Here is a 65,979-nt window from a genome sequence, read left to right as displayed (position 1 = left end):
ATCCTCACAAGAATGTGTTCATGTTGATCATGATACAAAACAAGAACATTATTTCATTTTAATCATGGTCGATATTTTCAGTTATAGTTATTAAAATTAGCTTTGATTTGATCTATCAGACTATTAATATGCTATCCTAAAAAGGATTGAGTCACTTTAGTTCAGTTTAACAGACTAAACTGGTTTAGTCACTAAATTTTTCAGATGAACATACTTGTACTATTTAATTTTATATGTTCTCATAAAATTATATAACTTTAGGAAAATAATAAGTAGTTCAATTAGACCTTATCCGATGAGTTAATTGAGTTAGGTTAGACAAAGAAACATATAACTCATGAAAAATTGACTGAAGTCAATCCATTTGACCAATTTATTTACGATGAAAAATGGAATCATTATTTTGTAGAAATTATTTTTGTAAGAGTAATCAAATTATGCCTATATGTTGTAGGAACCTAATCAACTACGTCAACGAAAAATATTAGTAAACTGGTCTACTGTTTGTTCCATTTTGACTATGAAACCAGTTTGGAGTTGAATTAGTTTGATAAAAATTGAAAAAGAAAAATAGTATAGAAAAAAATTGAAAAAAATCATAATAGATAAAAATTGGAAAAATCAGTCCAAAGCTAAAAGTTTGATTTTTTTTTAAATAATTATTTAGATGTTACTTTGATTTTTCTTGTAAAGAGAGATAATTGAAAAAAAAAATGGAAGTACAAAAATAAAATAGAGGGAAAGATTAATGTTAAGAAAAAAAGAATCATAGAAATGTCAACGAGGGATTAAAAAAATCATCATGAGTATGAGCATCTTTTATCCTTGAGAATTATTTTATCAATAAATAAGATGAACATAAAATAAAAAAATATCACAATAGTCATTTAATGACAATAAGAGAATAATACAATGTGAAAATGTTTATAAGTACATTTAGACACTTAAAAAAAAGTTTAATTCAAAGCTCATAACACTTTTATATATAAAAAAATCAAACAAGAAAAATAAAATACAAGTTTAAAGTGTTTTAACTTGGAACAACTAAAACTATGAATTTTCAATAAATAGTTAGTAACATCACTCCATTGTTTATCTTAATTAATATAAAAGTTTTCAAAATATATTATTTTTATCAACTCAAAAATAAAACATGCATAAGTGTAGTTAATTTAAGAGCAGACGGATTTGTGGGTTTCATTTTCAACCCTTTTGAATTCTATTATTAGAAGGTTAGTAGGAGATTTATGAGTTAATATTTATTATTATATTAAGAAATAAAATACAAGGAATTGAAATATTTTGAAAAATAAATAAAAATATAAGTAATTTTATTTTGGATTTAATAAAGTAAGATTTAGCTTTAACAAAAGTAGTTGGTTAATTAGCTAATGACTCATAAGCTAGTGGTTTCTAACTAATACATTAGTCTCTAGTGATAAGTTAATAATTTATTTTGTTAGTTGATAAACTATCTTGTTTTATCAGATGTGTTTGAAAAACTAATTAATAAAATAATTAATAAATATGAAATGATATAAAAGAATATAACTATATTGTTACGTGATTGAATTTTAAAAAAAAATTATGCCAGACTGACATGTGATACTATAAGTCTTTAGTCTTTATATATGTGTTTTTATTTCAATTTAGTTCTAGTTTTTCTTCAAATCAAATAATATTATCTTCTTTATTAAGACAAAATTTATTATTTACATAAATATTATACTGATATTTTTATTAAAAATAAAATTTTAACATATTATATTATTATATTTTACTAATTCATGTTATACTAATATTTGTTATTAATATAAATGTTATACTAGTATTTATATTCAAATTTAGTGGTTATAATCATTCAAATAGGAGGGAAAGATTAGAAAGGAGGTTTAATAGTGTTTTAAATTTTTTCACAAAAACAACATTTAATAACTATTGCGAATGTTAGATAAACTGTAGTAGTTGTTTGTGTTTTTAAGTAAGCCTTTAAAAAACGTTTTAAACAGGAAAAATAATAATACAAGTATTTTTATAGTGGTCCCTCGTCATATCCTATGTATAGTCTCCTTTAAGACCTCTTAAGGGATTCCATTAATCTTATACAAGATTACAAACAAGTATAATTCACTTTTTGTATATAAGTATTATCAATCACTTATGGCTCCCTTAGTCAATCTGACTAATATGAGTTTTATCACTCCTAGTATCAATCCTAGACAATTGTTTAGACCATTTAACTCAACTGAGTTAAAGAATAGAAGTGTTTTTATTCATTTTTGAATATACAAACACAATCAGTGTTTTGAAGTATAAATTCAAATAACTCTCAAAGAAAGGATAAATTCAATATAATGGAATTTGATAAGTAGAAAGATTTTTTTCTTATTCTAAGAACAAACTCAGACAATGTAAGTTTTTAGAGAGAATAACAACATAACGATTCAATGATAGCAAAAATTCTTCTTATCCTCTTCCGTGAGTCCTCCTTATATAACTTTCTTCGAGAGATGACCGTTACTCAGAAAGAGTTGACCCACTCCACACAAAACATCCATTATATGATCATCTCATAACATAAACAAATAAACAAGGGTAAGCTGATAGAGCAAAGTCATATGAGCAAAGTCATATAATATACAATCATCATACTCAACCACTCTACACAAAACATTTATTACACTCATCAAGGTCACACCACCGATAATTATCCCCTCTGCTCCTTAAGGACTTACGAGTAAAAGCTTTGATGCTTTACACATTGAACACTATACTCATTAATGAGTTGGAAACCTACAGACGAAACATCATTCCCTTCTCTACTGCTTCACACAGGCAAAAAGGTACAATACTTGAACCTCCACTCTTCCACTACTTCACACAGGCGAACAGAAACCCCCTTTCCATTGCTTCACACAAGCGAAAGGTACAATCCTAACTTTATAAGGTACAACAAGACATGTAAATCAATAAGTCTTTATAGTTTCACATTGAACAGACAACATCAAAACCATGCTCGAACATCAAAACAATTTTAAGCCTACAGAAATACTGATTCACTCCTAAACAACATGAAACAAACTCCTAACACCATAAGTCAAGCTTAACAAATTTGCTATTGCTAAACAAAATAATAAGGAACAAATCATGAATCACTAAACTAGACATTCCACACAGATCAATTTTTATGACAAAACAAAGGTTCACTTACCAACAACGTCATGACGTTGTAGCAACACTTAAACACTCATTATCATACACTACACCACTAAACAATCACCATTAAACCCAAAATTATTCAACATTAAAATATATCATCGCAACCAGAATTCTGCAGCAAAACAATACTTATATGTTTACTCTAGACTAGATACAACAAGAAATTCAATTCACAACAACTCAAATTATCACAACTAAGCAAGAAAAGTTAGAACTCTCTTAAACTAAAGGATGATTACATACATAGCCTTACTGCCCTTGAAACCAAAATTATGCACTCTAATACCCAAAACTATATTCTATACCAGAAAAATAATGCATGCTCGCAGGACCAACGGAAAGCACCGTGGCTTGAATTTTCACTTTGGGGATTTTCTAATTTGCATTTGCTTGGGAGCGTTTTGGGGGAAAAAGTTAAAATGGGAAGTTATTTCATCCTGTTACTTATCGGCAAATTGTATCCATAGGTAATAAAGTCATTACCAACATACACATAAAAAAAACTTTACAATAGATATATCTTCAACAATTTCTCATACGAGCTTACTAATGGATATTTTTGTATGTAATGTAATAAAAAATATTCATTAATAATTTTGTTGATAATAACAACTTTTTGATGGATTTATATCTATCAATGATAAACAATTTTCTTATAGTGATATTTTATAAAATGGGTATGAGAATTGGATGAGTATAATACTCAATCTCATATCAGATCTTGTTTGTCTTTAATTTAAATTATCAAAATACTTTTAATTTAATAAATAATGTAATAAATTTATTTCAACATTTTATATGGTATTTTATTTTTTTCATTAGAAAAATATTTTTTTGCTACTCAGTTGATCTACTCATTCTGTATTTATCACTCTTTCCCCCACTGTATGATTTACTTGAAACAACATATATACACTCTTTTCCTTAAAAATACACTCTATTATTTCGTTTTTAAATATTCATCAAAATAGGAAAAAAAACAACTTTATTCCTTTCATATAAAAAAAATCAAAAGTAAACATACAGTAATTTTTTTATTACAAAATGAAAATATGAATATAGAAACAAAATATAACTTCTGAAAGATCACAAAAATAGGAAAATAACGAGCTGTCCATGCATTATTCTCGAAATTATTATTATTATTGTCTCAAAATTGATAACAAATAGAGGTCAATGCATTATTCTCGATATATTATTATTATGGTCTCAAAATCGACACTTGGATCCTTCTGAAGAGAAAACGTGGCAAGTGCCCAGAGCTTGAATGTGAAATTTGTGACAAGCTGGAGACGATTCACAAGATTCCATTTTTGACAGTTGACAACAGTGCACGACGGTAACAATAGCAACAACATTAGTAATCGTTAATAATTCAATGAAAAAATAAATAAAAGGGAAATTACATGCATCGTCTAAAGAAGCTTCGAAATTAAGGTGGTTTTAAGGATAAGCCACCTTCGTAGTACGCGGCATAACAACCATTGACGAATTCCACCACAGCAATGCCCCAAAATACAAGGCGAGACAAACAATATAAGCAATTATGTGAAGTTTACAACACAACATGGTTGGACAAATGGGTTGTGTACACCTTCAACATGCTTCCAAAACTATAACCAATCTTCACACCTTACAAACCAGGTGAACAACACAAGGAAAAGCAACAGACTCCCACAACACATTCTTGTTCTTCTTCTTCTTGTTGTCGTTCTTGCATATTGCATTGCAAGATCACAACACAGAGAAGATGACGCTGTGGATCAAAGCCACTGGAGCGTTGAAGGATAGGTACAGCATCTGGGTGGCGAGGCTCTTACCCAGTGGTCCATGCAGGAACCCTGATCTTGAAATGGTCATCATCAAGGCAACTAGCCACGACGAACAATGCATGGATTACAAGAACGTTCAGAGGGTTTTCAAATGGCTACGCACCTCACCCTTGTACCTTCAGCCTCTTCTCTACACTCTTTCAATGAGGATGGAAAAGACTCGTTCTTGGGTTGTGGCACTCAAGGGGTTGATGCTCATTCATGGGGTGTTCTGTTTCGATCTTCCCGCGGTGCAGAAGATGGGAAGGTTGCCGTTTGATTTATCGTTGTTCAGCGACGGACACATAAACCCTAACAGGGCCTGGGTTTACAACGCGTTTGTTAGGGCTTATTTCTTGTATTTGGACCAAAAATCAGCGTTTGTGAGGATGGAAGCAACGAGAGAGACCAAACGTGGAGGCAAGGAGAAGGAAGAGAGCCTGATGGAAGAGCTGCAGAGCTTGGAGAAGCTTATTGGTTTGATCGATTTGCTTCTGCAAGTGAAGCCCAGGAGCCTCCGCATGAACGTGGTGCTTGTTCTTGAGGCCATGGATTGTGTCATGGACGAGGTTTTGGAAGTGTATGAGAAGTTTTCCGCTAGGGTTCAGCGAGTTGTGGAGAGAATACTCGACATGGGTGGGGAAGAGGAAGCTAGGGTTGGTCTGGAAGTTTTGAGAAAAGCTGAATTGCAAGGGAACAAGATTACTACGTACTTCAACTTCTGTAAGGACATTGGTATCCTTAACGTTTCGGACTGCCCTGAAATTGTGAGGGTGGATGAGAAAGACATTGAAGAACTGATAAGAATCAGAGACGGAGAAAAGATGGAGAGTGATGAAAGTGATGAGGAAAATGGTGTTGTGGCGTATGAGGATAATAATTGCAGAGCCATTGTGAGCTTTCTGGAGACGAAGCAGACGGATTTGAAGACAGTGATCACAGACCAATGGGAAGTGTTCGAGGATGATTTAGTAGGTGATGTTACGGATGGTGCAAGTGTCACAGCAAATAACCCTTTTCTCGACTATTCTTTCAGCCTCGTACCGTATGTTCCTGTTTCTAACAATTGTGTTCTTCCCGATTTAATTGTTTTGTAGCAAGTACACATAAATGCAGGTTTTATTTTCAGCTTCTCATAAGGTTTATGGTGATATGCATTCAATGTATTTTCTTAAAAGAAAAATAAAATGAAATGATGGACAATAAAGTCTTTCTTTGTCTTTCTCATGACTGCAAAGTTGTATTCAAGCATGTTCAGAAATATGACAATTAAATTTCGTAATTTAATCAGAATTTAGGATAATGTGTACAGAGAGTTGGCTAATTGGATGTATTGTCATTTTAACTTTAAGGTCTTAAGGATGCATGTTGTGGTAACATATGTACTCCCAAGTATTAATTGAACTTTCTTTTTTTCTAAATAATGATATATAAAATATATGAATTGTGACAATACATGAGTGTTTTACACCTAATTAATTTCGATTCTCCATTACACCTGGTTATAAGTAGAGCAAAGATTCACTCCTATTGAGTTTTTTTTTCTTTTGTTTTCTTTCTTATATCATATTTTACATACTAATTAATAATAACAATAATTTATACTTAAATAATAAAATATGAATTAATATTTGTTTAAATTAATGTTTTAATTATTTTTAGGGTGAGATAAATATTTTAAAGGTTAAACCACTTCCCCAATCTCTAAAAAAAAAAAGTTTTCTGAGAATTGAAACCCAAATTAGGATTCATCTTCAACCTTACCTTTATCATCTTTAACCCTATCGATTAATGCTCAGGGTTTACCATGAAGTTAGGGTTCATGAAATCCAAAAAGTTTCTGAAATATGAAATTAAGCACCACCAAATTAGGATTTATCAAAATCAAATTGGGTTCGAGATTAAAGACGCAATAAATAACGAATTCATAGAGTTCTAGGCATCCCACTTTGCCCATCCTGTTGGGTCAATATGGTTTTCTATCGACGATTACATCACAATAGTCCTGGAATACTTCTTCTAAGGTCGATCCAGATAAGTTTTGATGGAACTTACAGCAGTCTTAAGATCTGAACTCGGTGTTAGGTTACATTGTTGAATTGAAGTTTCTGTATTTTGGTTTGGATCTTCTCTTCCTTAAGCTATCACCATATTCTTTTGGTTACTCATGGACTTTCAGGCCACCAGGTTACACTTTTGGAACACAACAACGACATTTCCAAAAATGAAGTCAATGGTACTAGTGATGATAGAGTCTCTGTAAAACTACCTGTTGGAGTATGCGTAGAGAGTGTCTTGAAAGGCATGATAATAATTAGAATGAATAATACGTACGTGAATTATGAAAAGGAGAAATTTGTTCGTTTAGAAAAAAAAAACAATACAGAAACACGCCCAGTGGGACTCGAACCCACAATCGCTTGATTAGAAGTCAAGCGCCTTATCCATTAGGCCATGGGCGCTTTTAATGTTAGTTTTATGATTAATTTATATTTAACAAATAAACATACATAAACAGAGCTTAAATTTGCAACTTATTTGTTTTACCCATTATACCATCATATATTTTCTTTGTTATTGATAAAAAAATATTCATTTGATTTAATATAAAAATGTAAAAATATATGCATCACACAATTAACATGAATATTTATATACAAAATAATACGCATAGAATTATTTCGCTTTCACAAATACAAACTTAAAATTATTGTAACAAGATGAACAAATTTTAAATATATAATTTCATAACACTTAAAGATAAAAAAATAATAATAAAGAATTACATTAAATTATACATATACCATCATAAAAAAGAATTAGAAGAACACAAATTGTGTTGACTCAGTTATAGTCATCATCCGCTAGTTTCATCTTTAATTTTAAGTCAAAAAGTATGAGATAAGGGTGAATTCCATGTCAATTTGTAAATATATATTAAATGATGGCAACTAACAAAGCAACCATAACGAAGAAATGTTAAAGTCATAACCCATAATTTCCTCTGATTTTAGAAAGTGAGTTTATTGGTCTAACAACTTTAATGAAAAAGTGAAAGTGTGTTGAACAACTAAGTAAACGAGAAAAACTTATTTATATTAAGCACCTTGCTTTAACTTATCTTTAATTCTTCCTTTTAGGTACCACTTCACTAACTTTTTAGGTCATTAAGTTGTTTTTCTTAATTTCATAAATTAGTGATTAATGAAAGAAAATATTAAGCTTAACGTATATTTAAAATTTATTTTCAAAATAATTTTTTTAAATTAAAAAAATGTAAATATATTTCATAGATATAACCTAAAAAAGTTATCACGAAAAGTGTAAGCTCGTTTTCTCCTTTTTCTTTTCTTTCTCTTCCCTTCTTAAACTAGCTTTTTTTCACATCTTTGATGTTTAGTTTTTTTTACCCCAAATAATTAATGTTTTAGAATTAGGTTGTGTTTTCTGTTTGTAATGTATAAAGTTTATCGTTTTTGTTCTTATAATTTTTAAATAATCTTTATATTCACGATTATTTATATAATTCTAATAAATATATTTTCTTTTCTGTTTTTGTAATATAAATAGTTTCTTAATATGAACTCGTTCTATTCTAATTTAGACTAATCTTGACCCAACCTAGTTTAACCTTGTTTGGATCCAAATTTTCTAATCTAAATTAGGACATATTCGAACTACTTTTGTATGAACTAGGTTTAATCGAACCTAACCTACATTTAGCATGGTTTGACCTTACTTGAGTCTGATCCAAAATTTCTTAACATATAGGTCAGAGTCATTTCAACACAACCTTACATGGCTTAATCTAGATTTGGCCAAGCCGAGGCATATCTCAACTCAATTTGATACATAGTTGACTTAACCCAACATTACCTAGGCTTGAAAAACTTTACATGACATGAACTAGGCCTAACTCAGCTTGACTTGAATCCAACCCAATTTGGAAAAACATGGGTCCAACCCAATTGATCAGAGCTTGTTTGAACTCAACATATTTTGGCTTAATCTGACTCGACCCAACTTGGCCTAACCTAAACTTAAGTCATCTTGCAATCCATTTCTATCAAACCAACTTGACATAACCTGACCTTACCTAACTTGACTTGTACCCAACCCAACCTTACCTATAATGACTTGTGTCTGACTAAGCCTAACCTAGATCTTATACATCTAAGCTTAAAATGTGTCTAGATTGACTCAAATTTACTTAGGCTGACCAACTTGGCCCAACATGGTTCCAACCTGATTTGAATCAAACTCATCTCAACCTGACCTAAATTGGCCCTAATTGGATTTGACTACGTCAAACTCGACCTGACTCAATAGAAATTGGACTTAATCCAACTTAGTATGACCTAAGCTCAACTTGTCTTAGACTCATATGAACTTAACTCAATCTAATCCCAACTTAAACTAGCTTGGAACCATCTTAACATGGTTTCAACCTCTTCTAACTTAACATGAGTCTGATAGGCCTTACCCATATTGTCCTAGGTTGGACTTAGCTCGACTTGACTTTGTCCAAAATAGGCTCAGCTTAACTTGGATTAATATGGGTCTGGCTAGACTTAAATTGGACCCATCTTAGATTGACTTGGTTCAAATTGAATTTGACCTAACTTGATATGGCACAACTCTATCCTTGTCTAAATTTGCACCCTATCCATGTTAACCTAACATGGGTCTGATTGGACTTGGTCTAATTTGGACAAACTAGATACAACTTCGCATGGCCTCACTTAACTTAACTTTGCTAATAAGAACTTGGGTTTCAATTTGAATTATATATATATATAATAAATTAAATAAATATATTTTTTCATCTTGGTTTTCAAAGAAAAAAATTTATTTTAAATATTATTCATGAATTAGTTTTAAGCTAACCTGTGAGAAGGATTTTGGTTGTATGAACTTTTATTTAAACGAGTCCCTTGGTGTTATAAACTTTTTTTATCATAATTAGAGCAGTTATTTGAGCTTAAATGAGTCTCTTCTAAAACCAAGCCTTATTTTTCTAGCCCGCATAATAGGGGCTTTTTAAAAGTTGCAACCCCAAAGTTCTATGTAAAGTGGGTTGGTGCAAGCTTAGGGTGGGGTTCGTCCCCAAAACTAAATTAGTTCATTTTTAATGTATTTTTATTTATTCCTTTCGTTTGTTTTGCAATCTCTCTTCAGTAATTTCTATGTTTCGTATGATATTTTACTAGTATCTTTTTATCCCTTCACTCTAAACATCTTTCTGCAATGTTGAATACCTAAGAAAAATTATAGTTTAAAAGTTTTATTGCACAAAAGTAATTTTTTATTATCTAATAAAACAAAGGTAATTTTGATAGAAAAAAGTGTTATAATTATTTTGCACAAGTTTTAAAAAAAAATTCTCAGAAGAATTATTCTTTAAAAAACAAATAAGTTATTATTTTTATAAAACATTACTAATATATATAATATAAACATTTTTGTATATCAAAAATAAAAAATACACAATTTTATAAAATTAAAAAAAAACTAAATATTAATATAATTGCATAATTTAATTCAAAAATACATTATGAGAGCTTAGTCAGATAATTTTTTAATATTATTTAAAAATATATTATTAGAAATAAAATAATTAACAGGTTAAAAGAAGACTCATGATACATAAAGTTGTATGGATATTTAACTTTGTAAACTTGTTTTGTAAAAGATTTTTTTGTCTTTCTGAAATTTTTTAGTCCAAACCCATATAGAGTAGAATCAAATCCTATAATGGACTAATTTAACGGGTTTAATCGTAACCCGTTTAAACCAATACTGTATCATCTATATATTAAGCTATTTTTATTATCTTTACTTATATATAAACATTTTCATATGATAAAAAAAAGTAATCAATTATGGTGATGGAAAAAATAAGTTCAGAGACCAAAAATTAAAAATAAAAATAAAAATCAACTAAAAACAACCACACTATTAAAAGCAAAATATATATAAATACTTTTTATGAAATCTAAAACTTGTTTAATTCAAACAAAAATAAGAATGCATTAAATGTTCACATAAATTTTTTTTACAAGATGAATGTAATTTTAAGGGTAGTGATTCAGGGTTTTTGCACCAAACTAGGCATATTTGCCTATAATATTACCAAAATGGGCAAATTCAACCAAATTTACGAAAATGGGGAAGTCGTGGGGCCCAAACGACTTCAAATGAAGAAGTCGTGCCCCTCCTGCACGACTTCACACTGTTCATAGCAACAGTGTTGAAGTCGTGCACCCCAAAAACGACTTCAAGACTTTGTAATCGATTACAATGTAATGGTAATCGATTACAGAGTGTTGAAATCATGACCACCCTGCACGACTTCAAATTTGTATGCCACCAAAAGCACTGGTAATCGATTACAAAACATGTGTAATCGATTACCAGGTTGTTTTGGTGCAAGGCGGAAGAGACGCTCGTCCAGGCAGAAGCGGACGCTCGTCCAGGCAGAATAGGACGCTCGTCCAGCCAGGCAGAAGAGGACGCTCGTCCAGCCAGGCAGATAGAACGCTCGTCCAGAAAGCTAAGAGGACGTTCGTCCATCTAGCTAAGAGGACGCTCGTCGAGATGCGCTCAGTGGACGCTCGGCAGGAGAAGTGGACGCTCGTCCATTTTCAGTGAACGCTCGTCCACATACAGATCGTCCGCGTCCGGGCGCGCGATTTTTTCAGAAAGTTTCAACACTCTGTAATCGATTACCAAATCAATGTAATCGATTACAGGATCCAGAAGTCGTTTTTGGGATGCACGACTTCAACACTGTACCTATGAACAGTGTGAAGTCGTGCAGGGGGGCACGACTTCTTCTTTTGAAGTCGTTTTGGCCCCCACGACTTCACTTTCGGTCAAATTTTGCCTATTTTGGTAATAAAGAAGGCATATTTACCTACTTTGGTGCAAAAGCCAGTGATTCAGTTATGCCTTCTTATATATTTTACGAATAAAAAACTAAGATGAAATGATTAAGCATTAGAGTTTGCACAGTACAGTGTAAGTACGTTAAAGGTTGAACAGAATTAATCCTGCAATCATGAGCGACATGGTTAAACAACAAAAGCAGTTTTATGTCTGTAGAAAGAACACATATAAACAGACATCATCATCGTCCAGCTTTTCCCACAATCTAGAAACCTGTTTAATTATGTTTTTGTTTTCTAGTGCTTTGACTGGGATTAATCATACTATTTCAACAACATCGATGCCTTCCAAAAACAACACATAATTAGGATACAAAATGCTTGATAAAGTTTAATTATTAAATTACGCATCGATAAAAAATAAATATTATATATATATAATGATGAAACGTAAAATTAAAGCTAACTTACAATGAGAAAATAATTTATCCATAAATGGATGGAAATTAAACTGACAGTATTGCTAAGGAGAAGTATATTGGAGTATATATAATTATATATTATTATATAATATAATACAATTGACCAAATAACTTATTATCATGGATTTTGAAATGAATATTTTACGTGATATTCACTATGTTAAACTTATAACGTAAAATATTTAAACTTCAGTTATAAATGAAACTCAAGTGGCCCCTTCTGGTATTGGTCCCTTTTATCTTTTAAATTGAGTTAATTTGATCAATGATAATTCACTTTTGAAATATACTTTCAAATATATTATATTGATTCATTACCTGAAATTTGGGTCATTATTAGATATACCTCAGTATAAAAATTATGGAAATGAATTGATGTTGAAACAAAGAACGACTACACAGTGAAAATTTGTGGGCTTCAAGAACAACTAGTAAAAAAAAATCAACATTGTTTTTTTTTTTCTTTTAATTTCCTCGTAAGATTTATTTCATGTAAAATTCCAAATGCTATTCATTAAGTTTTAATATATATATATATATATATATATATATATATATATATATATTACGTACCTTAAATATCTTTAAAATATTACAATTAATATCCTATACTATAGTAACTTATTATATTACTAAAATATCTATTATTAATATCATGTATATAACATATTATCATACTCGGTTATATTATTAAAATACATATAATTAATATTTTATGATAAAATAATTTATTTCACATTATGTTAGTGTTAAGATATTTACTATTATTATTTTATGATACAGAAATTTATCATCAAATTATTTTATATATTAAAATATTTACAATTAATATCTTATATTATAATAATTTATTATCATATATTACGAAGATATTACAGTTATATATAATATAATAATTTATTTTTTTATTTTTTTATATTTTATAGACTCAAAAAGTTTATAAATACTTAACTTTATAACAAAAAAGTATTTATTTCCAATTTAACCTTGATTGTTTTTTATATTTATCTAACTAATTAATATAACTTTATAGGCGTGAATGATTTAAAACATGTTTAACTTAAATTAGACGTTCAAACCAACTTGATTACTCCAAATTATCTAATCTCATTTCTATTCTATTAAATCCATAAATTAACAGTCTAGGGGTTTAAACCAGTTAGAAATTATCTAACCACAGACCTCAAACCTTTTGCTTCAACCTAAACCTACTACATTAAAATCTCACTAGTCAAAACCTTTAAATTTGAGCTTAAAACCTTCTAATATCACCCTATTGACTCATACCTATTTTCATGTCACATTTCTCTTAACTGAATGTGCTAACAAGTTTCAAATGACCTTACAACTTGTCCTAAATTGTTGTTTCTCCCCTTAGACCTTTACTTCTAAAACTCATCTATCAAAACCTCCATTTTTGACCAAAATGAGCCTAATTCACTTCTTCTCAACATTATAATCAATTTGACGCCACAAACTTCAGAACAATAACACACATGACAATAATCAGGTCCAAAGAGAATCATTCAACCAAGTTCGTTCATTCAAACACACTTAAATACTACAAACACTCATTTCAAGCATAAAAATCAACATACACTAATGTCATATACTATTAACTATCAGTTCATACTTCATATCTAAAAAAAACATTAGTTTCCCTTACCTTATCAAAAATGCTACCATAGCTCTATACAACATACTACCTTTTCCTCAGTTCAAGAAACTCTAGAAACGCTTACAAACCATATAATCGTGATCAAAGTAAATCTTTAAGACCATTAATCGACAAAGAGTTAGAAAAGGAGAGTAAACGACACATGCGAGATATTCTATTTGCATATGTCTTAAATTAAGAATCAAAGAAAAAATAGTAGAAACTTATTTGCTCTAAAACGAAATTTGATTGGTAGATGATGAAGAATGCACTGTTGTGATTTCCTAACACCTCCTAATCGTCAAACAGGTAAGCCAAGAGTAAGAATTCTTAGAAAAAAGGGAAAGAAAAGTCAAGGAAAGAGTTCTGAAAAATGACACAGGTTTTAGAGAATGAGACGTGTCTATGAAATTCTATTTATATTATTGAATTATTTTAACATTAAAATTCTCGATGTCATCATCTAAAATACTTATCAACTCTAATACTCTATTTTTTAGGTTTTTACATTTTTTATTTTACCAGATCATATTATTCATTCTTTTATACTGGTGACGAATTTGAATTTTTTATTGAATTTTAATTTTTTTTTGTGTTTTCAAAATATATTTATGTACGCTAATTTTAATATTCTAAAATATATTAAAAAATTAAAGAGACAAAAGTAATTATATGTAAAATTTAATAATTTTTTTCACAGAAAATCATTCAAATTATTTTTCAATTAAAACAATAAAAATTTCTTTGTAATATGCCTAAAAACACGCCCAAGTTCGAATTTTTTATTTTAACAAAATCAATTAAGATATTAATACATATAGTACTGGAACAAAATTATATCATATTAGAATAAAAAAGTTATTACAAATTTTAAACAAGTTTTACTTTTCTTCATCCCGATATTTTTTTCTTTTATTGATTTTTTATTTTTGAATGTTTTCTTTAAAAGATTATTAACTCTCTAAAATCTATAATTGAATGAAGTTCTTTCAAATTTAATTTATTGTAATATAAATTCAACTACAAGGTCTTAATCAATAATTGGAAAAAAAATGATAATTCATGACATTTCTGCACCGTCTTTAAAATCCCCAAGACTTTTTGTCAACGTAATGCTTTTAAAATCCGATACGCTTCTCTATAATTAATGTAAATTAAAAGCTTTAACAAATATTTTTCTAGACGTAGAGGCGGTTTTAGTTGTTACTATATTAAATATTAAAAGAGTTTATTTCAATAATAATGAAAATTTTAGATCTAATATTTTATTATATCTTTTCATAATATTTTTATAAATAAATATATTATTTTATTCTATATAAATTTATTTATTACTTAAAATAAAATAATAAAATATATTATTTAGTTGACGTATAATAACTTTATAAATTTTAAATACTTACAATTGTATTTTATTTAAAATATTTTTAAATATGAACACTTGTTTCTTTTTTTTTAACATATATGGACGCGTGTTTTTACTCTTTCTTTTAGTTTCTTTCCTTTTTTGGGTTTTTACTATATCTTAATATTTATTTTCTTCAAATTAATACTCGATATTGTGAATTTTATATTACAATTAAAAAAAATATGAAGAATAAATTAAAAATAATAATTTACATACATTATATGAACCATTATATATTACTATAAATAATAGTAGTTAAAAAATCATGACGTTATAGTTGACGATATAAGTTGTGAAATTAAAGAGGTTGTTATTCTTGTGATTATTTCATAACTCCTTTCTTTTATACAAAATGTCAAAAGTAATACAAATTTTAAGTTTAATTGATAATTTTATTCATATATTTAAGTTGATAATTTATTTTTTATTTTAATTTTTTTATCAAATTGAATCATATATTTGTAAATAAAATTAATTTGGCCTCTTTTCCTAATATTGTTGGATTAGTTAATGATAAATTCAATTTTTCATCTTTGTGGATATGTTTTTTCGAGTCTAAAGGACTCCTATACCTATATAAACATATAATTAAATAAATACAAATTTTCTTTGTACTCATCACCATGACAAAAATCGACTGTCGACACCATGTCAATCAGATCAAAGGTTGACATTATGGTGACATTCTACAACACTTCAACATTTGACATGTTAAGTCTAGGGGTTGATGTACTAAACATGATCAAATACATCTCGACCATGTCAATATATATCCTATATATGTTCGAAGACATCTCGACTACTTGAACTAGCGTGTATTTGGCACAAACGTATGTAGTCAAGGCAGAATCATACTAGACAGAAAGTTGATAGGTGGTAATTAGACCATGTGGTCAAGCTCATCCTATAAATAACACATTCTGTGAGGTTCATTTATTACATTCATTAATTATCGTATTTATTACCATCTAACACACTTGATTAACTTGGAATGCTTGAAGTTGGAGTCTTTATTTGGACTATGTAAGAACAAAGTGTAGGTGAAAAAATGACAAGTACCTTTGAAGCTTAAAATACTTTAAGTTGAAGTCTTTAGAGAGTATATTCAACTCTATAAGAACACAATCAATAAAATAAAACCATATTAACCTTTTTGTTTGCCAAAGATTAACTAGGTTAATAAAATAAGTTATAAAAAACACATATTACAATATTTTTTTTTCTATATTCATAAAAATAAATATATAAAAACTTATGAAAGATTAATGATAATTATTAAATTAATATTTCATTATCAAATGAGATAAGAGAGAAATATTTTGTTTTCTTCAAGAAAAGAATATATATATATATATATATATATATATATATATATATATATATATATATATATTAACACTTAATATTGTGCTTTATAAAAGAAATAAAAAAAATACTTAATTTAATTTGTATCAATTTGGTCATAATACCCTTATCCCTTGAGATCGGGCTCAGGTCACTAATAACTTCCTTAACATGATAAAAGAAAATAGCTTGTGGATACTAACTTGATACACATGTCAACCTATCATTCATGTTAAAATAAAATTAGGAGGATTAGATATATAATAGATGATGAAACTCATTCTAGAAAGTAGACTTAGTTTTACATCCTATAATCATGATCTAAAAAAAATTTCTGGTGACCTAAAATGAAAGCAAATGTGATTATTTAGATTAGTGTTTGACTTATCCAAAAGATAAGATTGAAGTAGAAATATCAATTTCTACTAGTAAACATGACAATATTTAAGTGACATTATTGATTCCGGTGAAATTCACGTTGGAGATGATGACGATGAGCTTTCTTTCGAACTGACGTTGAAAACGGTAACCTGAGTTTTCTTTTGTCTTTCTTCCTTCTTCACCACGCTGCTCTTTACTTTCAACGCTATTTTCTTAAAACTTTAATTACCACATTTATATCTTAAAATAACACACTTTTCGAATCTCTTACATCTTTACGTTTTCTCTTCTTTTCAACGGTATAAATTTTCTTCAAATTTGAACCACCCCATTCAGGGCTTAATTTCTTTTCAGTGTTCAATTTTATTTATTTTTTCTGAATAAAGAAGGAAAATTAAATTACAAGTGTCTTTTTGTCTCTTCGAATAGTCTCCTCTTCTAGATTCACTGTCACTGTTTTTCGTGAATTACTCCGAGCAAAGTCATACAATAATATATTTCACACATGCCCAATTCATTATATCCTTATAATAAAATAACTAACTGCTGCTTCTCGAATACCGTTTGCCATTTATTGACCAAAACAATTTGCATATCAAGCCAATTGCTGAAGTAATGCCCTTCTTCTTTCTTCACGCCACACCCAAATTTCTTCTTCGCCGGAATAACAAAACAAACTGCTTTACAATTCTCTTCTGCTTCGCCTATTCCCAAATAATAACTTCTTAATTCCATTAACATAACATTACTCTCACTTTTAAAATATGAAGATTAAAAATGTTTCAATTCTTTTAATGTACAAGAGTTTTGTATTTTGAATTGGTTTTGATACGAGTTTACTTTTAAAATACAAAGGATAACAATATATTTAAGTTAGTATCAAATATAAGTATTAGATGTAAAAAATAAATCACTCTTTTATTTTGGATATTGGCATTAGATTTTGTAACAACACACAGTTTATAATGAATCTAAATGATACTAACTAACATGTCATTGACAAATCTAAAATTTAGAAAAGATAGAAACATAAAAATATAACAAAATTCCAAGCAAAATTCCAAGCAAAAGGTGGCTAGTGTATTTTCTAATGACCAAAATCATTCACAACAGTCAAATTTTCAACCTTCATCTTCCTCTCTCCTTCCTTCTCCTCCCTCTGTCTGCATATATTTATACCCTTACTCCACACCCATCGTCCATTTCTCCAAACTCAAAATCCCAATTGCCAAACAACACCATTATGGAAGTAGTGGTGGCAGTTCCTCCTCCTCCGCTTCAACCACCACCATCTTCTTCTTCTTCTTCCATGGAGTTCAACTTCGATAGCAGCTGCTCCTCCCCTTACATCACCGCACCTTCCAGCCCTCAACGCTTTGGAAACTTCTTCTTCAGTGCCCCCGCCAGCCCCACCAGAAGACACTCCTCTGCTTCCCCTCTCACCACAGCTCAAGATGAATTTGAATTCGACTTCGGCAGTCATGTTCAAAGGCCTTCTCTTTCTGCCGACGAACTCTTTCTCGGCGGAAAGATCAGACCTTTGAAACCCTCTTTACCTTCCTCCGTTCCCACATCAGACAAAACCAAAATCCCATCCCAAATAACAGATAACGTGTCATCATCACCGTCACCACTCTCATCGCCGTCGTTATCAGAACATAGAAGAATCAGAGAAAGATCCTTATCGTTTTCCACTTCTTCCGCCATATCACTACGCAGAGAACCTGAAACCAACAGTGATGACATCGACGTTAATTCGGTATCTTCAACTGAAAAAGGTATCAACAAGGCCTCGGAGGGCGTTTCCCATTCCTCGTTCTTGTCGTCGATTTCGTTCGGAAAAGGCTACCGAAAGTGGCGGCTGAAGGATTTTCTGCTGTTCCGAAGCGCTTCCGAGGGAAGAGCTTCCGACAAGGATCCTCTTCGGAAATACACGGTTCTGTCCAAAACGACGGCGCAGGAGGATGTGCGGAACCTGAGCTTCCGGTCCGTGGAAAGTTCCGGTTCGGTTTCGAGACGGAGGGGACCGGTTTCGGCTCACGAGTTGCATTACACGGTGAACCGGGCCGCTTCTGTGGAGATGAAGAAGAAAACATTGTTGCCTTACAAACAGGGGTTGTTGGGGTGCTTGGGCTTCAACCCTGGGATGCATCACTTCAGTGCAAGAATTGGATCTTAATAATCGGTTAATTAAGCCAGATCACTAGTTTTAATCTTGATTAATGTGTTGATTAAATTGTGATTTTGGTGACCATGTTTTGAAAATTTGCAACCAAATGGTATTTTCAATTTTCTTTTGTACATTCTCGATTTGTTGTGGTTGGTTCTTTTCTGGGTTATATATTATACTTGTTTCGTATCATATTTTCTAGCATAGAGTTCCTTCCCGATTCTAGCAAAATTCTAAAATTTAATATTGTTTTATAAAAGATACTAATAATCATTAAATTACTTTTTATCTTTTTTATGAATATGAAAACATTAGTATCTTTTATAAAACAACATCTTTTAATAGAAACAGATATAAAAAATACTTATATTCATTAAATTACTTTTTATAACTATCATATCAATCTTCAAAAACATCTACAAAAGTTTCTAAATTACCTGGAGATAAAAGTTAAGTTTAAGTATATAAAATATATAAATTTTATTTTATTATGAAATTAAATTAATTTTATAAAAATAAGATTGCTTTAATTTTTTTGAAATCACACATTGACTACACTAAAAATAAGACTAATTTATAATATATAAGTAAATACAGATCTTTCTTTACAACCTAATTTTAAGAAAATGAATTAGATTTGAAATTTACTTATTAATATAATATGTTGAGTTAAACTAAAATTCAATTCTTAACGTTTTTTAACATTTTTAACACTATATTAAAATCATATCAAAATTTGATATCCATAATCTTTTATTTGTTAGATATATTATTTTAATTGTTATTATATCATTATAAAATTATTACCGTATCATCCATAAATATTTATAAAATTGAATTAGATTTGAAATTTATCTTTTAATCTAAAAATAACTTTAGAAATTAAAGAAAAAAATTTAATGTAAAATTAAATATAGATAAATATTTTAACGACCTTTTGAAAACGAGTAACACAATAACAATAACATTTGAATAAGTATTAATATATATATTAATTAGAGAGACAAATATCATGATTTGGTACATGTTTTGTCTGTACATTGTATTTGGTCGCGGTAAAAACTGGTTTGTGATGTCATGTCACCTCCAACCAAATCCTGCGTTTGTCTGTACACTAACGATTTCTGCTGGTTTTGCACGTTGCAGAAGAAAAATGATATTCTTTGCGTGCATTTATGACTCTCCTTGAGAAAAAGTGTTGTTGTCAAACTATGTACACAAACGAAGATTTTAAAACTAAATCTTAGGTCGTCTTTTATAAGTGTCTTTGTTTTTCTTTCAACTTCAACAACCTGTTTCCCACCATAATATCTTTCCATCACCAATTTCTCTTCTTATTGCTCACGGATTTTTCCCAAGTTAAAAAAAGTACATGAGATTGGTCACAACATAGACATGCCAAGAAAATGACTGAGAAATTTTAATCATAATATATGGACAAATTTAAGCATGAGCTTAGAAAAGAAAAAAAAGCATTTATGCCATATCATTATCATGTTTAATAATGATTGTAATGTTGCTGTAATCCACAGTCATTTGTTTTTTTTTTTCTTTCTAAAATATAGTTTAAGAAGAGTGTGTGAAAATTTCGTTAATATTATTCCATTACTAAATGTTATGACCACATACATGTTAATTCTACTTTATCTTTGATGATATATAAAATGAATTGAGGAATTTGATTTTTTTTTTCGATTCCTTATTATTTTCCTAAAATATATCAATGTACAATAATTTTATTATTTTAGAAAATATTAAAAAAATTAATATATTAACATAAGTTAAAGTTTATTAGAATTACAATATAAAAAAATTATTAGAAAATTCGTAAAGACTTAAAAAGTGGTGCTAAGTGGTGACCTATGGGTGTCAAGCGATAATTTTAAAAAAATTAAGTCAATGATCATTTTGTGACAGGATCTTGAACAATGGTTTCTATTGCTGAACATGCTCAGGTCAATGAGCTCCATGACCTTGAAGTTGAGCATTGGTTTTCATCGCGAAACACTCTCAAGTCAAAAAGCTCTAAAGGTTTGTCAATGTTGAGTTCTAGTTTGTACCACTGAACGCTCCCTTGACACTGAGCCTTTGTGCACATCAACGTAGAGCGTTCCTTGGTACCAATGGACGCTAGCATGTACTATATTATGCTTTGATGTTTTTCAATATCTATGTTTTCGTGATGTTCCGATTTATGTTTTTCATGTGATTATTGGTTGGATTCAAGGTTGAAAGTGATGGTAATGAAATGATTTTCGGGAAAGACCATATTTTATGTGGTGATGTATTAATGAAATATATGTGTATGAGTAGTAATCTCTAAGGTGGAGATCGTCATGTATATTTAAAGTGGAAATGTATATTTAAAGTGGGAATTTATTATTAAAAATGAAAGTTCTACTTCTATGAAGAGATTTCAAGGTTGATAGAAAGACTTCATTACTTTGTAGGTTATGTTTTTCTTGTATGACCATGTCTTTCCTAAGGAGAAAGGGTATAGTAAATTAGTTAGTGTTATGCATTGGCTAGGAACATTGTGAAGTCATCCTTATACTTTACTAGATTCAGAGACTCATTTAGAGGATGAGATCTAGGTTGTGAAGTGTGAAAGAGATTCTTATAATTGGTCTTAGAGTCGTTGAGTCCATTTCTTTTAAGTTATAGAGAATTTACCTTGTCATGAGGAAGGGAAAACCAAGTTTTAAGGATTTCAATTTCATTTGACGATAAATGTATAATTTCTAGAGTCCGAGTTAATGCATAAATCCATATATCGAGTTTAGTATTACATTTTACTTAAGTGTTTATGAATGAAGTGATAATTAGATCATTAAATACTATGTTTTGAATTGACTGAGATATTAAATGATAAATTGTCTACCTATTAATGTATCTTTCTTTGTTGTTTGTGTTTTTGTCTTTATTTTTTTTGTAATTATTGCTTTTATGGCCTGATGAGACGAGGTTACAAGTAGATGTGATTTTATATAAAGTAGATGTGATTGGTTGAAGACTATGTTTAAAGTTCTAGATTTTGGAGCAATATACTTAGATACAAAGTATGAGTATGATGTAGTTTTTTGGTTTTGTTATATTGTATAAAAGTTTAAGTGACATATGTATTTTTTTATTTATTTTAAAGATCGAAAAGATTGCAACTAGGCCATATTGGTATGCTTGTATATATTTTACTTGTCCATACATGATTAGGTTTGCTTAATACCTAACTGTGCAATTAATAATATTAATCTACGAAATTGAAATGATATAAAATTTTACCAGATAAAAAAAAGAAAAATATGGAATAAGATAAGTGATGTAATTAAAAAAATGAAATAAAAAAATATTAGAATAGTATCACTTATTAAAATTACATGAAGGATATGAGTGAAAAATCTTTAACAAAATTTATTCTCTCTTTATAAGATTCAATTACTAGATTTCTCGAATCATGATTTTGAAAAATTATTAATTTAAAAATAATTAATAGGTTATCTATATCATTTATATCGTCATTATATAAAAACATTTATCCTGTTTTGTATACATATTTTCTTTTCTATTTTATTCTTCAAGTAACAGTTTTTAAAATTAAAATAATAACTTTAATAATTTTATCGGACTTTTTTAATTTGACTGTTTTCTTAAAATTAAGCACCTTTTGAATTTTTATTTATTTTTATAATAATAATAATAATAATAATAATAATAATTTTGTTATGTTTATTATAAAAAAGAAAACACACATACACATAGCGTATAGTGAACAAATTTTTATTAACGACAAATATACTTATATATATATATATATATATATATATATATATATATATATATAAAATTATTTTTTAAAAAATTAAATTAACTTATAAATTATTAAAACAATAAAAAGCTTAGCCTGATTTATTATGTAAACTACCTTATATATAAACTAATTTAAATTTTTGAAAAGTTTAATTTTATTTCATTTTTTATTATTAATTTCATTTTGTCAATAGGAACGTTCTAATTTCGTGGATGTATGTTAAGATGAAAATGGAGTCAATGAAATTAAATAAACTTGCCTTATGTGTTGCTTTCGTCTGCGTTAGTGAAAGCAAAGTCGTGAGACTTATGAGTAATTAAATATCAATTTGGTTTAAGAGTTAGATTTGTCAAAATCACCACCAAATTTTCACAATTTCTGTATTGAAGTCAAGTGAAACATAATGATATAAATTATAAAAGAATAATCAATATTTTCTTAAATTTTAAAAATGTCAATTAAATAAAAGTAAACATTTTAAAACTATGACACTTAAAAAATAATAATAGGATAGAATTAGTACGGTAAAAAAGGACTGCCCGTCCCGGTTTACCGCAAGTTGGTCACTTAGTGAGACAACCCAATCTGACTCATTTATTAGTGAGCAAAAAAAATTTGAATCTGACTCTACCCACCACGATTTGGTGGATTAAACAGGTTGGCTCACCGGCTCACTCAATTACAAGCTTTTTTAAATAAAAAAATTACAATTTTTTTGTAATTCAAATTTAAATAATTTCACTCTAAAATGATGTTAAACTCCAAACACAATTCAAAATAAAAAATTAAAATACAACTCAAATATAATCCAAAAGCAAACTCAAAAAGCTAATAAATAAGTTTATAATATTGATAATTTTTGTGTGATTTGACGTTTATAAGATTAGAGACTTGAATAGATAAATTTATAATATTTTGCTCCTTAAAACATCTTTTTCTTTATTCCCATTTACAATATAATAAAAAAAACCAATAATATTAACATAAAATAATAAATAATTAAATTAAACTAGGTGGTTGGTGAGCCAACCAAGCTCACCACAGGTTCAATCTGGGTGAGTCGGATTCTAGAATGAATTGGATTAAAAATTGATCTGTGTAAAAAAAAATTCATTTTTTTTCAAACTCAACTCGACTCGAACTTGTGATGGCTTGAGTTGACCTGCGAATTTTAACACATTTTGACCGTTTTAGATAGAATATTGTTTAAATACCAAATACATAAAAGTATAAAAACTTCATATAGAGAGAAAAAAAAAACATAATTAAACACGGAGAGAAAATAGATTTAGTTTTGGATCATTTAAATAGCTACTCACGTAGGTCTTCTGGAAAGGAGCATGTACAACTCCTCAACCAGAGATTCACACTCAAATTCATTAGGGAATTGATTCATTCGACTTTCTTTTACCAAGTATTAAGTGTTTTGACCTACCAAAAGAATGGCAGAACCCTAAGTTTGAACTTATTACAAGGTTCAAAAATTCAAAAGGTTGTGAATATGAAATTTACTAGTTAAATTATGTTTTCCATTCTTATAATATTTTTAAAAGAGTTGTTTAATTTCTAAATTATATTATACATTTGTTTTATTTATGTAACTTATGAAAATAATATAATACATTTCTAATAAACATTAAGTAGAATATTTTATATGTGACTGACGGACTTTTACGATAAACTATATATAATATAATTTTCACATATTTGTATTTTACATGATTTTCAAAAAAGTGTATGAAAGAAATATATATGTCGATCATAGTTATATTGTTGAACAGATAAATGATTCTTCATGAAGGACAACAAGAAAGGTATATCCTCAAAGAATTTGAAGTCAGCAGCCATATAACATCATTTGATTGAATAACATTTGTAGTTTTTTAGGATAATGGTACTTTGACAATATTTTTTTGACAACATTTTAACACTGTCTACGTGTCATTTTGTGATTGGTCTATATTAGTGTTTATGATTATTATTATTGATTGTGGAATAATTTTGAACCAATCACAGAATGACACGTAGACAATGTTAAAATGTTGTCAGAAAAATGTTGTTAAAGTATCATTATCTTTTTTTTAAGAGATGAATATCCCAAAAGGACACATTTAATGACCTTTGTAGAAAGTTTATCAAGACTTGGAAAGACATTATGAACAAAACAAATACACCCAAACACAAAAGAACGAAAATCCCATTATATGAGCTCATTTAACAGGTCTAATTCTTACAACATTGTTCTTGTTCGTAATAGTGAAAATTGTTCTTGTTCCGATATTAAATTTATTAAATGATATTATTAAAGTTAATATTCAAGTATATAAAGTATTATTTGTCACAGTTTCACTTTTAAAAAAGTCTCAGAATAAATATTTTAACAACATTAACTTTGACTCTCAAATAATATGAAACTAATAGGTATAGTAGAAATAGTTGAATATCATCCCTATACGAACTACTAGTCCAGCCATGCAAGAGAAGCTATGTTTATGTAAATTACAGCTATGAATTGAGAAAAAAGAAAATCCAATATATTTTAATTTTCTAAGTCACACTTTTAGTCTTCTCCTATTTTGAGGTCGAACACTATCATGCATAATATAATAGCAGCAAATCATAGCATGATGCTTCACGGGCACGTCATTGCAGAACCATATGAAAATATGTCTCCTTCACTATAATTTTTGACCATCTTTAATGGCTTACAATCATAAATTTTCATTATGAAGATAATAATTATGTGGCTATGCATGTAATGGATACTCAATGGTTTTAGGTTGCTCATCAATTGTTTCATGTTTGTACCAATGGGGATCGGACGTCGAACAGACCGGACGTCCGCAAAACCATAACGGTCCAACCACGCTACCTTTCCGCTTGTCATCCGGATAAACAACAACTATGAGGCCGGCCCATCATACCGTCTGCTAACCATGCCGCCTATAAGGACCGGCCGAAAAGTCAAACTTTGGGGGACCGACCGGCCATGCCGCTAATTAACCAAGTTTAAGGTAAGTTGTGGTTAAAAGCTATTGGGCTGAATTTGGGCCTTGATTAACTTTTCACTAATCCCAAGCCCATAGCGAAAACTATAAATATAGATCTATGGTGACTGGTAGATAGGTTGCATTTATTGCGCATTCATTACTGTGCTATCGAAAAACGATATTGCTCTCAACTGACTTTGGCATCGGAGAATCTTTCGCAGGTCTCCCACCCGCGCCCAGAGGAAGGAATCCAGGAACAAGGAGTGAGAATCGGACGTTTGAGAAACAAGAAGAGAAGCACGTGGAGGCATTGGACAACTTAGCCCTACATACCGAAGGAATGTTGTTCCTAAAGATTTTTACATTTATTATATATGAAGCATGTATCTATTAATATTTTGGTATATCTTTTGTTATTAAAGTTTTACTTAGTTATTGATAGAAATATATAACTTTTTAAGATAGAGAATAACTTATTATTTTTTTCCTAAAATCTTATTTAAGATTTAGGATTTTATTGTTTTATATCATGATCGGGGTCTTATAAGATCTATGTCTTGGTATTACGATTCAATATATGACTTATGCAATAAAAATATTTTAATTAGAACGCATGCATTTCTTTTAGTGATTTTAGGTTTCTTAATAAATTAATATACTAGAACTAAAGTGTAAGAGCTTAATTAATAATATAATTCTATGAAACTTGTAAACAATATTAACGAGAAAACATAAAGCTTCAGGAGAATATAATTAAAGTATCTTAATAAAAAATATTAATTTTAATAAGAGTATATTTGACAAAACTAACTTATAAGTTAACCATAATTGATTAGCTAGTTTTTAGTCGATAAATTAATGGTAAATTTTTTATTTATAAATTCTGATAGTTAATAACAAATTATTAGAATAAACGTATTTGAACTAATTGGTAAACGTAAAATTATATTAAAAAAGATATACATTTTATTATAAAATAAAATTATGTTTTCTAGGGAAAAAATATATTATTACTCAATTTTTAATATATTATATAACATTTGTGATTTGTTAGTGTGATGTTCATGGCAATTTGGATAGATGATTAATACCTAATAGTGTTGAAAAATGATTAATTATAAGAATGAATGAAATCCATTATGATAACTCATTTGACTCAATCATTTAGACCTATATGCACTAACTTCTTGTGCCTTGTGAAGTTCTACAAAAGTCATAAATTTTCACCAATCTCTCTGCCTTTTCAGTTATCATGTTATACTTTTGTTACTTTTTTAACTTCAATTACACGTCTTTGACTCACTCTCTTTTGAACATGTCATCACTAATTATTTCAAGCATGGATACCATCGGAAACATTCAATAAAGCTTAAAAAGTTAGATAAAAAATAACCAACCAAGAGTAAATACATCAATAATTTCTTATAGTCAATCATATATTACATATGAAAAATAATATTTTGACACGTATTTTTTACATTTGACGTTATTCTTTTTTACTTTTTACTTTCTTCTTTTCAAAAAATTATAAAAGTTACTTTAAGATCATTTTATCCTTAGGTGTGTCAAATAAATGTCAATGTCATGCTACCCTTATTCATATCATATGAGTAGTGTTTAAAATTTTTAATATCTATCCTTATTTCAAAAACTAAAATAAAGAATCCTTCAATCTCACGTATTGCTACTAGATATCTTTTGATTATTACAATGCATTATAATTTCACAAAAATAAAAGAAGCTATTATTGTTTAGTAATTATATTTGAAAATTAAACAACTATTGTCGTAAATGAATTAACATTTTTATAATTTAAGGACTAAATCAGTACTTGTAATTATAGATTAATATAGTATTTCTCAATCGTTCCAGTATTATTAACGTATAAAAAGAAAGAGAAACAAAAGAAACACTTTAAATAAAACATATTACAATCTCTATTCTTGTTTTGTTTAGTTGAATATGTTATGAAGTTGTTATTGAATGTAGGCCTATGTTTGCTTCCTAAATACTTTTAAGAGAGAAAAATTAAAATAAATTATTTTTTTCATAAATTAAAATTAACTTATAAATATATCCGTGTGTAAAATAAGTTAACTTGTATTAGTAAATTATTATAGGTTCTATTTTCAAAACTTTTAATTATAAAAATCTAAATGAATAAAAAAATTGAAGACTAAAACATAAATTTTCCATGTTTGCATGAATCATATAAAATCTATATACCGTAAGGCAAAAAAGGGTTGTTGGTGTTATAACTAATAAGCATACTTAGTGTACCTTGATATGTAAAACAAAGTTTTAATAGAAACAAACACAATTTCAAAACATAGGAGGGAGACAAAGAAAGAAAAAAACATTTTCCATCTTTTATTCATAGAAAATATTTTGTCAGAATTAAGGTTGCATAATTAGAATCAGATGATGCAAAACAACATCACAATAATAAAAAGCATTAAAATATTAAAATAAGTAAATAATTTCTCCAAACTTATAAGATATGATTAACAACAATAATAAAAAATGACAACAATTATAAAAAAAATCCTTAATGTCAGAATTAAAAATTCATGTATATAAGACAAAAACAAGCTTCATTAAAATCAAATATATTATACGAAAATCAGATTAAATACATAAAAAAAGCTTCTATAATTAAGCAATAATGCTTTTAAATTTGAAGAACAGAAAAAACACTTAAAATAAAACAATAATACGAAATTGATTTATCCAAGTGCAAATTGACAATTACAATAGTAAAAATGAAGAATTATATTCATAATCTTTTTGACAAAAACTTAGTTTAATCCAACAATGAATAAAGCAAGTATAATTTTATTAAGATGACTCAAACAATTGTTTTTTTCAAAGACTCGAAAATTAACACTATCTCTCAACTTAGAAGACCTCATTACTTTTAATTAAGCAAGATAAAATGAACTCCACTAATTTAAATTTTTGTAAACATACAGTTGAGAGTCCAACCATCTCCACTGCTTTAATAAGTTAATATTTGGATAATAAAGGTTTGCTTATTTCACAAGAACGATCATGTGTTCATAGCTTTACCTTACATCCATTATATATCAATCATTATATAAAGTCATTTGTAAGATCATCATAAGATAGTTCATCTTTATATATATATATATATATATATATATATATATATATATATATATATATATATATATATATATATATATATATATATATATATATATATATATATATATATATATATATATATATATATATATATATAAACGAGGCAACCCAATATGTACCATTTTTTTCTAACAAAAAAATTTATATCTCAACTCAACTCTATTGATTGGAAATGGATGAATTAAAGGAATCGATACATTTAAACAAATAACAAAGTTTTAAATAATGAAACTATATATACTTTAAACTTTTAATATTAAAATAATCAAATTTTATTATTTAAAATATATTATCACTTTTAAGATATTATTTTCTAAGCTCTTACATTTATTATCTTAAATATATTCATTAATATTTTCTATTCTTAGCATTAAACTAACCATAGTTATCGTAAGGTTTAAAAAATTATAAAAATTTAAGAATATAATACCATAAAATATATTTTAGATACTGCAAGTATTAAAAATATATTGAATCTTAAAATAAAAGGTACTGGTAGTGATGGTTGTTTAAAACTGATGTAAATGTATTGAATATAAGACAAAGATTGTAAACAAGTTTTCACTCTTTACCCTTCAAGTTGTTTGATTTGTCTTCTGCTCAACTAAAACTAAGTACAAAAAACAAGTTAACAGAAGAGTAAGAAAAATTAAGAGATCCTTGGAGTGTACTTAGAGTATTCCAAATGAAAGTGAAAAAAACCTAATTCTTAAAATATTGATTATTTAAATGAAAAAATCTTGGAGAGCTGTTATTTTATCTTTGTAGAATTAATTTGTGATCGCGTATTTAAATAATAATATAATTTGTCAACTGTAATGCATTGGTGAAATGTGCTTTTATTGAATGGACGGTGAAAGGAATAAGAAATTGGGAGAGGGAAGGAAAACTAAAAACTTACGTGACATACAAATTTGCTAACATAACAATCAACAAGAAAACTAAAACAAAATATATAAAACAGCATAAATATACTCATAGCAAAAAGAAGATTACAATGTTTAAATCTACTGATAGCAAAGTATCAAAGAAAATAAAAGTCAATATGCATGGCTTATGAAACAAGCAACAACAAATCAACAGAGCAAACATGTTCACGTCAAACATCTACGCCAACACCTACAATCAATCAACAGGTCAGATGCATGGCAGTATTTCCTTTCACAGATTAAAACATTTTTAAGTTATTTTAACTCAGGCATCTTCTCCATATACACGAATAAACATAACATCATACTGGAACTATATACCAAATTCAGAAGCAGATCCACTGGAGGAGTGATTTGAGTTTGAGAAAACAAAACCCAGACATAAGAAATGGAATGTGAAAGAGTTTGAGAATCACAACTTCCCCCCTTCCCTGTTTTCTTCCCACACCCAAAGTCCTTCCCATTTGCAAAACCGCACCTAATTATTTTTGTCATCCCCAAATTTTAGAAGCTTGAGATCTTGAAGCTAAGAAACATCAAATTTATGTGTAAAGGATGTTGCTATGTAAGGTTTAAAATTGTAATTCGCGAAATCTTTCATGTAACCATTTAACAACTGAATATATTATACATGCAAACTACAACATTTTTACCTTTGGAAAGGCTGAATTTGTTCACGAACATATATCAATTATCTCAACATGAAAAATGCAATTTCAAGTGTTGCCTTTTGAAGTCAATAAGCCACATTCTTTCTGTGATTTTGATATAGTTCTACCAGCCTGTGAACAAAATAATGAATCTTCATCAATGAACCGTACTTCCCAATCCTGTCCCTAGCATGGGTACAATAATCTATACAAGAATAGTAAATGAAATTCCTGAATATTTGAGAGATTCAGGGCTCTCCCTCTCTATCCTGAATTGCAACTACTGTCCCCTTTCCACTCCAAATTCCCTTTATTCTTTCCACCGAGCTATGTCCATAGTTTAACTCTTCTAACTACAACAACCCCTTAACTAAGGTTATCATCCCCTGCTTCCCATTTATGTTTTCCCCCACTATAATCACCTTAACATCAAAGGTGAAAACCACGAAAGGAAGCTCGGATATTAGCTTCAGATTCCCAGTTATGTTCAGAAGTGCGGAAATGATACCCACGGACTAATAATCAAGATCTCCTGTTTGAATTTGACATGTATCAAGAATCTGTTTAGGTTGGCAGTTCATGTGCACGAGTCTGACAACACAAGGGAACTGGTTGCACCTGCTGTTGAGAAAGTAGCCCCTTTCTTCAGCAAGGAGAAATGAAAAATTGAATGAACTCGCTTTAGGCAATTGCAACCTGTATCCAACCTTTCCAATCCTCTCCAGCATCTGATCAGGGCTAAAGAAGTGCGGGTTGAGCTTCTGATTAGGTTTTTCAACCAATGTACAGAGTTTGTACGCATGTGATTCTAGTAAACTTTTACAAGGCTTAGTCTACAAGGACATATCTCGTAATCTTTCGTGAAATCTACTGTCATCTAAATCAGTCTAACAGTCTCTGTCCTTACCTAAAAAGAAATGACTTACATCTATTCCCAATATTAGTGTTAAATAAATGAAAAAATCATGGGGAATAATTTTAGGCTCCCCACTATTTGAGGCTTCCAATGTAAGCAACGACTCTTTTTGAGAATTAAATAAAATCTGGTATTGGAACAGCTTGTTTACATATGCCAGATGAAAATCTCAACGGATTGTGCCTTCTTCCATTTCTTACATTCTATTTATGTGTTTGTATGTGTTCTCTTCCTGAAGAACATTCAGTAAATACTCTTCTCTAGTTGCGACAATAAATATATTCTCTTGACAAACCGCTCGTGACTTCCACACAAAGCATTTAGTTGGTCCACATTAATTGTATCAAATTTCCTTTTTCGGCAAAAGCCTTTCCGATAGGATACTTTCCCTTATTATAGTCCTCCCCAGTTGAACGTTATGCAAATTCATCCTTCTAGTTTTCAAGATGTCTGGAAACTTTTCTTGCAAATAAGCTCTGCCACTACCCTCACCATGGTCCAAACTACCCTTATCTTTGCAAAGAAACTTTTACCTCCATGGTTTTGACTGATTTCATTGTAGAAGGCTTTGGCAATGGTTGTTTAACAGATTCCTACCGATGCCCAAGATTCCTTCCATGAGAATATCATTTGATTTACCACTTAGTTTATATTATATGTAGCAGACGAGATTTCATCTCCACTGAGTGATCTGCAACAAATAAAAAGAACCTTGTCTCTAGTTTAGTGACAACGTAACGCAACAATTTAAGAACATCAGCAATCACCGCCAATTCGGTTCTGGTAAAAGACAAATATATTACAAATCAGATTAAAAATATCATTCACTGCAAATTATTATCACTAATAACACAACCTATCAAAAAGGAGAGGAAGCTGGAGAACCATTAAATCATTAATATAAAAAAACAGGAATGAAATTTCTAATGACCTGGCCGATAAATGGAGTTAAACAATTAAAAGCATTTTATTCATGTGGTTTTGCAAAGAATCTAAGATTCAAATTTACAATTCGAATGCTAAAATAAAAGGCATAGCAAGCCCAGATTATGCTTTCTTGACTTCAGCAGCACCCATTCATGAAAAAAATAATAAAGTCCAACAAATTGAAATTACGTAAATCAGCGATTATAAGAACCTGTAATTTGAAATACACACTAAGAAAAAACACAACAATGTCCTTTTTTGAATACTTCATGCTTGACAATTATAAAAAGAAAATAATAAGGCCACATTTGGTTGTTTGAATCACATGAAAGAATAAGAATGAAATTGTATTACGAATTATTTTGATATATTTAGTGTAATTAGCAAAGAAATGACTTTTTGATGTAAAAAAATTCACACGTTGCGGGAAGGACATTGAAAACGAAAAATAATACACAATTGCATGAAACACCTCACAAATAAATTTTGTTTAGGACTTGATTGAGAAAACAGATAGGATATAGTTTACCTGTCCAAGATGGTGAGCTTTGATAACTGTGGAGCTAGGGTTTCATTTTCACATTGTAAGTCCAAGCCAAACATGCTAGGTGTGAGCTAGAAGGATCCATTCTAATTTCAGCACACAAATCACAGTTCAGTGCACGAGAGGAAAGACATTAGGTACTTCCCGGAGCAAATGAATGCATGCCACCGTTAGGTAGCAGGCCATCCTTGGCCATTTCAGTTAGCACATTCAAAACAGCGTCCATGTTACCTTCTTTGAAGTTAACCTCAACAAGTACTTTAGCTACCTCAGCATCATTAAGCTTACAACTCCTCCACACATTTCGCAAAACCTGACTCAGTTCATCATTCATCCCTTTCCTAGATAGTGCCTTGACGAGAGCAATTACAGTCACTGTATGAGAAACAAAACCATGATGTTCCAACTCCGTATACATCTTATATGCCTTGTGAACATTTCCACTTCTACAATGTCCGTGTATTATCAAATTATGAATTGCTGCATTAGGCTTATGATTCCTCTGAAGCATTGTCTTAAGAACTTGATCCGCTTCATTCATCAAACCCTTCATGCAGAATCCTTTCACAAGACCTACCACGCTCTTAAATTCATTATTACTGCAGTTTTCGATCAGTGTATTGTATGTTACATGATTTGGTACAGACTCCTCATAAAACAACTTCAGAAGAAGCCTCTTTGCCTCCTTCGTCCTAGCCTTCTTATTAAGTCCATTAATAAGCACACTGTAGGTAACATCATCAGGCAAAAAACCCCTCTGCATCATTTCATCGTGCAAACGAAGAGCCTTGCTCAACTCACCTTCAACGCAGTGAGCATTAATCAAACTAGTATACGTAACCTCATCAGGCGGGAGACCCATCTGCAGCATCTCTCGGAACAAATCAAAAGCTTCCACCAGTTTGTGCTGCAGACAAAGACCCTCTATGAGCGAGGAATATGTAATCCCATCAGGCATAACACCCTTCTCAACCATCTCCTCCTTCATTCGAAAGGCTTTCCCCAGCTCCCTCTCTCTGCAAAACCCAGCTATAACAGTGCTATAACTAACAACATCAGGAAACAGCCCCCTCTCAACCATCCCCTTCAAAATCCCCACAGCCTCCTCCACCCTCCCCAGAAAGCAATATCCATGCACAAGCGCGTTGTAAGTCACAACCGACGGCGAAAATCCACTAACAATCATCTCACTCAAGACCCTATAAGCATCATTCAGCAACCCTTTCCGGCAGAACCCATCAATCAAGGTTGTGTAAGTCCTCTCATTCGGCCTCAGCCCCCTAACACGCATCTGATCTAAAATTTCCATCGCTCGACTCAAATTCCCAGCCTTGCACATACGTTGATCAAAGTAGAGTATGTAACAACATTTGGTGACAACCCCTTCTCAACCATCTCCGAAAGCAGCACAAACCCCTGGTGGAAATTCCCCTCCTTGCAAAACCCATTGACAAGAGTATTATAAGTGACCTCATCAGGAACAAACCCTTTATCACTCATCTCCTCAACCAATTCCCCAACCTCACAAATTCTCCCCTCACCAAACAATCCATTGATCACCGAGTTGTATGAAATCAAATTCGCAACCACGCCCCGCGCCGCCATCACTCTCAGCAGCACCATCGCCTCCTTCACCCTCCTCCTCTTGCAGCAAGCGTCGATCAGCGTGTTGTACGTAACCACAGTCGGCGAAACCCCTTCCCTCTCCATCTCGCGCATGAACCCGAACCCCTTCTCCAAGTCTCCCCGGTCAACCACACCGCGAATCATGATGTTGTAAGTGTACACGTTCGGCGACACGCCGTTGCGGATCATGTCGCGGAACAGTTGTTCGGCTTGGCGAAGGGAGTTTTTGTGATGCTGGCGGCGGAGGAGCGCATGGAGGATGGCATTGTGGGAGAGGACGGCGAGCGCAAAGCCATGGCGGGTGGCGAGGCGGAGGACTGCCAGGGCTTTGTCGGGGAAGTCGAGGCGGGAGAGGGATTTGACAACGAGGTCGAAAGCACCCGCTGCGGTGGCGGCGGAAGAGGAGTTGCAGAGGTAGTAGGTGTCGTGAAGGTGACGGAAAAGGTCGGCGGCAGTGTGGTCGATGAGGGTGGCGGCGAGGGAATGCGCAGTGTTGTAGAGCTTGAAGCGGGTGAGAATGTGAATGGCGAGACACTTGCAGTGGGGGGTGAGGAAAGTGTGAGCCTGGTCCTGGGCCTGGGCTTGGGCTTGGGCCCATGAGAGGAATTTGAGGAGAATGCCGCGGTTGGATTGGGAGTGGAGTAAAACGTAGGAAGCGGCTTGGGGAGTGAAACGAGGAGAGAGTGATGGGAGCATTTGAGGGTGGCGTTTAAGGTACACGATCGCTCTCTCTCCAACGAGAGCGTCGTTGGAAGAAGAAGAAGATGAACACAGAGTGGTTGCAGAAAAGTAACGACGGTGATGTTTAGGTTTGGGGAAAACCATTGTGTTTTTGGCACTGGTGCGACACACATCAACCAAACGGAACCATTTAAAGCTCTGTGTCTTAAGATAAGTATTGGAAGAAGAAAATTTATTATGTAATTATTATTACTGTTATTGTCATCATTATAATAAATAAATATAATTGTTGTTAATATTATCATACAAACAACTCCTTATGTGCTGTTTATGTATGATCTTTAACCAAAGTGCATTACAATAATTGAAATCTGATCAAAATTAATCAAGCTGAAGCTACAGTGTAATTTATTTTGGGACAAAACATATAATAAGAAAAACAAAAATATAGCAAGTTTCAATAGTTAGTGCAGTTCTATCATGGGCGCTGCCAGAAGGGACGAAACATTGGCATGACAGCAAACTTCATGGTGCCATTGTTGCAATGGAAGCCATTTCTCTCACCGCAGGCAAAGTAATGAGGCTGCCATTTCTGCAACACAAACTTAAACCCCTCTCCTCCACCTTGCACCGGACTTGCCAACATCTTTGCCTTTTTTATGTCACACTTCAAGAAGCTCCCATAGCTTTTGAACATGTACACACTGTGTGGGAAACTGGTGGCATTTGGAGCATCATATTTGAACACTGCATAACAAATTCAATCAATTCATGTTCATTCGTTAGCATATTTCAATGATCAGCTTGACACACAAAATGAGTTAGGATAACATAACGCAGAAGAGTTTGGATTTTCATATGTTAGAAATGGTTTAGTGGGAAAGTGACCTAGAGTATCATTGAGGTAGAAAGGGGCGTTCTTGATGGCCCAATCATTGTAGTTGTAGCCAAAGTGCCAATGCTCAGAACCACCGACAAGAATCTGGGATGCTTGTTGCTGTGTTTTGTTTTGATGATGATTCCCAAATCTGGACCACCAATCGGTGTAGTTGAAAGCAGGGAACCAATCCTTGTTGGCCATGCTCACTGAAAACATCGAAGCACTCATTATAACTGTTATCATCACTGCATCTCTAAACTTCACACCCATTTTGGCTAAACAAAACAAGGGAATTAATGTGGTGAATGTGAAGTCTGATTTGGTTTTAGTTGTTGGGAGAATGGTTGGAGTTAAAGGACATTTATATAGGGAGAGAGGAGGAAGAAAAAGAGTGAATCGTGTATTATGTATTTGACTCCAATGTCATATAATGGTGCAAAATGGCCAAATCAACTTCATGGTACATTAGACATTATAAATAGCTGAAATCTGAACAGTAGTTGTGTCTTTTCCCAAATTCTGGTCGTCAACTTTTTTTGCCTCACCTATCCTGTTTCACAGAACCTGTGTTTGACTCTGGCTGTACATATGCTCCTGGATCCACCCGCCTGGTAAGAGGCAGGACAGACTAGTTGACTGAAATGAAAATGTTTCCTCACCTCCACTAAATTAAATTACCTTTTTCTTCATGTACCTCCATAATTTCTTAGTGTCCTCATGTAATAAATTAAAAAATAACTAAATGATGATTAAGAAATAGTATTGATCAAATATATAATTAAATTGTATTATATAACTAGATATATAAATCTCATTTTATTAAACTTATTTTGCGATGTTAACATAGTTTTGTTAGGACTTGTTTAAATAAATCTTGTTTTAAAGTTTTGTCTAACGAAATGATGTGCTTCAAATAAACTGTTTAGGATGAACACCCTAAATGTTCTTCTTCTTTTGTCAACAAACATGATGGTTCTTCTTCTTTTGTCAACAAACATGATGGATACGATTTAGTTGCCTAATTATTTGATTGTGGGTTTATTATCATATAGCTTTCAAGTTTATAAATGAGTTGTGAAACTTTTTCAGCAAGTGGGCATATGGATTAGAAACTTTATTTGGATACGGGTGTTGGGATTCCAAGTGTGAGTCTAAGTTTCATATTGGATAGAAATGTAGAATAGTTTATAAGTGAAAAGACCCATTAACTTATTGCCTTAAGACTTTGGGTAAAGAATGGTATCAATCTCAGGTTGGACTTAGTTGCAACTATTACTATATTGGCTTGGATGATTTAGCGTAGGAGAAAACTATAAATTTCAATCTTCCATTGATTTTAATACGACAGCATGCTAAATTAAAGAATTCGTTAGATTGGCTAGTAAAAATTCCAGAAAGGTAAACACTGGTGTAATTGCTCAAGGTTGTCCTAGTATGTGTGGTATTACTTTTAAAAGAAACAAGATGAATATATTAAGAGTTCTTTCTACGTTCTTGGGTATACAAAATTATGTTAATGCATAATTTACGGGACTCATTTATGCATTAAAAAAACATATTTCGATAATGAGCTTTAAGAGGCTTTGGTTCGAATGTGACCCTCTTTGGTTTTTCAAGCTTTATCTACTTAAAAGATACTGCCTTAGACTCTTTTTATATAAGTTTTTGTGTTATATTAGGGCTTAATGCACACTTAGGTGTTTAATTAAAACGAAGCCGAATACAAAAAGAAATTGTTCATCATATGAACTGAGAGAAAACATCTCACGAAATCATGTGTAATAGTATGATTTTACTGTTGCAGATATAGTGGAAACTATAGTGTGTAGAAATTTAGAATAATTGTTCACAAATTTTTCCATGGTTTCATACTTAGTATGAATGACCTTTGCCAAGTTGACTACTTCAGCAGTGATTTCATAATGACGTATGAATGCCGTATTATCATTAACTTCATTCATTTTTTTCCAAAAGATAAAATTAAATCTATATTTCTGTTTATTTGTTTTAATCTAATTTATACATACAAACAATTCCTTAATGAAAAGGTCCAAGGACAGACTGTATGAGTAATAACTATTTCTATTTATCTTTATGTTATATTTGAGTCAAATTTCATTCACAGTTATATTCTAAGAATTTAATATTGTGTAATTTAATTTATTTAAAGTTTTTTCTATTCCAAATCTAACAGTTTTGTTTTGAGCAGATTTGGAATAGAAAAAACTTTAAATAAATTAAATTACACAATATTAAATTCTTAGAATATAACACTGTGAATGTGAAATTCAATAAAATACCATTTCCCTATCTAATAATACGCCATCAAGCCCTCATTGTTACATCATGTATCTCTTTTACACAAAGGTATAAAAATTAATTTGAGGACTAAGCCCTACCACATTATATGCTTTCGGTTAATGTTGCAATTATAAATTAGTCATAATATTGTTGTTATACTTTGACGCACATACGATGAAAAATTTCTGTTTCTTTCCACTTCTACCAACCCACTCCTATCATATATATATATATATATATATATATATATATATATATATATATATATATATATATATATATATATATATATATATATATATATATATACATATTAGTTTTCATCGAAATATTAATTATTTGATTTTATTCAAAATAAACTACACCAATAACTTATATTATAACATATAAAAACATATTTAATGAGAGAATAATACTCGTAAAATATTTCATAAACAATTTTTTATTATTCTTAATACGTATAAACAAAAGTTTAATTTACTACAAGAATTTTCTTAATCATTTATGAATTTTTATTGATAGAAACAAATTCATTGATAAATCTAAAACTATTGAGGAATTTTAGAATTTAAATTATTAACAAAAATTTTCATGATTAATGATTTTGTCAGTAAAATTTATCAAATAAATTCGTCGATAAATTAGATTTTATATTATTGACAAATAATTATGCTAATATTGTATATGACAGTTTGTTTTGTTAGTAAATTATAATTTTAATTTTTGATGAATTTTTCATTAAAAATTCATCGACAAAACTGTATAATAAGTTTCTTATTTAGTATAATAGAATTTTTTTATATATATATATTAAGAAGAAATATATGTGAAAAAGAATAAGAGAAGAAGATAAAGAGAATGAGGGGGTGGAGATGGAGATGGAAAAGGAGAAGGAGGAGGATGGGTTTGATAGTGTTATAGAGGTTTGATGATAGTGGCTATCACAGTTAAAGAAGGTGAAAGAGAAAGAGGTATAAGAAGATAATGAAAAATAGTAAAAGAAGAAAGAAGAAGATGATGAGTCAGAGGTTTTGATAGTTGACGTAGCGGTGACGATGACAGTAGTGAAGGTGTGATGAGGAGAAGAGAATGAAGAAAAAGAAAAAACAAGAAAAAAAAAGAAAGATAAAGAGAAAGAAGAACACTTAATCTCAATTTTTACTAACAAATTTCATTAATAGTCAAAATTTGTCAATAATTATCATATATGTATCGACAGATATTTAACGATAGATTTGTAGTCATTTGTAACTAACTACAAATTTCGTGATCTATCGATAAAATTTATCGACGACTAATTTACTAATAAAAAATTTTATAATTGATAATTCATTCATAAAAAATTTTATAATTGATAATTCATTCATAAAAAATTTTATAGTTGATAATTCATTCATAAAAAATTATATTATTAATGATTTTTCTATTATCGATAAATTATGTTAGTTAATAATACACAATTTTTTTTTAATGATTAATATAAAATAAAGGTGTTACATGGAAAATATTAATGCAAGCCATGAAGTTAAGATTGTTCCTTTACAAAACTATTTAATGTAAAAAATTTAAGAGGGGAATGAGTTTTATTACATTCAATAAATCACATTTGTCTTCAAGTTTACCTCATACCCATCTTTTTATAGACTTAAGAAAAATTCTTTAACTAGGTATTATTTGTAATTTGAAAAATACAAATAAAAATATATGTAATTTCAATTTATTTTATTGTATTTCAACTGAAGAGAGTTTTTAAAAAAGGATTAACTATGGTAAAAAAATATTACGAACTTTCAGTTCATCTCTTACGATCAAAGTTCAAAATAAATGTCAAACCTATCAATTAATTCCCATTTTCCTCTATACTCAAAGTCAAACTCATGTTCCATGAAAAGAGGTCAAGTGTGGAAGAAGAAAAGTTATAAAAGCCAATGAAAACACAACATACTTTCAACTATCATGTTTAATTGCAGTATACCCACCAACAAATAACTATAAAGTTGATTTGGCCATTTTTCACTACCATTTGACATTGGAGTCAAATACATAATACACGATTCACTCTTTTTCTTCCTCCTCTCTCCCTATATAAATGTCCTTTAACTCCAACCATTCTCTCAACAACAAAAACCTAATCAGACTTCACATTCACTACATTAATTCCCTTGTTTTGTTTAGCCAAAATGGGTGTGAAGTTTAGAGATGCAGTGATGATAATAGTTATAATGAGTGCTTCGATGTTTTCAGTGAGCATGGCCAACAAGGATTGGTTCCCTGCTTTCAACTACACCGATTGGTGGTCCAGATTTGGGAATCATCATCAAAACAAAACACAGCAACAAGCATCCCAGATTCTTGTCGGTGGTTCTGAGCATTGGCACTTTGGCTACAACTACAATGATTGGGCCATCAAGAGCGCCCCTTTCTACCTCAATGATACTCTAGGTCACTTTCCCACTAAACCATTTCTAACATATGAAAATCCAAACTCTTCTGCGTTATGTTATCCTAACTCATTTTGTGTGTCAAGCTGATCATTGAAATATGCTAACGAATGAACATGAATTGATTGAATTTGTTATGCAGTGTTCAAATATGATGCTCCAAATGCCACCAGTTTCCCACACAGTGTGTACATGTTCAAAAGCTATGGGAGCTTCTTGAAGTGTGACATAAAAAAGGCTAAGATGTTGGCAAGTCCGGTGCAAGGTGGAGGAGAGGGGTTTAAGTTTGTGTTGCAGAAATGGCAGCCTCATTACTTTGCCTGCGGTGAGAGAAATGGCTTCCATTGCAACAATGGCACCATGAAGTTTGCTGTCATGCCAATGTTCCGTCCCTTCTGGCAGCGGCCATGATAGAATTGCACCAACTACCGAAACTTGCTATATTTTTGTTTCTCTTATTATATGTTTTGTCCCAAGTTTTCTGAAAATAAGTTATGCGTTGCTTCAACTTGATTGATTTTGATTCCAATGATACTTTGTCAGTACTGTAATGCGCGTTGGGGAAAGATTATAAAGAACACGTAGACATATATCATTTTCCTATTTTTAATGTCTATAAGAGTTATTTGTATTATTCATGTTACTATTAGTTTATTAGATTTATTTTTTAATGTTAACTGGTAATAAATATAACTAGGATTTATTTTTGTTAATATTAAGAAGTCTTAATTGATATCATTAATAAAGTTAACAAAATGATTTATATCTATAAAAATAATATTGACCTAAAAATAATATTGATTGACGAGCTGAAAAAAAAATATAGTTATCAGTTAAAAAATCTTTATACATTTAGAAAATAATATTAACAAAGATGGATTAAAAAAGACAATGATTATTAATATTATCATAAAAAAAAAAAAAAACTTATGGTTGTAGGATTTAGCTACAGAATTAAAGGTGCAAAACTAGGTTAGGGTCTATTGCGCCAACAACAAAGTGATGATGGTCTGAACAAATTATATCCCCTCTCATATGATTACAAAAGTTCTGTCAAGAAGCAAAGTTTGGCTTCGATTTCATCTAGTTGATATAATGAGTTTAATGACAGGTAATGATTTTAATTTGTGTTTATTACAACAAAAGTCAAATTTTATTAATTAGGAGTTAATTTTTACATTATGGATGGTTTTAATTTCTAGTAAATATATTTTATGTGGTTATGAAAATTGTTGAGAAAAACAGCATTGATAAATAATTATTAACGATTTTTGTTTAACCATTGTTATTGGGAGGTTTTCAGAATCATTTGTTGAAGTTTTTCAAAATCGTTATTATTTACTAAGGTTTTCAAAATCATTGCTAATTATTAGGGTTTCGGAAACCTCCGCTACATATCATGTGGATGCACCGTTTTCACTCTACCTCCTTAATTATTGCTTTTAGTTTTATAGTATCAATTATATTCTGTAAATTTAGACACTCGTGTTGAATCCACTTTATGTGTTCAATTCATAATAAGATAACATATAAGAACAATAATTTAAGCAATCTAAACTAAACACAATTTTAAACAAAACAATAACAAAATTATGGGTCACTATCCCATAAGAACACACACAACAACACCCCTTTTTAATTTTGCACTCATGCAACCTTAAAACATGATTAACACAATCATCACGATCTAATAGCCTTTCCATGTTTATCTAAACTTTACCTACCAATTCTCCAGCGGCTTCCATCCAATTCTGCACATGCACCAACTATGCTAAAAACCTTGGCAACACCTTTCAAACCTGTCCAGTAACTATTGATTTATAAACAAGATTCACTTCCAAAAATCCTATATGTTTATGACCTACATAAGATACTTTTGACCATAATTAAATACGGTTTTGGATGTGGGGTTTGAAATCACAATCAAAATACTCCTTCACACTTTTCTCCAGTCCTCTTAACATCAGTTTCAGTCTCACTTATAAAGTTATCCTAAATCTTTAATACTTTGTCTCCAAGCTGTATTGGTGTACCTGTCAAAAATACTCTGATGCTCAAGTCAATATTATGACCATTTGGTTAACACAGTAAAATCTTAAATTCGTAATAAATACAATCATCTACCTCCTTACCTCAAATTTGTATTTGTAGATTTCAAGATAGGCTTATAATTAGTATAGGCTTAATCATGGTCCAATATATGATAAGCATACTTTACCTGTAAACTTGATTATTGGTGATACTTAAGGTGTTTAAATGTTTATGATAGTTCGACCATCCCTAGAGTCTGATTGAGTGATTGACTGATTCGAGCTCTAGTGCGCTACTGTCGTAGACCATTCGGTCAATAACTGACCAAGCGATCATACACTACAAATACACTACATCAAGTCCATATATGTGCGTCAGCGACACCAAGCCTTTATATGCATCAGTTGCACCAACCTTATTGATCCAACATCAATTTCAGTCTAAGTATACGTGCATAAGCTTTAGTGAGCTAATTTCCATGATCTTAACCAATATTCAATCCATCATTTTAACCATTATTCAATCCTTACATAGCTCTATGAATACAAGTTATTTGACTTCTACATGTACTTTACCGAATTCTACGTATGTCTATCAGAGTTATTTTAGTTCTTCATGCACTTAATTAAATTCTTCGAATTTTTTGTTTGACATTTGAGTTCTCCATGCACTTAGTTAAGCTATCTGGCATTCTTATTAAAGGTTTTAGTTAATTATATGATACACAATTTCTGATAATTATGTATGTTCAAGTTACTATAATTTCCTTTTTTTTATTTTTCTTTTTTCGTACAAATTTTCATACCACAAGTTAATTATATAAACTATGATGCAGATAAATAATTTGGAAATGAAATTGATACTAAATTAAAATCTAATAACAAGTTGAGACTTTTCCTATGGAGATCGTCCGAAAAGAAATATAAATAAAGTGTTGAAGAAAGCTAGAAGCAAATAGAGGATAAAATAGATACGGTTTAATGTCTCAATAGGTCCCTATTTTCGTCTCAAATTTGAAATAGGTCCCTGTTATATTTGAAGTCTTAATTAGATCCTTATTTTTGTTAATTTGATGCAAATAAATCCTTTCCGTCAATTTCAGAAAACGGCGTTAAGCAGTGCGTGACGTGGCGTGTGAATGCAATTTTTTAATACTCAGATATTTTGAATGAAGTAAATATAGTATAATCCATGCTGAAATTAATTAAACAGAGGGCAAATTTGGAAAAACATAATGTTTTGTTTGCTGAAACATCTCTGGAAGGGAGAAATCAAAATCAAGTTGGAGATTTTTCTATTCTAGGACTCGTGTCGTCTCAGAGTTGGGAAAGAGTGGATGCTGTTCGAGTGGATGCCCAAGGGAGAATCAAATGCAGAATTCACGTTCAACATGTTCTATCTAAGACGTTTTAATTGAGGAATGCAACTGAGATTGGGGAAACAAATTGGGGGTTTTTATTATTAGGGTTCGCGTGAGGGAAGAAAAATCGCGATCTTTGTTCGAGCTAAAGCGGCAAGGTTCGTCGGTGAAGAAGAAGTAGTTGGAAGCGGCATGCAGGGGTTCTCCCTCACGTCTTCATCGTCAACCTGCAAGCAGAAAACCACAAGAGGCGCACTACCAGAAACCAACCCAGAATCTTCTCTACCATCACCAAGCATTATCGTCGCCGCTGTTGAAGCCTAAATCACCTCGACCACCATCGCACTGCCACTTTCTCCTTCGTCTCCATCAACCTGTGAATAAAAAACACACAGAATCCAATTCGCGGTGCAGGCAGGAAAGCCTTCTTCCAACTTCCAAAGCTAATTTGTTCCTCACTCGAACCCTACCCCTAATTTTTTCCCCAATCTCAATTACATTTGTCAATTAAAGGGGTCTACACTTGATTTTGATTTCTCCCTTCCAGAGATGTTTCAGCAAACAAAACATTAAGTTTTTCCAAATTTGCCCTCTGTTTAATTAATTTCAGCATGGATTATACTATATTTACTTCATTCAAAATATCTGAGTATTAAAAAATTGGATTCACACACGCCACATCACGCACTCCTTAACGCCGTTTTATGAAATTGACGGAAAGGTTTTATTTGCATCAAATTAACAAAAATAAGGATCTAATTAAGACTTCAAATATAACAGGGACCTATTTCAAATTTGGGACGAAAATAGGGACCTATTGAGACATTAAACCATTTTTTTTCCACTAAAATGTGTTATCCTTTCATACTTTCCAATCTCATCTCATATCATTGTAGCTACAAATTAAGACTTTATTCATCTTCGTTCAAGAAGGCTACCGTTACATTTAGCCAAGTCGTCTCTAACTTTGTGTAGTCAGATCGTCTGTATTCTTCTTCTTTCATGAAATAATGCAATCAAGCACTACTAAAACACTCAAAAAAGGATTCAATATTTGTAAGTGAATAAGAACACAAGATATATAAAAAAAATAAAAGTGAATATATAAGATTAAGTGAATAATCTTTCTCATGATAAATTATATTTATAATGAGAAGTGGATAAAAAATATATAATTGTAATTGATTGAGTTAATTGGCCAAATATTCACTATTTAATCCATTATTTTTATACATGTGGATCACTTCTTATATTCGATGGTATTTGTAGTGTACTATATTCATAAGAATATTTATTTTGGTGTAATTTATTGTTGTGTTATAATTATATTTATTAGGTAAATTCACAAGAATATTTATCATAATTATTTTCCGTTCTTTTGATATTAGGATGTATTGATGACAACAGAAAATATTAAAGGGTGAAAGAGACGTGAATGTGCAACATTGAGTTGAAGTGGTGAATGAAAGCAGAAGTGGTATCGATGGTGATGAATAATGCAGCAGCGTCAGCGTTGGTGCTGGTGGTGTTGGTGAGCTCCGCAGCGGCAGCGGCGGCGGCGATGGCGGAGGGATGCAGGGAGGATCTAATAGCGTTTTCAGGATGTCTGGCATACGTGTCGTATCCGCCGAATAACCTGACAGAAAGTCCTTCGGAGAAGTGCTGCATGGCGTTCTCAAGGGCGGTAGAATCGGTTTGCCTCTGCTACGTTGTCGGCGACCCTCTGATCCTTGGCTTCCCTCTCAACACGACAAGACTCTTCTCCCTCTCTTCCCTTTGTCCGTCTCCATTCTCAACCTCTTTTCCCTCTCTTTGCCCTTCAAGTACTTTCTTTCTTCTTTCTTTCTTTCTCTTTCCCTTTCTTTCTTCACAATCCCACGTTAACTTCTTTGCATGCCATTCTTCTTCCTTTTCTTTCACAGATTCTTCTGCTCTGCCTCCTCTCACCACCGCATCGAATCAAACTGGGGGAACTTCTGTCAGTGAGTCTTTCATTTTCTTCTGTTGTTAACTGCTTTCAAAGACATGATATATCTAAACAAGAACCACGTCGTTATTATTATTATCTTTAACAATATTCATGTAGGAGCAGGAGGAAGAGGAGGAGGAGGGGGAGGTGGAGGGGGAGGAAGAGGGGGAGGAAGGGGAAAGTCAGGGTCCGGCGATGAAGGAGAATCTTCTGGGAGAAGTTCACCAGTTTTAAACGGTGGAGCAGGAACGGTTTCTCATAGACACTCTTCTTCTTCAACCCTCATTCCACTCTTCACTTTCTCAGTATTCTTGGCCATCTTCTCTACACTCCACAACACGTGACCTTTTCTAACTCTCATCGTTGTTTTCAAAATCATAGGATAAATTGTTGAATAATATTCTCCATGTTGCTACAGTCCAATTTCAATACAGAATGTTCTTGTTATTCATGCATGCAATATTATAACACTTTCCACCCTTCACAGATCTTGTTTCTAATCCCAATTTCGTTTGCATGCATGTTTTTCTTTGTTTATTACATGAATTTCACGTTTGAGACTTTGGTTTATTAACGAAAATGGTGTAACTTTGTTGAGATTTTATGGAAATGGATAGATCATGAAAAAGTTACGTAGTATGACTTTAAAATGAAGGAGCCATCGTCTTCCCCAGCACGACTTTATTTGTTTTATATGAAGTCACTTTCGAATCACAACTTCAGTTATTTGTGATTTTTTTTTTCACTTCTTTTTTTAATTTTTGAATCACAACTTCAGTTATTGTTCGTTAGAATTTTTTTAATTTTTGAATCACAACTTCAGTATGACTTAATTTTTTCACTTTCGAATCACAACTGAACAATTAATGAAGTGAATGATGGAAGTAGAAGTACCACATAAGTCGTTTTTTTACTCACTTAACTTTTTGGCTATACTAGAGAGCTTTGGTAGTTGGGTTCCTTTGGGATCATCCAATTTTTTTCTTCTTATGGATAATTAAGAGTCACAATTTGTTGGGTGAAAGGAAATTACCTTGCAGATTATATGCGGATTCCCAATTATAACCAGCAATGATATAGCACGAGTTATAGCCACGTTAAACCTTCTATAATTGCTCAAAAAGCCAAGACAGTGGACTCTGTCAAACTCGTTATGTTTGATAGTTGATCGAACTGTTGATATGATAATAACCTCCATCTCTTGTCCTTGGAATTGCTCGACACTACACACTTTGATGTCAGGCATATCTAGATTTTCAAGTGTCTGTTTTATTTTTGACACTTGTTGCCTATATGGAGTTATTATGCCAATGTTTTTCTCCTTTATGTTCCCTCCTGCAATCAGTCTACTGACAAGTTCTATAACCTTACTGACTTCAATGCGGTTAAACCACGATGGGTTATTTCCTTCTCTTTCATCGCATCCTTGGATGCCATAGAAAAGAATAGGAAATTCCTTATTAGGTAGCAACTCCCCCATCGTCAGGAAAGTTGTGGAATCTCTACAAGCAAGCAATTCCCCACAATAGAACAACTTTGAAGGAAGATGCAATATTGCTGGGTGACATCGATAGTTCCGAATCAATCGTGTTACATAATTAGTATCTCCACTGGCATATAGCGGGAGTTGAGACAATCGTTCCATATATGAAACCCCCAAACCAAACTCATCTGCTTTCTTGGAATACATTACTGGACCCAATTGCAATTGGTCTCCAGCCAGAACAACAACAGTTTTCATTGTGCAGAGGTGGGATACAGGGATCAAGGTTTCAGGTTCAGAAGCTTGGCCAGCCTCGTCCAAAAAAATATGGGAAAAGTGACCACGAGAAAGATCTTCAGCATAAAGAAGAGACGCACTCATATATGTGGATATTATGATCTTATAATAACTGAGGGCGTTCACTGGGGGACACTTAAATACCATATCATCAAAGAAGCAGAAGCGGATAATTTCAGGTTTAACATCTTCGTATGGCCTAGTAGATGCATTGAGCCTGAATATTTCATTTTCTCGCAACTCAATGTCCTGTTGAGTAAGGAGTCTCTCCAGTATGTAGTCTGCTGCACTATTTGAGGGTGCACACACAAGAATCCGAGCATTCTTGTGATATTTGTAGAGCTGCAGGATTGCTTCTACTATTGTCCTTGTCTTTCCCGTACCAGGGGGTCCATGAATCAAATAAGGTGGTGCACCTTTGCAACCAAGAATCATTTTGATTGAACAAATTTGCTCCTCGTTAAAAGTACCAGATATGGGTACTAGAGCAGCAGTTTTAATGTGTCTCTTTATTGATGTAGATGGAAAGAGGATGTCGGTACCCAAGTTTTGTGCTGCCTCAGCTGCTTGATATAGCCTTCTCATATTGATCCTGTTATAGGTGAAGTGAACATCATATGTATCTTCGTCCTTGTGGTAAAAGTGAAATTCAGGATCAAACTTCAAATAAATTTCATCAGCTTCAACTCGGTGGATAAAGCCCTGGAGAAATTCACATACAATTTTATAGAGAGAAGAGTGTTAACTGTAAATGATAAATACATTTGTAAAATAATGGAAAGTAAATTTGATAATTATATATTTAGGACTGAAAAATAAAAGATGTACAAAATTAATGAATAACAGAATTCCCCTATTTAGACAAGTTGCTTGTATACAAATAATTGAATTCTGGAAAATGATTGATTAATTTTTAAAATATTATCTCATTAAGCTGCCAAATGTAATGCAATCATTTCCTCAAAATAAACAGCACGTTAGATTTCTCCAAAGATCATACACATGGTTATAGAAATCGTTTCACAATTATAATCATGCAAATCAATACAACATCTTGTCCTCATTGCTGAACTTGTCTTCATTCGCTTGGATATTGCAATTCATATTATAGCAACTTAAAGTATAGAAAATAAGATTACCTCCAACTGGATCTCTTCCATTATTATTAATGTTTTGAAATAAGATGAATAAGTCATTCTAGTAAGACCTTCTTCAACAACTTGAGGGATCTGATTATTCTCAAGCAACTCTCTCATGTCCATGGGAATCTGATATATCGGAAGCCTATTTATGTATCTTCGAGTTGGCTTCGCTGCAGGACGTGAACCTGGAACATAAGTATCCACAACAAATTTGTCCTTTTTCTTTGCTCTTGAATAGGGCCTTTTAGAAGCCAAAGACTTGGAGATTTTGTCTTCAACTAAGAGGAAAACCACCCTTTCAATTTTTTCATCTCCAGCATCAAAATATATGACTGATGAACACATGCCAATTTCTTTTGTCTTGCAAGACAGCCATACTTTCAAGTTTTCACGAGGTTGAAGCACCCTGTCCTCCAAAGAGAGATTCTAAGCAGCTCTGTTCTCCTTCTGCATTTGAATTTTCCGGTAGAGGTTCTGTAAGAGAGAGTGAAATTGTCCGTAGGATTTGAGGGCGTCCGCCGTCCCCAAGTGTCAAGTGGTACGGTTGCATGATCATGGGCATGAGGGCGTCCGCCGTTCCATACCTAACCCTTCCCAACCACAGGTAGAAGGGTAATTTCCCGGGTCCCTCATGCAGATGTGGGCGGCCGGTCAATTTGGTGATTCACGACACGTACGGCGTCCGGTCCCTGCTGGTACACAAGCCTCCCAAGCCCTAGTACACGTAGTGTACGTAGGACTTAGTGCGGTGTGGCGTGGGCTAGCGGTCCGTAATTGGGCCGGATCTGGTGGGCTTTTTGAGTTTGGACCTTGGCGGGAAAACACGTGGTGCGTCCATATTGGCGGAAGGGGAAGCGACTTAAGATCTGGGGCGTTGGTCGCATTGGATTTGAACGGCACGGATGCGCTCAACGGTTACCAGATTTTTCTATAAATAGTGGATGGGAACGGTGTCATTTTCACTTCTGTCCGTTTTATTCAAGATTCAAAATTCTTTTTCCCTCAGGTAATAAATGGCCGTTGTCTCTGAGTCTGGTTCTGAGTTGTTGGGCGGAGTCCGCGGGGGGTCGGCAGGGAGTGGCGGCGACTCTCGAAGTTCGATTTCTTCTCGCTTCCTGGATGAGGCGGTCGAGTCAGCAGCGCCGGATACGGCGGGCGATAGGATATTTCATGGTGTGCCTATGTTCCTGCTTAAGGGTGGCATCCGTGTAGACGGTTCTCCTTTCGAGCCGGACGGTCACGGGATTGTGGTATCTGACTGGGCTCCCCACGTTCCCGGACTGTATGCTTCCGCATACGGTTCCCGCAAGGACTTGGAGTGGAGGGTCAACCGTATTCATATCGTCTGGGACATAGAAGACTCAAGACTGATCCGGGCGGGGGTGAGTATGAGAAATGAAAGGGTCTTCTATGGGAAGAGGTCGAGCCCAGACGATTTCTTCTACACTTACGTGAACTTCTTCACTAGTCTCTTTATCCGGGTGCCCTTCACCAAGTTCCAAATGGTCGTCCTCCGGGAGGTTAACGTGGCTCCCGCGTAGCTGCATCCTAATTCTTGGGCGGTCGTGCAAGCGTTCTTGGCGATGTGTCTGGCCGTGGGCGTGACACCCACGATTCCTGTCTTTTTTCACTATTTTGAAGTCCGTCCGCCTCCTGGCGGCGGATGGGTGTCCTTCACTTCAGTTCGAGAAAGGACACTCTTCCGCCCCTTCGTCGATTCGTTCAAAAATTTCAAGCATCATTATTTTAAAATAATCGTTGACGACGCTGGCCGCCATGAATTCCACGACGGCGAAGGGAACCCATTGTTCCCTTTTTATTGGACGAGGGAGCCCCGTAGAATAAAGGCGTCCTCTGTGGGAGAATTAAATCTGTCCGACCTAGAGGCCGTGCGTACCATCAATGCCCTCCCCGTCGGATATCCGCCCGTCGCTTGGTAGAATGCCTTAGTCTTAAGGATTGTGGACAAAAGGCGTTCGATATGGTATTGTTACATTGGGTTTGTTTGTATCTAGTATACTGATCTTAACGTTTCTGAATTGTTTTGTTTCTTTCAGAGCTGATGACGACTCCTGCCCCCCGTCAATCCAACTTCATGGCTTCCCGAAAGCGAGCCGGAGCAAGCTCATCCTCGGCCCGTCCGAAGACCACGCCGAATGCGCCCCGTCCCTCGGTTATCAGACGATCTTCGTCGGGTGGCCGCTTGCCTCCGGTGCCAGCAACGCAGGTACCGAGAGCCCCCCAAGTTGAGAAGGCTGGGAGTTCCACAGCAAGAGGCCGGACGCCTGGTCCGGATCCCCTCTTTGATCTTCCTGCCGTTATGGTCGATCCTTCGTCCGAAGCGGCCACTACCTCTGTTGCTCCTTTGGTGCGCAAAACGAAGGATAATGGCCGCAAGGACAAGGAAGGTTCGTCGTCGCGGTCGGCGTCGAAGAAAGCCCGCAAGGGCAAAGAGAAAGAGAAGGACAAAGTTCCCGCAGTGCCGTTGCCGGGCGGCATATTCAGTCCGGCCTTTAGCATGAGTGAGCGGACAAAGTTTCACATGAGCTCCTCCCAGCGGGCGCTCATTGAACCTCTTTCTGAGGTGGAACTAACTAACGCCATGCTGGAGATGTCCACTTGGGCGGCCTCCCTAGCATGGTACCTGAAGGAGTTCGCCAACCGTCCCGGAGTGGAGGAGGTGCGTGCTGAGCTCTTGGCCGAGAAAAAGAACTCGTCCTCCCTCCAATCCGCCATGGAGCAGCTACTCCTGAACCAGGACGAATACGACAAGAAGATCGAGCAACTGGAGGCCGATCTTGCAAAGTCGAAGAAGGAGGCTGCTGAAGCCGACGACCTTCTGGCGGTCGCCCGAGGCGAACATGAACGAATGGCTGGGGAGTGTAGTCAGCTGAAGGTCAAGGTTTCTGGCCTCCAAGGTTCTGAAGCCGGCCTCCAAAAGGCAAACCGGGCTTTGACCAATGATCTGGCCAAGGCTAACGAGAAAATTGCCGAGCTCGAGGCGACCGTGGTCTTTGAACATGAGGAGGGTTTTAACAAAGCCCTCCGGCAAGCGTCGCTTTTGGCCGGTATCCAGGAACCGTTCGACTTGGGATTTGACATCGAGAAGGATGTTTTTGATGGTGTCATGGTGGACCTCAATGCTCTTGATGGCGGCGAGCCAGGGGTCGAGTCAGGGGATGTCGTCGCGGCCGGGGACGCTGACGCTGACAAAGCGACGGTTGTGTTAGGGATACTTAGGTTTTTTCTTTTTATACTTTTAACTTTTTGGAACGTGTATTCATGTGGCCGCCCGCCCAACATCTTGGGTTGTCGAGATGTTGGCCGGGTCGTTTTTTTGTAAATGCTGGCACGTTTTGGTGCTCTTGCCGATCAATACACAATTTTTATTTGTTCAATTTCTTTTAAATTTTTCTGACGTATCTTTATACAAAGTACACATAGCGTTATCTATTTGTTAATCGCCCGCCCAATCTGACTTGGACTTTTAAGGCGCGGACGGTAGCGGTTCTTCGGAAAGAACTCTCCGTTCACCGTCCGGCAAGACTGACAGTGGTTCATGGGAACTCCGTTCATCAGCTTGGTCTTTTTGATTGGTGGACGGCAGTGGTTCTTTGGAAAGAACTCTCCGTTCACCGTCCGACCAAGCTGACAGTGGTTCATGGGAACTCCGTTCATCAACTGGTCTTTTGATTGGCGGACGGTAGTGGTTCTTCGGAAAGAACTCTCCGTTCACCGTCCGGCCAAGCTTACAGTGGTTCATGGGAACTCCGTTCATCAGCTTGGTCTTCTGATTGGCGGACGGCAGTGGTTCTTTGGAAAGAACTCTCTGTTCACCGTCCGGCCAAGCTGACAGTGGTTCATGGGAACTCCGTTCATCAGCTTGGTCTTTTGATTGACGGACGACAGTGGTTCTTCGGAAAGAACTCTCCGTTTACCGTCCGGCCAAGCTGACAGTGGTTCATGGGAACTCCGTTCATCAGCTTGGTCTTTTGATTGGCGGACGGCAGTGGTTCTTCGGAAAGAACTCTCCGTTTATCGTCCGACCAAGCTGACAATGGTTCATGGGAACTCCTCCGTTCATCAGCTTGGTCTTTTGATTGGTGTAATCCGTGCACATGGTTCTTTAGTTTTGGGAGAAAACGGGCGTCCTGTCATTGAATTAATTTTAACAATACAATTCACAATTCAACTGAAATAAAATTTCAAATGTGTTGCATTCCAAGTGTTTGGGACATGCCGTCCGTCCGGGTTTTGTAGTCTGTATGCTCCATTCCCGAGCGCTTCGATCACCCGAAAAGGTCCCTCCCATTTTGCTGCCAGCTGGCCATGCGTAGCTACTCGGCGAGCTTCTGCAGCCTTTCTCCACACCAAGTCGCCTTCCTGAAAGCTTCTAGGTCGCACCTTGGAGTTGTATTTTCTCTCCACCATGCGTTTACAAGCCTCGGCTCTCAAGGCCGCCCGGTCTCGCTGTTCGTCTAGGGAGTCCAGGTCGATCCTTAGTTCCTGGTCGTTCAACTGCAGGTCTTCGATCTGTCTCCGCAATGATGGCTCACCCAGCTCAACCGGCAACATGGCATCAGTGCCATATGTTAAGTTAAAGGGGGTTTCCTCGGTTGTTCCGTGAGCTGTGCACCGATAGGCCCACAAGCCTTCGGGTAGCTCGTCGACCCATGCCCCCTTTTTTTCCCCTACTCGCCGTTTCAGCTCGGCCACCACAGCCTTGTTCATCGCCTCAACTTGACCGTTCGTCTGAGGGTGTTCGACCGAGCTGGTAACATGTCTGATCCCCAACCCCTTGAAGAACTCGGCAAGCTTTTTATCTATGAACTGTCGGCCACTATCTGTGATGACCGTGTGCGGGAGGCCGAAGCGGCATACCAATTTCCAGCAGAATTTCTGGACCTGGGCGGCCGTTATGGTTGCTAGAGGTTCGACCTCTACCCACTTAGTGAAGTAGTCGACCGCTACCAAAAAGAATTTCTTCTGGGCCCGACCTATGGGAAATGGTCCTACGATATCCATTCCCCATTGGGCGAACGGCCAGGGCGACACGATCGAGTGCAAAGTGTGGGGGTGCAGATGAGTATTGGCGTACGCTTGGCAACTGAGGCATTTTTGGACGAACGTCTTTGTATCAGCTTCCAGGGTCGGCCAATAGTAGCCTGCTCTTGTGACTCGGGCCTTTAGCGTCCGTCAACCTGTGTGGAACCCGCAAATGCCGTTGTGCAGTTCGTCCATCACATAGCGCGCCTCTTCCTTCCCTAGGCACTTAAGAAGGGGGGTGGAGAACCCCCTCCTATACAAGCTATCCCCTATCAGCAGGTAGCGTGCGGTCCTCTTTGCCTCGCTGGGTGTGACGGGCCGTCCGGTGTCCTGTCGGGACATTATTTCTCGGACCTCAGATCGCCAATCCTCCTTGGTGGACACCGCCAAGCAGTCAACCGAAGGTTGGAACAACACTTGCCGTACGATCGTCGTTAGTTGCCCCTTTTCCTTTTCTGCGCTAAGCTTAGATAACATATCCGCCCGGGCGTTTTCCTCCCTCGGGATATGTTGGATTTTGATCCGGTCGAACGTCCTTGCCAGCTCTGTTGCGCGATGGAAGTATCGCATTAAGTGTTCTTCCTTCACCTGGAAGTCACCATTCATCTGGCCGACGACCAGTTGGGAGTCCGTCCGACATGTGACTTTTTTCGCCCTCATGTCCTTCGCCAACTCTAGGCCGGCTACCAAGCCTTCATACTCTGCTTGGTTATTGGAGACCTTGAACTTAAATATCAAGGAGTGCTCCAATAGGAATCCGTCAGGTCCCTCCAACACGATGCCGGCTCCACTGACTGTTCGGCCGGACGCCCCATCCACGTATAAATTCCACTCGCTCTGGACGGAGGGAGGTAGCTCGGCTGCGAAGTCAGCGAGGTGCTGACCCTTGACCGACCCTCTCGGTTCGTAGCGCAAGCCGAACTCGGACAATTCTACCGCCCATGCCACCATGCGTCTCGCCAGGTCCGGCTTCCTTAGGATTCTTGAAATTGGGAAATCGGTTCGGACGACGATTTGGTGGCTTTGGAAATACGGCCGGAGGCGCCTTGACGCGTGTAATAAGGCGAGCGCCACCTTTTCGACTTCTTGATAGCGAGTTTCCCGGTCCATGAGTGTGTGGCTAGTGAAGTACACCAGCCTTGGTTGGGGCCTTCTTGCGTTAACACGGCGCTGATGGCCGATTCTGACACGCCCAGGAAGACATGCAGATCCTCCCCTAGCGCTGGACGGTTCATGACAGGCGGGTTAAGCAGGATATTCTTGACATCCTGGAAGGCGCGTTCGCACTCGGCGTCCCATATCGAGCCGGCTCCCTTCTTCATCCTTCGTAGGACGGGTCTAACCCGCTCGGCTAGCTTTGGGATGAATCGGGACAATGCCGTGAGCCGCCCAACGAGTCTCTGTACTTCTTTAAGGGTGGTCGGGCTCTGCATCTGCAATACTGCCTCGCACTTATCGGGATTAGCTTCGATCCCCCTAGACGTAAGCATGAAGCCTAAGAACTTCCCGGCGGCTACCCCGAACGTACATTTGGCCGGGTTCAAGCGCATCCCGAATTTTTTGACTTGGTGGAAAACTTCCTCCAGGTCTTTAATGTGGCCACCGTCGTCCGCCGATCGGACGACCATGTCGTCGACATAGACGTCCATGCATCTGCCAATTTGTTCTCGGAAGATTCGGTCCATCAATCGCTGGTAAGTGGCTCCGGCGTTCTTTAGGCCAAAGGGCATTACTTCGTAGCAGAAGTTAGCCCGCTCTGTCATGAAGGTCGTCTTCTCCCGGTCCGGCCCGTACATTGGTATCTGGTTATACCCGTAGTAAGCGTCCAAGAAGCTCAGTATCCTGTGTCCGGACATGCCGTCTACCAATGCGTCAATGCTAGGCAGGGGATGAGAGTCTTTTGGGCAGGCTTTGTTTAGATCGGTGTAATCCGTGCACATTCGCCACTTCCCGCTGGCCTTTTTTACCATTACCACATTGGCCAGCCACGTGGTATAGGTGACCTCTCTAACAAAGCCGGCCGTCTTTAGCTTCTCTACCTCCTCCTCCACCACCTTTCTCTTCTCATCTCCCATCCTTCGCTTCCTTTGCGCCACCGAACGGGCCTCCTTAAACAATGCTAGTTTATGAGACATGATTGATGGGTGAATCCCCGGCATGTCGGCCGCCGTCCACGCGAACAGGTCTCGGTTCTTCCACAGGAGCGACCTCAACTCTTCTTCAGTATCGGGCTCTAATCCTCTCGCCATGGTAGTCGTCTGGGAAGGCTCCTTCCCTATTAGGATCAGCTGGGTTTTTCCAATAGGTTCCAGCCGGTCTTCCGCGTTCGTCCTTGGGTCGAGGTCGGCCATGGCGACCTCGGAACCGGTGGCCCTCCTCTTCCCTTGATGGGTCCCTGTTATATTTGAAGTCTTAATTAGATCCTTATTTTTGTTAATTTGATGCAAATAAAACCTTTCCGTCAATTTCATAAAACAGCGTTAAGGAGTGTGTGACGTGGCGTGTGTGAATCCAATTTTTTAATACTCAGATATTTTGAATGAAGTAAATATAGTATAATCCATGCTGAAATTAATTAAATAGAGGGCAAATTTGGAAAAACTTAATGTTTTGTTTGCTGAAACATCTCTGGAAGGGAGAAATCAAAATCAAGTGTAGACCCCTTTAATTGACAAATGTAATTGAGATTGGGGAAAAAATTAGGGGCAGGGTTCGTGTGAGGAACAAATTAGCTTTGGAAGTTGGAAGAAGGCTTTCCTGCCTGCACCGCGAATTGGATTCTGTGTGTTTTTTATTCACACGTTGATGGAGACGAAGGAGAAAGTGGCAGTGCGATGGTGGTCGAGGCGATTTAGGCTTCAACAGCGGCGACGATAATGCTTGGTGATGGTGGAGAAGATTCTGGGTTGGTTTCTGGTGGTGCGCCTCTTGTGGTTTTCTGCTTGCAGGTTGACGATGAAGACGTGAGGGAGATGGTTGCGCCACGACGGAGGTTCGGCGAGAGACTGGCATTTCTGTTCTTCTCTGGATTTTGCTTTGCAGGTCCAGTGATGTAGATGACGAACTCACAATGTTTATCACTTTGCAAGTCCACCCTCTATCGCTCGTCCAACTACCTCCATGTTCCCGACCGTTCGGTCTGGTCGTCCTCCCTCGTCTACCACTCGGTCACATAGCTCCACACCTTCTACCGTTCGGTCTGGTCGTCCTCCCTCGTCTACCGCTCGTCCAACTACCTCCCTGCTCACGACCGTTCGGTCTGGTAGTCCACCCTCCTCTATCGCTCGTCCAACTACCTCCCTGTTCCCAACCGTTCGGTCTGGTCGTCCTCCCTCTACCGTTCGGTCACATAGTTCCCCACCTTCTACCGTTCGGTCCCCCTCTCTCTCCCTCCTACACCTTCTCTTGTACACTTTCCAGCCCCTAACATGTGCTCCCTGCCTTCCAACGTTCGACCTTTACGGTCGATATCGTTCGACCTCACTTCCCTCCTACCTTTCTTCTCCTTCTCATTACCTCCCACCTTATACCCTAACATATACAGTATCAGATATAAGACCTGCAAAAATTTCTAAACATAACTGTGCCCACCAAACTATTAAAAAATAGTACTTATGCTTTAGTAATACAACAATGGAAATACAGTTCCTGGCATTGTAATATATAAGACGTCAAAGAAGGAAATTCTAATATATCCAAAACATTGTAATACATCCAAAACACATAGTTGGCATCATTGCCTTTCATTAAATTACATAGCAGTAAAACCATAAACATTGTTCCTTAGACTATTACATAATAAGATCCTTAAACTTGGCATCATTGTCATTTATACACACATCTATAGTTGAGCTTCCTGGTCATTCATACACACTTCAGATAACTGTGATGATGGCATGATTGGTTCTTGGGTTGCTTTGGGGGACCACCACCGAATATTGTAGTTTCTCATCAATAAAGGACCCACACCTGACCTATCGAGACACGAACCCCTGCATGCCGCTTCCAACTATTTCTTCTTCACGACGAACCTTGCCGCTTCAGCTCGAACAAAGATCGCGATTTTTCTTCCCTCACGCGAACCCTAATAATAAAAAACCCCCAATTTGTTTCCCCAATCTCAGTTGCATTCCTCAATTAAAACGTCTTAGATAGAACATGTTGAACGGGAATTCTGCATTTGATTCTCCCTCGGGCATCCACTCGAACAGCATCCACTCTTTCCCAACTCTGAGACGACACGAGGCCTAGAATAGAAAAATCTTCAACTTGATTTTGATTTCTCCCTTCCAGAGATGTTTCAGCAAACAAAACATTACGTTTTTCCAAATTTGCCCTCTGTTTAATTAATTTCAGCATGGATTATACTATATTTACTTCATTCAAAATATCTGAGTATTAAAAAATTGCATTCACACGCCATGTCACGCACTGCTTAACGCCGTTTTCTGAAATTGACGGAAAAGATTTATTTGCATCAAATTAACAAAAATAAGGATCTAATTAAGACTTCAAATATAACAGGAACCTATTTCAAATTTCAGACGAAAATAGGGACCTATCGAGACATTAAACCAATAGATACCAAACATAACCCTGGTAGATCTTACCGCGTTTCATCTCCATTTTCAAAATCAGTTCACCCTAGTAAGCATATACTTTCACCAGTCACAGGCTAAAACTCAAGAACTTTGAAACAAAAGGAAAGACAGGAAGAGAGGAGTGAGAGTGAAAGAAGAAGCAATGGCGACGCGTACGATCTCGCAGGAAGCTTTCGAAGAACTTGTGAAAGAAAACGTCGACGACCTCGGCATGGACCCCACCGAGGCCCTCCAAGACGCCATCCAGACCCTCACTCTTCAAGGCGTCGATCTCTCAGGTTCCTCTCTCTCTTCTCACCTTCTCACCTTCTTCTCCCTCTCTCAATCCCTCAACGACGTCGTTTCGCAGGCATCGTCACCTCCGTCCCCGGCGACACCAACCCCGTCATCGACTGCTTGGACCGCTTGAAGCACCTCCAATCCGAACCCGACGATCACGAACTCGCCATAGCGTTCAACACGCTCCATGAATTGTGTTCGAATCCAAATCCAAATGCAAATTCTAATTCGGCAATTGCGACCAGAAACGGTGCCGTCGAGTTAACTTGTTCGCTCTGTTCCAAAATCCCCCGCGCCACTGGATCTCGCGAGCTCCTTCTCTCTGCTTTAAACGCATTGTCGTCGTTGCTTCACGGTTGACTACTCGTTTATCAACCGTTGCCATTTCGCCACTGTTTTGAATTTCTCCTTTTGAATGCTGATTCTCTCTGTCGTTTCAGATGTTCAGAGTACGGGCACGTTTCAGCGGTGTGACGGACCGACGATTGTGATTGGTTTTCTGGCTGATAATAAGCAGGATGTGGAGGTCTTGAGCAGTGGATTTCGCGTCGTGGCTTCTGCGGCGACCGGCGATGAGATCGTGAAGGAGTCCTTTATGGAGTTGAAGGTTGATGAGCTGGTTTTGGAGATCTTGTCGTTGCATAAGAACAGGGGGATCCAGAGTTTGTATGACGCAGTTCGCGCGCTTTTGACTCCGGATGACAATCGAGTCGTGGCTTCGCAGGTGAGTTCGGCTGCTTGATGATATGTTAGATTATGTTTGGTTTACCGTTTGGTCACTTCCAAGTTACGTTTTGTCCCGAAAACTCAGTTTGGTTGTATGTTTGATTTTCCTTAAAAGTACCTTAGCATACTACATTTGGCCTGAAACCAGGTTTCAATTGAAAGTAAGATCGAGGTTGCCTTTGCAAACTCAGTTAGCAAAATGAAACCTTCTCAATCTAAGTTTCCATACTTTAATCCAAACATGCACTTAGTGTGCTTATTATACTTGAGAAAGATATTTGAGAGTGTGTGTTTCCCTCTCTTAAGATTCTCATTTATAATAACTTTGGATACATGGGACACAATGTATATGAGGGAAAAGAAGAAAATTCCAAAAGATACATCTAAGAACTAGGTCCAAGACAAAACATACAACACCTTACAATAAATCCTATTAAAGACTATTTATTCTAACAATTATTATGGATGTTAAAGAAATTTGGTAAAATTTATCCATGGACACTTGTGGTAGAGAAAGAAATGTAGACATGTTAAGTAATATGATGTGATGAGGAATATGATATGGTACGAGGATAGATATCGAGAAATGAAAGATGTCAATTTTGTGTTTGTACTTTAACAGGTGTCCATGCATAATTACAAGAATTTGATTTATCTTAAGAGTCATATATATTTAGCATTTGTCCTGCAGGATGTGTCCATATATCATTAGTCTTGTTTGGGTATCGGAAACAATTCTTCTTTTTCATGAATTCACAGGTAATTATGAAAGAAATTTAAATGTTTATTACACTGTCATCTAATCACATAGTTCATGTATAATAAGTTTGTTGACTTTTTTTTTTAATAATTATCTTGAAAGTCATAGGTAACTCTAATTGATTACGACAAGAAAGCCTTACGAAACACAGATCACAACTGCCATTCAGCTCAGTTAGAGATCGAGGTTTCAGAGTTTGTTTGACAATCTTGAAATGTTTATATTGGCAGTGTGTGAAAACTAGACCCTTAAAAAAAGTTTCAGTTACTTTTAGTATAACTTATTCTATATTGGTTAGAGATAATTCCAGAGTCTCAGCACTCTCCTCACGATGGGTTTCTAAAAATTGCCCCTGCAGCATTTACATTGCTATTTTTGCCCATTTATTAACTATTCACTGACTTGTGGGTCAGTTAGGTTCGTTCTTTCATTCCTTACAGATTACTTTAATATTGATGATGGGAATATTGTTTTTGACCAAATAGTCCGTGGAGTGTCACAGGTGTTCATGTACACGGACACGTGAAAATAAAGAAGTAAAAGGGTGCAAGTTAGGAACTTAATTTGGTGAATATGAATAGGGGATTTCTGGTTCATGTCTTTCGAAGTTGTAATCTGCTATCATTTCAGTTATGTGTACATCATTGCAAAAGTATTCGTTTTGATCTGTTTTCAGGTGTATGGTTATGCACGAAAATTTGCCAAGATAGGAATTGCAGAAGCTCTTGTGGATTGTCTGAGTGCAGGGCTTTGCTCACCTGACCTAGTTCCAGCGTGCACCACTTTGAAATTCATTGCTGTAAATGTAAGTGGAGTAATATCCAATCCTATATTGAGTATGCAAAATTGTGTTTGTATTGGAAACTCATAGGAATGCAGCCATTAGATAAAGCATGTAGTTGTATGGTTTTAGGTGATTTTTGTGGTGACAAATTGTCAGTTATACTTTGTCTCAAAATAACTGTTGAAAGACCAAGAGTTTTTATGGACTGTCTCACCGTGAATGATTCCTAAGATTGAGTTGCTGCAATGGTTTCCTTTTATTGATTCAGATGAGGCCAGGTGGACATGTTAGTGGAAATTAAACTCTGGGATAATGGCGGTATATTTGCCTGTGTATCTTAATACAAGACTCGCAGTCTCATTGGTCAATTATTAGGTGGCTTTTGCTTCTTATCCCTGTGTATGGCTTTTGCATGTGTAATGGCACAATAAATAAAATGTACGCTTGCTGCCTTATTGAGTATGAACAGTAAAATCAACTCCCTGAGTGTATACTTGGGAGGAGGAGTAACTGATGCTGATAGAATGAGAAAGGAGGCAGAGCAAGGAAATCCGAAAAGTTAGTGGCAGAGAGAGAAGAGGAATAGAGTTGCATCACACCATCCACCTCCTCAACAATTTTCCTTTTTCTCTTTTATGGGCTCAATCCTTCAGACATTCTCTCCACTTGGAAATGTTTATTTGCTGTCTGGTTGCCTAGCTGTCCCGTTTCACTATTTTTTTTTGAGTCATTATTCCCACGGAGTATTTCATTCCTTGGCTTCAATACAGCATGCTGTGTTAGCCATGCCACATCTTCAAACTGAAGACTTGCTGACACAAGAATTGTATTGTATTTATGCCTTGTATTTTATGTTGCAGGATGAAATATGTAAATCCATTGCTGAGAAAGGTGGTGTCGATGCAGTACTCAGATGTATCGATGACAGTGGTGAACAAGGTAACAAAGCTGTGGCCAAAGTTTGTTGCTCATTACTTTCAAAGGTATGGGTTGAAAATGTTTCTCTGGACTGCCCACCTAGTCATTTGTTTATTATTATTAATTTTTTGTAATTTCTCTCTGCAAAATATGGTTTCCAATGCTAGTGGTTCTTTGTAGGGTTTGCATTTTCTCTTTTTGTTGTTTTGATGGTTGTCCTACATTTTCTTCTTGAGCTGAAAGTTTTCCCTGCATATTATACTGTTATAATTTCAATCACTTGGGATTTGAGTGTGGTTTGTTTGTGTCCTAGATAAATCCCTTGCATCTTTTTAAAATGAAAATAAAAATGTGAATGCACCCATGTTTTTGGGTGTATGTAGCTGATGAAATTCACTTGGCTTCCATAAAATCATGAGCTGGAGTTTGCAGTAATGATCTCATAAATTTTCAATCCAAACACAATTTATACTTGTAAGTTTTTATATATGATATGAATGTAGTTGAGTAATGTAGGTAAAACTGAAATGATCATAAACATATTCATTATTTGATTGCTTATAACTTTTAACGTTCAATTCCATTAAGTTAAAAGTTGTCATTCCATTAAGTTAAATGACTCATTTCTTTGTTTAATTGATCAGTTAGCAGGAAGTGACATGAACAAGAGTGAAATTGTTGGGAAAGGAGGTATGGAGAAGTTGTTCACACTTTCATGCATGTTTTCCGATGACCCATCTGTTTTGCAAGAGGTGAGAATCTGCAATATCTGTTTGAGTAGCCATTGTAAAATCAGTCAGACTAAAACATCCTGCTCGAAGTCTTGAATTGTTCTTTTTGGGCACATCAATTTCGTTATAGGAATTCCAATAGGCATTAGTCAATTGGACAGTGGTTATTGAAGTTTGTAAATGATGTAATCATGGTTTATAATGTTGTTACTGGGTTCAGACTCCTAATATACTTAATCATGCTATTGCTACCAACATTTACAAAGAGTTATATCAGACCATATCATGGACGTAATTTTCTCTTTAAAACTCATGGTTTACTTGTTTCCTTCCAATTTATGTATATATGTACATCTTGTACCTGTTTTTTATTTTGTTGCTTTTATTTGTGGCACAGATTATGTCTATTATTTCTGTGCTGTGTTTAAGATCACCTGAAAACGCAGCCCGTGCCGTTGAAGCTGGTGCTGGTGACCTAGCTGTTCAGGCCATGAAGAAATTTCCTGCAGCACACCAAATGCAGAGAAACTCCTGTCTTATGATCAGAAATCTAGTTGTGAGAAATCCAGAAAACAGGCAAGTTTATGATTCGTGATATTTATTATGCAAAATGTTTAATCATACATTGCTTTGCATTTTTTTTTCTCGTTTTGCAGTTTTGTAGTCTGTCTTCTAGCATTTACTATGAATGTAGTTTGAAAAACCTGAACAGGTAGTTCTGTTTAACTGGGAATTGACTTGGTAATTTTTCCGTTAATATTAACAACTAGACCATTTCCGAACTGGTTTAAAACGAGGTTGAACAGTGTTTTCAAAAACTTATTTTAGTTTTGTAAAATTTAATCTGAAACATTTTTGAGACAAATAAAAACATATTTTAATAAGGATTACAAATATGCATAAATTATTCTATCAATATTATTTTAATAAAGTATATAATTTAGTCATTTATATTAATTTACAATTTTTAGATCTTGATTCCTTTAATATTTTTTTTACAGTAATTTGTCATTTTTTTTTTTCATTTTAGATGTAACATTGTTATTGTTATTAGATATTGGTGTATTTCATTAAACTTAAGAATTATGATCTTTTACGTGTACATTATATATTAAAAACCTATAAAACGATGTTTTTACTTTAGTTATAAAATTATGTTTTAAGTAATAGTTTATGCATTGTTTGATTAATATCAGTTTGACTACTTTGAACATCTTTTATAACCAAAGCAATAACCGATTTGGTTTTAAAAATATTGCATGAGGCAAATGCCAAATAAAAAGATTGCTAGAAACCGCAGAATGCGAATCATATTACCTCGTTATGGTAACCTTGTTGGAACTTTTGTATTGGACAGAACAACCTTGCTTTTGTATGGAATTGAGAAATACATAAGGAAAGCCAAGCAAACACATAGCAACTGTAAGGATGCTGCCACCGATGCGTTGAGGGATTTGGGCCTTGATAATTACAACTTGTAGTTGATAATTTTTTGACCTCTATTGTTTTACACCGTAATACCATCAATATTCTTTTGTTTTCCAAGCAAAATAGTGAGTGTATGACTGTATATTGTAATTGTCTCTAACCTCTCTACAAGAATATTCTCAATTTTCGGAATTCTATTCTATGTACAGACAGAGCTTGAACCTAATAGCTTCGTCGGAACTCCAATCCAATGGTTATAAGCCATAAATATTCCAGTGTTATCGAGGTTAGCACCATCTTGAATTTTTTCTTCATGTGCATCATTCACGCATCTACTCTTTGCTTCCCTTCTCCATCTTTTCAAATTATACTGGTTAGGTATTAGTTTAAAATCATTCACATCAAGAACTATATTTGATGACAGAATGCCAAAATTCTAAAACTTTCTGTAACTAAAAGAAACTGTCCCGATGGAAGGATTGAGTCAAACTTTATGCAACAATCATCCGCCTCCCGAATATGTTTGTCTAGAATTGATAATAAAATACCAAAAATTCAACTCTAATTTTTAGATAATGGATTTACATGTTTAACTTCTCAATTAAAATTTATAGAATCAAATAAATGTAAGTTTTAAAATAGAATACTTTTAAACACTAAAAATGATATTTACAACTTAAAAATCATAGCAAAACTAAAGTAATTAATTAAATCTAATTTATATCACGCCTCATTAAAGCATTTATCTAATTGATATCTAGAACTACTTTGATTCGAGATCTATCTATATGTAATGTCCACAGGGTATTCTGCTATGTGAGAAACTTTTTCTTCGTGGGTTTTCTATCTAATTTACAAATTTTGCTTGTGTGAAATTTAGCAGTGTTCAGATTATGAATCATGGTAGGTTTTAGTGAGTTTTTTCCTATCAACTTGTCGATAGAACTTTGATCAATGGAGTGTTGATATGGGGATCATCTTTGATTTCCAAGACATGTTGGAAATTATAAAGATGTTCAAGAATCAATGTTATTGAAAATCAGCTATGGTGGCGCCATGATAAAAATTGATGGTGGATTTATAGTTTGTTGCCACAATATGGTAGTGGTGATGCGGGTTTCTCATGGTAGGCATTTTGGGAGTCACGGAATGCTGGCGATGAATGAAGATGGCAAAAAATGTGGAGAGGCATTTGACATTATAATTT

At 34.3% G+C, this 65,979-nt stretch overlaps 6 protein-coding genes, 1 non-coding gene and 2 pseudogenes across 7 annotated transcripts; 4 read left to right on the top strand and 5 right to left on the bottom strand.

The window, feature by feature from the left end:
- The first annotated feature begins 4,838 nt into the window (after positions 1–4,838).
- Positions 4,839–6,212, top strand: LOC124825072 (putative clathrin assembly protein At1g25240 pseudogene; annotated as a pseudogene).
- Positions 6,213–7,419: 1,207 nt separating this feature from the next.
- On the bottom strand, positions 7,420–7,492 carry TRNAR-UCU (transfer RNA arginine (anticodon UCU)). The gene has a single exon. It is a non-coding gene; the product is annotated as a tRNA-Arg (tRNA).
- A 10,638-nt stretch (positions 7,493–18,130) lies between these two features.
- LOC148202800 (uncharacterized) lies at positions 18,131–19,490 on the top strand. The gene has a single exon (XM_088110353.1). It carries the CDS (start codon positions 18,280–18,282, stop codon positions 19,366–19,368), a length of 1,089 nt encoding a protein of 362 aa, XP_087966479.1. The 5' UTR covers positions 18,131–18,279; the 3' UTR covers positions 19,369–19,490.
- Positions 19,491–30,853: 11,363 nt separating this feature from the next.
- On the bottom strand, positions 30,854–35,868 carry LOC148202799 (pentatricopeptide repeat-containing protein At5g39710-like). Its single transcript, XM_088110778.1, is given in 3 exon segments — positions 30,854–32,597; positions 33,274–34,629; positions 34,632–35,868. Coding segments are annotated over 2 exon segments (2,316 nt in total). The 5' UTR covers positions 35,740–35,868; the 3' UTR covers positions 30,854–32,597; positions 33,274–33,421.
- Positions 35,869–35,992: 124 nt separating this feature from the next.
- Positions 35,993–36,817, bottom strand: LOC148202798 (uncharacterized). Its single transcript, XM_088110779.1, has 2 exons — positions 36,484–36,817; positions 35,993–36,342 (listed from the first exon to the last, which is right to left on the bottom strand). The coding sequence occupies exons 1-2, from the start codon at positions 36,743–36,745 to the stop codon at positions 36,074–36,076; spliced, it is 531 nt and encodes a 176-aa protein (XP_087966905.1). The 5' UTR covers positions 36,746–36,817; the 3' UTR covers positions 35,993–36,073.
- A 4,092-nt stretch (positions 36,818–40,909) lies between these two features.
- LOC124837599 (uncharacterized) lies at positions 40,910–41,836 on the top strand. The gene is made up of 2 exons (XM_047313015.2): positions 40,910–41,218; positions 41,360–41,836. The coding sequence occupies exons 1-2, from the start codon at positions 40,957–40,959 to the stop codon at positions 41,626–41,628; spliced, it is 531 nt and encodes a 176-aa protein (XP_047168971.2). The 5' UTR covers positions 40,910–40,956; the 3' UTR covers positions 41,629–41,836.
- A 5,602-nt stretch (positions 41,837–47,438) lies between these two features.
- Positions 47,439–50,383, bottom strand: LOC148202797 (putative RNA helicase SDE3 pseudogene; annotated as a pseudogene).
- Positions 50,384–54,695: 4,312 nt separating this feature from the next.
- Positions 54,696–55,496, bottom strand: LOC148202796 (uncharacterized). Its single transcript, XM_088109683.1, has one exon. The coding sequence runs from the start codon at positions 55,494–55,496 to the stop codon at positions 54,696–54,698; it is 801 nt and encodes a 266-aa protein (XP_087965809.1).
- A 3,696-nt stretch (positions 55,497–59,192) lies between these two features.
- Positions 59,193–65,053, top strand: LOC124845932 (ARM repeat superfamily protein). Its single transcript, XM_088110777.1, has 8 exons — positions 59,193–59,424; positions 59,496–59,780; positions 59,866–60,149; positions 61,588–61,716; positions 62,556–62,678; positions 63,258–63,365; positions 63,742–63,920; positions 64,702–65,053. The coding sequence occupies exons 1-8, from the start codon at positions 59,289–59,291 to the stop codon at positions 64,823–64,825; spliced, it is 1,368 nt and encodes a 455-aa protein (XP_087966903.1). The 5' UTR covers positions 59,193–59,288; the 3' UTR covers positions 64,826–65,053.
- The last annotated feature ends 926 nt before the right edge of the window (positions 65,054–65,979 follow it).

The sequence above is a fragment of the Vigna umbellata genome, chromosome 3 (genome assembly GCF_029865625.1).
Source record: "Vigna umbellata cultivar VRB3 chromosome 3, Vumbellata_1.0, whole genome shotgun sequence".
NCBI classification, from domain to species: Eukaryota; Viridiplantae; Streptophyta; class Magnoliopsida; order Fabales; family Fabaceae; genus Vigna; species Vigna umbellata.
The sequence above is the reverse complement of the archived record's forward strand: the minus strand, read 5'-3'. Positions and strand labels throughout refer to the sequence as shown.

Bases quoted from the DNA above. Each gene is read 5' to 3' on its own strand.
- LOC124845932 (XM_088110777.1), top strand. From the start codon at position 59,289: ATGGCGACGCGTACGATCTCGCAGGAAGCTTTCGAAGAACTTGTGAAA. The intron at 60,150-61,587 runs GTGAGTTCGGCT...ATCTGTTTTCAG, and splicing joins ATCGAGTCGTGGCTTCGCAG to GTGTATGGTTATGCACGAAA. The intron at 63,921-64,701 runs GCAAGTTTATGA...TGTATTGGACAG, and splicing joins GTGAGAAATCCAGAAAACAG to AACAACCTTGCTTTTGTATG.
- LOC148202796 (XM_088109683.1), bottom strand. From the start codon at position 55,496: ATGGTGGCATGGGCGGTAGAATTGTCCGAGTTCGGCTTGCGCTACGAA.
- LOC148202800 (XM_088110353.1), top strand. From the start codon at position 18,280: ATGACCAAAATCATTCACAACAGTCAAATTTTCAACCTTCATCTTCCT.
- LOC148202798 (XM_088110779.1), bottom strand. From the start codon at position 36,745: ATGGGTGTGAAGTTTAGAGATGCAGTGATGATAACAGTTATAATGAGT. The intron at 36,343-36,483 runs GTCACTTTCCCA...TTTGTTATGCAG, and splicing joins CTACCTCAATGATACTCTAG to TGTTCAAATATGATGCTCCA.
- LOC124837599 (XM_047313015.2), top strand. From the start codon at position 40,957: ATGGGTGTGAAGTTTAGAGATGCAGTGATGATAATAGTTATAATGAGT. The intron at 41,219-41,359 runs GTCACTTTCCCA...TTTGTTATGCAG, and splicing joins CTACCTCAATGATACTCTAG to TGTTCAAATATGATGCTCCA.